This window comes from Procambarus clarkii, chromosome 42, assembly GCF_040958095.1.
Source record: "Procambarus clarkii isolate CNS0578487 chromosome 42, FALCON_Pclarkii_2.0, whole genome shotgun sequence".
NCBI lineage: Eukaryota > Metazoa > Arthropoda > Malacostraca > Decapoda > Cambaridae > Procambarus > Procambarus clarkii.
The window spans coordinates 5817185-5889273 of NC_091191.1; the positions used below are offsets into that span (position 1 = coordinate 5817185).

The 72089-nt window shown below is 36.6% G+C and overlaps 3 protein-coding genes across 15 annotated transcripts in view; 1 reads left to right on the plus strand and 2 right to left on the minus strand.

Annotated features, from left to right (window-relative positions):
* Window positions 1-16170: 16170 nt before the first annotated feature.
* D2hgdh (D-2-hydroxyglutaric acid dehydrogenase) lies at window positions 16171-34136 on the minus strand. 11 transcript variants are annotated; one of them, XR_011231220.1, is made up of 10 exons: window positions 34056-34136; window positions 32857-33035; window positions 30044-30282; window positions 27867-28103; window positions 27271-27446; window positions 25591-25819; window positions 24860-25043; window positions 23581-23647; window positions 20768-20918; window positions 16171-20089 (listed from the first exon to the last, which is right to left on the minus strand). XR_011231220.1 is itself a non-coding variant. In XM_045762065.2 (10 exons), exons 3-10 carry the CDS (start codon window positions 33033-33035, stop codon window positions 19880-19882), a joined length of 1605 nt encoding a protein of 534 aa, XP_045618021.2. In that variant the 5' UTR covers window positions 33202-33235; window positions 33869-34049; the 3' UTR covers window positions 16171-19879. The 11 variants fall into 11 exon arrangements, 6 of the variants coding, with proteins under 6 accessions (XP_045618021.2, XP_045618020.2, XP_045618022.2 ...); XR_011231223.1 differs by having other exon boundaries at window positions 33869-34070; XR_011231222.1 differs by lacking the exon at window positions 34056-34136 and adding an exon at window positions 33869-34049 and having other exon boundaries at window positions 24872-25043.
* A 484-nt stretch (window positions 34137-34620) lies between these two features.
* LOC123770318 (alpha-1,6-mannosyl-glycoprotein 2-beta-N-acetylglucosaminyltransferase) lies at window positions 34621-59299 on the plus strand. Its single transcript, XM_045762072.2, has 10 exons — window positions 34621-34918; window positions 35715-35923; window positions 36616-36777; window positions 37327-37470; window positions 39392-39489; window positions 39662-39763; window positions 41166-41364; window positions 42316-42530; window positions 42692-42821; window positions 45364-59299. The coding sequence occupies exons 2-10, from the start codon at window positions 35729-35731 to the stop codon at window positions 45538-45540; spliced, it is 1422 nt and encodes a 473-aa protein (XP_045618028.2). The 5' UTR covers window positions 34621-34918; window positions 35715-35728; the 3' UTR covers window positions 45541-59299.
* A 1621-nt stretch (window positions 59300-60920) lies between these two features.
* The window catches only part of LOC123770316 (WD repeat domain phosphoinositide-interacting protein 4), a 12270-nt gene continuing 1101 nt past the window's right edge, over window positions 60921-72089 (minus strand). For 2 of the 3 annotated variants that reach the window (XM_045762062.2, XM_045762060.2), the window contains exons 2-8: window positions 70757-70831; window positions 70253-70445; window positions 69248-69428; window positions 67522-67730; window positions 66055-66156; window positions 65288-65406; window positions 62819-65119 (exon numbers count right to left, since the gene is read on the minus strand). In XM_045762062.2, coding sequence (XP_045618018.1) covers window positions 65010-65119; window positions 65288-65406; window positions 66055-66156; window positions 67522-67730; window positions 69248-69428; window positions 70253-70445; window positions 70757-70831 — 989 coding nt within the window. In that variant the 3' untranslated portion in view covers window positions 62819-65009. Of the gene's footprint in view, window positions 61130-62818; window positions 65120-65287; window positions 65407-66054; window positions 66157-67521; window positions 67731-69247; window positions 69429-70252; window positions 70446-70756; window positions 70832-72089 lie in introns of those variants that run through there. The other variant, XR_006774328.2, reaches the window with a different exon arrangement.

The following is a 72089-nucleotide window of genomic DNA, read 5'->3' on the forward strand; positions in this document are numbered from 1 at the left end:
CTAAGACCAAACTGTCATTCTAGAAAATTATAGAGGCTTGCAAAATTGACATAATGTCCAGGTTTTCTATTCATGGGTCCTCTAGGTAGATTAGGATAAGGCTCTTTAGTATGATTGTTTCTTGACATTGGGAACTCTTGAGAACAGGCTGGGATGCAAGTCAGTGGCCTTGTTAAAAAAAAAAGTGCAGCTTGGGACTTCCTATGGCTTCTGGGATAATTTTCTTCAATTTAACTACACATGTGGCTGACGAACAGGCCCACAGGTCAGGCTCTGAGAGGAGGAGCTCTGCTGGGTCCACAGCTTCTGCCATGTTGAACTCTGACCTGGCACAGCTCCCATACCACTTAGGTGGCAGCGATATCTACCACATCACATGGCAACTAGTGCATTGTCATCCTGCATCCGACATCCTTGTCTGTCACAGTGGCACCCCAAGCCCCCTCCCCTCAGTCTTGAAAGGGTGATATGTTATAATCATACTTATTTTAATTCTGTTTTGTTGCATAATTCTATGTTCTATGATATCTTTGGTCTACATATATGGCCCAAATATTTGTTTATACTGGTACTGAGCTAGCAGTAGTTGATATGCTCCTGCTTTAGTAAATTGGGTCAAATTTTACCCATTGTCCATTGTGGTCTGGCACAGGTATAGCCGAGTTCTAGCCTAAGGAACAGACAGCCTAGCTGCCTTCCTTATGTAAGTAGATTCATCCATATGACTCCTCATGGCAAAAGGGCTAGCCCAATTGTATACATGTAGCAAAATTGACTTTAGATAGACATATCCTCCCATCTTTGGTTGCCCTCAAAGGTGACTTCTGCCTGCATGTTTGAGCCTTCTAATGTTCTTTCTTGGCCTTTCTTTGTTACATAATTTGCCTGTGCCTTTTAACCCAGTTTCACTAATCCCAATCTCAGCTATCCATAGTTTTTCCGGGCATTCTATTGCTGAAGGCCTCTTCCTCATTTCTTTTGTTTTTTCTGGGCACTTCCATGGTTATATACATCATTATCATCCCCTCAACCTTTTAATTGTTCCCCTTCTGCTATTATGAGTTGAATTGATGTTCCAGTTATTTTTCTTGCCTTTTCATTGAACAGCCATTTGACTGTTACCTGTATATTCATGAATAAGTGGTATACTGTCTGTTCTATTTATTTCTTACTATTTGTTGATTTTAAGCCACTTTGAGATATTTTACTTGATCCTTTGCTTCTTTTAAATGATGATAACTAGACATACTCTCTGGGGTGATTATTTTACTAACACATGCTGTTCTTCATCTTTAGTAGATACAAGTTAAATTTTGCTGGGTTCCTAGTCAAATGTATTGGTGTTACCTCTAATGATATGGACACAGCTACTAGAAAAGCTGTTTGTGTCTGTCCCATCTCCAATAAACTAATTCCATACTCCTATTTCTACCTGTACTTTCATGCATAACGTGATTTCAGCTGTTTGAGGGATAGATTCTCAGATAATATAAATAACAAGCTTTATAGTCTTAAAAATGACCTATTCTCATGGCCTTCCTCCTACCATTGCAACATGAGGTTAGAAATGGCTCTGGTTAGCTTACATTTTAACGACAAGCAAAAAACTTGTGGGTACTTACTGGAATACATCTGTGCCTTATTGTCTAAGCTTTGTTGACTGTAATAAAAACTCCTCGTAGGATATCCTGATTTTCAGGATGATTGAGAATCTTGATTTCCTGATGTATCTTTTTTTTTTTGTCCCTTGATAACTTCCTTGCTGAATCTGATATCGTTGACATCACTCGTCTTGTGTTGTTTTGCATTCATGTTGGCATCATGGCTGATACAGGTATTTAGACTTTAGACTATTGTCACTGACGGTGCTAAACAGTCTTCCAAACTTGGTGCTTTCTTTTCATAATTGGTATTACCAGTAATTTAACAATTACTGTACAGTTACTCATAAGAAAATGTAATATTTGATTTTTAATTTTTTCTTATATGAGCATCAGGCAATACCATCCAGTCATGCAATAATCTTCGCACTCCATTTGTCATTCATCAGTTAGAAGTTCGAATATACAGTACAAGAAATGTACCCGGATCAGATTTTATCAAGATATTCAGAAAATTTGAATATGTAAAGTACTGTAAATGAGATTTGGATAAATGAGGTTTTGTTTTAATTCTATGCCTTGTCTTAAAATTGTGGAGCCAAGCAGAATGCTCTTAAAATCAGTATCGCCAAAGCATGAACAAATTTCTACACTACCAACCGACCTACACTACATTTGTGTAAATAGAGTACCTAGTAAATAGCCTCATATAACTTATTATGTTTTAATCTCTTAGTGTTTTCCCCCTGAATCTTTTGTTTATACGGTATATCAGAAAAGGTACTACTGTAATGATAGCACCAACTTCTATGCTAACATCCTCACTCCCAGCCTTGCTCACTTTCGTCAGTCAATTTAGTGCTATATGTTACAATACATTATACCAGTACCATGGTTTAACCTGATGTTTACTGCCGGTAGGCATCTCTACTTACAAAGGAAGTAATGAAACATTCAAATAAACTGATAAAATTCCATTATAAGTAAGACCTATGGCATCCACAAAGTTAGTCAGTAAACAAATTATATTGTACCATTTGTAGTAAGAGTACAAGTACTTTACAGTAAAACATTTTATTTTTGTGTTTTTATACTGTACTGTATTTACTAAAGGCTCTGACATCACTAAAAAAAATTGTACCATGCTTATACAGTGCTTTCTGTTGATAATTATGTAACATACCTGAATACTGTAACTAAAGGTATTAATGTAAAAAGCAATAAAAAGGAAAACGTGCATATGTGATGATGGTCTAAGTCGATGTCAGGGTTCCTTTTTTTCATAGCTTCTGCACTTGTTTTTCAATATGATGATAGTTCAATTGGAAACTAAGTAAAACGGTGCAGCTGTTGGTTCAACGAGATTGAAATAGGTGAATATTAAGTTTATGAAAGAATAAAAAACTAGTACTGTATATATTATATACAGTTGTATATTATTATTAAAGATTTGAAAAATACTATAATGTGCAAAAATCAAGTACAGGTACAGTAGTTTGGAATTGCAATTTACTGTACATATTTATTGTACTGGATGCTAAAATGTTTCGCGTTATACTTTATATTTCTCAAAAGTAAATACTGTATAATAATTTAAAATAGTTATTGATTAATTTATAAAACCTGAAGCAATGAAGTCAAATGTTGACACAATACTGTACTTCTCATTACACAAAATGGATTATTGAAAATTATACTTCCAGATTCAGGTTATACCATTCAAACATCCATAGACATTGTTTTCCTATTGATGTGTATCTGTAGGGATCTAGACATTCCTGATTAAAATTACTCTATTGTCATTACAAGTACAATGCAATATTGAGCTAGGATCTTAGTAAAAGTTGCCCCTTTAACTGGATTCCCATAAATTGGTGAATCCTGGCTCCATTCCTTTTTTATACAGTACTTACCAAATCTTACTATTAAAGGATCCCAAATTGTCACCAGAAGATTGGCATAATTACTAAAAATGGTAATTAGTTTTTAAAGTTACGATACTGAACCTATATTTAGCAGATTCTAAGAGTAGTTTTGCTGGGTTCTCATCTGTATTTGTTTTCTCTAATGACCTCATGGATGCCACTACATTGGCCATACACAATTAACTTGTGGGACTTGGTGGAACCAATCCATCCACCTTTCTCTCGGAACTGCTTTGTTCCACTAAAAGAACCACCTCATTAGAATGCCAATTTTCAGGATAATCAGGAATTTTGCTTTTCCAATATTCCTTTGAGTCTCTTTACATGTTTCCATGTACCTTATCTGATTCTTTGACATCACTTGCCTTTCTGCTCTTGTGTTGGCATCTAGAATATCATCTAGAATTTGTTTTTGTGACATGGTGCTATATAGCCTTCTGGGCTTGTCAATTTATTTTGATAGCATATTTAGTACAGTACAGTACGTACATTTCATACAGAGTACGATAGACATTCAGCAAATGGCCACTATATATAGTGGTCTTGTTAGAAAAGAGGAGGCTTTGACTTTGAAGCATTCTCTATATCTTCTCTTCTTTTGACAATATCTTGAATTGGTCAGATGTGAGCCAGTATGATGACCCTGACCCAGAGAGGCAGTAGTGTCTTATGGTGTCATCTTTAGTGGACGTGTCCACTCTAGTGTTTTGTTTAGGATACTACCTCTAGTTGTCAAGGGTGGCTGTGTTGGTCATTGTTAGTTACAACATGGAGATGGCTGCTGCTGCTCTGAATGAACACTTTCCTCGGGGATTTGAGAAAGACAAGCTAAGGGAAGAAGCACTATTTTTTTGTAATTGTGCAAATGAATTACTGTACCCAGAGATGAGAAAAGAAAGACCCAGCCAGATATAGTAGCTGGAAGGTGATGAGTAGAAAAGAAACAAAGCTGAAGAAAGTTGCTGATACAGTACAGTACCGTGGACTTATACAGTTAACACTATTGCAGTCCTGCATGGGCAAGCAGTGAGGAGGTAACCAGGAACATCAAAGTTAGGTAAGAAAATCTTGATTGTTTAAGACTTGTGTTAAGTAATGTAGCATATGGATAGGACATTCTCTGTGAAGGATAGAGGAAAATGCTGATTCAGGTGTGCTTTCTGAAATCAGGAATTATATTGCTATCAACATTGACAATATTATAAGTAATTGGTATCAACTGATGGTTGGATAAATATTGTAAATTGAATGCAGTATCATTTATCAATCACTGGCAGACAAATTCTACAGCAAATTTTATGTATGCAAAGGATTGGGCTCCTTTATTTAGATACGGTATACTGTATTAGAATTTAAACTACTAGAAGATAATAGTTTGGGTGTAATTACCTAAGTGTAGTTGTGGGATGAGAGTTATGCTCGTGGTGTCCTGTCCTTTACTGCTAAAATCTACTCATTAAAACATTGGGACATTAAAATTTTAGAAAATTTGTACAGTATTACTCTTGAGCACGTGTTGGAGAGATACATAATACTGTAATTTACACTTTGAAAATATTGAGGGGATTGGTTCCAAATCTGCACATAGAAACAACATAAGAGATCATGAGACATGGCAGGATGTGCAGTATAGCTCGGTTAAAAAACAGGTGCAATAGGTATGATGTGAGAGAACTATCAACATCAAGGTCCCAAGACTATTCAACTTGTTCCTGCTGCACATAAGGGGCATAACTGACTGGCATCTCACGGTGTTCAGAAGAGAGCTCTATGAGCCCCTCCAAAAGGATACCCGATCAACCAGGCTGTGATTCATATATTAGGCTGCAAGCAGCTTGCATCCAACAGCCTAGGTGACCAGACCACCATTCAGTTTGCCTGGCCAGTGACTGGGCTGTGGGGCTGCTGATCCTTGGAATCATTGCAAGGTAATCACCCTCTCCTCATAGTTCTTGGGTTTTTAATTTCAGAAGTTGTCTAGTAGCATGTCTTTGGTCCCTTTCTAGTTTATTGATGTGCTTCATGAGATGTGTACACCACAAAACTACTACATGTTCCAATTTAATTTCACAGATGTGAACAGTTTGTTTTTCTCCATGTATTTAAATTAAGTTCTTGCCTAACTGTGCTTGCTGGAGTTGAGCATTGGCTCTTTGGTCTTGCCTCTTAACTGTCACTCAACGGGTGTGCAGGTTTCTGAGCTTATTGGGTGCTGTCATAATTACACTTGAAATTTTGTATGAATCACATCTCTTCCTATTGCATTCTATTTGTTAACTACGGGCACTGAAAAAGTCTTTCTAATGTGTCTAGCTCATTTGGGTACGTGGTTTCCAACTGTGTACCCATGTGCGAATTCCACCTCTGCTAAATAGTCTGTCTTTTTCTACTTTGTCAATTCCCCTGAAAATTTTGTAAGTCATGTCTCCCCCCCTAACTTTTTTGTCTTCCAGTAATGTGAGGTTCAATTCATGTAGCCTCTCCTCATACCTCATATTTCTGGGACTAGTCTGGTGGCATAGCTATGAACCTTCTCCAACTTCATTCTGTGCTTAAGTAGATATGGATTCCACGCTGGAGCCACATAATCCAGGATTATCCTTACGTGTGGTATACAAGGTTTTGAATGATTTCTTACACAAATTGGTAAAGGCAGTTCTGATGTTAGCTAGCCTCACGTGCTGCTGATGATATCCTTTTGAAGTGAACTTCAGGAGAAAGATTTGGAGTGATATTAACCTCTTGATCCTTCTCTTTGCCCGTTTTATGAAGTACAGTATTTCATCCCTAATTTGGTACCTTATGTGTGACCTCCCACTCTTTTCACTAAGTCTCACTAATCTACATTTATAGTACTTCAGTTAAACTCTGGTAGCCAGTTGTTGGACCACTCTTTCAGTTTGTCCAGGTCATCTTGTTGCCTCTTGACGTCTTCCTGGCTTAATCATCCTCATAATTTTTGCATCATCAGACATTTAGAGGGACGTGTCTCTTCCCTACGGAATATCATTTACCTCTGAAAGGTCAGAGAAACAGGATAGGTCTAAGAATTGAATCATGTAGGACTGCTAGTGACATCTTGCCACTCTCAATAATTTGCTGCTTTCCGTTGTTTACTCCCTTATCCACTGGAGGACTTTCCTTGTCACTTCTGTTTGCTGCTTCAACTTGTGCACTAGTCTCTTTTGGGGTACTGTACCCACCCCTTTTTTATATCTAATTTTTGTGACCTGGTCATAGCATTCCATTAAACCCGTGAGTCAAGATTATCTCTGAACCGTCCCTGAACTTGTGCTGGTGGTGTTACAAAAGTTCATTCTATCTATATGTTTTACTAGTTTTTCTCAATCTTCTCCACCTTTCATGGTATGCAAGTTGGGGACACTGACCTCCAGTTCAGTGTCTGCTGTCCCCCCTTTCTTGTATATTGGGGACTACAATAGCCATCTTCTAGCTTTTTGGTAGTTGTCATGTTACCAGTGACCTATTATCCACCTTCTAGCTTTTTGGTAGTTGTCATGTTACCAGTGACCTATTATCCACCATAGACTAGAGAGTGAAAGCTTATCTGCTTCATCTCACACTTTTTTTAAAATTCTTGGTGAAATTACATCAGGACCAACTGCCTTTTATCATTTTCAATTCCAGCAAATACTCCCATAAGTCACCACCACCGGTGATCACAAATTCCTCCCGTGATGATCAATTTAATGTCACCCTCTCTTAGTTCAGGAATTTGTCATTTGCTGTGTGCATGTGAAGGGGTAAAGTTGTAAATCTGTTAACCAGACTTTGATAAGAAACATTGATATATTATTTCTAGAAAGGTTTAAAGTTATAGGGGTCATGACTGAATTGTTAATAAAAAATAAAATTTAACGACGTATAACTACGGTATTATGCTAACAAAATTTCCAAGGTAGGACACTAATCTTTATTTTTAAATTGAATAGGTTCAGACTTTGAAAGCAATGGTTTGGAGTAGGCCTGCTAATATGAGGAACAGGTTACGACGTCCATTCTGCGTGAATGGATTTCTCCGTTTTGGACAGTTGTGTCCAGACCACTGTTGTGTGCGGTCGCTTGGTTGGCGCTCTTGGCGTCCGCTGATTCGTGGGAGGTGGAGTATTGCCCCCACACTTCGTTTTTGCACGTGGTGATACAGGATATTGTGCATTTTTGGACCCCTTCGGTTTGGTGCCTTCTTTTTTGATAATTACTTACTTTGGACCCCTTCTGCCAAAGAACTTCTGTTGCATTAAAAGTTTAATATAACTAATACTGTAAATAATTGAACATACTTTTTGCATATTTTGTTTACCGCATTCCGATCCAGTGGATACATGGTCATGCTGCATCAAATTGCAAAGATCTTGCGTCTGGGTGGAATCCATAATTGAACTCATCAAAATGCATTAATGACTGGATAAATTTCCTTCCATCGCATTCGGGCATTTGTGGACAGAGCTCCATTGTAAGAAAATCAACAATAGTATAACATAAACCAAAAAAACTCCTTAAAGTTTAAGATTCTGGTTAGACGAATACAAAAGCAGCATTGTCTGGGTGCGGGTATCACGGGAGACATCTCTCGTCACGCAGGGTGCAGTTGCACCTCCACAGATCACCAGTATCATCTATTGATACTGGTAATGGCTCAAAAAGGTCTCTACTTACGGGCTATTCATGCCCGTAATCGGGTGCAGGTAGTAGTAGTAGGGCGGGGCAGCAATCTGTCAGAATACAATTTTGTATACATAGTGCTAAACAAGGAAATTAAATGTTTTGATAACATAATTTAGATTGAATTAACAGTAGGCCTTATAACCACAGTTACATTTAAGACATAAAATGTAGACTATATAATGCATATTTTGGAAAGTATAAGGTATCCAGTGGTGGTGATGCAGTTAGTTAAACTTTTCATGAACTGGATAAATAAAACGAAATTTTTTTTTTTATTTTTTTTTTGAAGTCTGCAGACGGTGTAGGCTACTCTTTATTTCCTCCATGTGTCGCCTGCCTCCGGAGACTAGCATCTTCACGGCAGAACTTTATGCTATTCTCTATGGTCTTCGTCTACTGCTTTCTCCCTGTCAATCCTCCTTTGTGGTTGTAGTTGACTCTCGCAGTGCCCTCGTGGTTCCGGAGTCCTTTAATCTAATCCATCCGGTGGTAGTCGAGATTCAACATTGGCCGTTTCTTATATCCAGTAGATTTAAGACAGTCGAGTTTTGCTGGGGTTCCAGCCTATTTGTTGTTGTTGTTTTAGATTTGGCTACTCAGAACGTAATGTCCATGTAGCACGGACTATGGGGAGCCCGTAAAAAAGCTCACGGGCTCACCTCACGATCCCGTAAAAGGGTCCCAGCAACATTGGTGTCTTTAAATGAGCTTCCGGACGCTGCCACTAAAGAAGCCATCCGCACTTGTCCCATCTCCCGTAAAGGTATTAATTTTTCCGACTTTTACCCAGTTATTCATTCTTCCATCCTTGCCCGTTGGCAGGGTTATTGGTCTTCTGTTACTGGTAACAAACTGTGTACTCCTAAGAGTAGTGTGTCCCCGTGGCCTACCACCGTAACCGGTGGTGGGAAACGGCCATGCACGCTTAACTCGCGGACACTTAATGGAGCGCCGCCCTGCTCCTTATTATCCCTCTTACAGTCATGCATATTCTTAATGAATGTCCTGACTTCTAAGACGAGCGTGTGTCTTGCTTTCCGACCGTTCCCTCGCTAGAATTCTCGGCGAATGGGATACTCTTGATATCGTTCGCCTTATGCGTTTCTGTTCTCATATTGGCATCCTTAGTGATATTTAGCGCCCTCTAATTATTTCGCACATTTATAGCCTTCCCGGCTTAGTGCTTTTTGATAATTACTTACATTATTTTGAAGCTTTTTAAGATTTTTTTTTAATTAGTGAAAGCAGCCTTCTTAAACAATATAATATATTGCATTACAATATTCATTATACTTTCATTCTTCGCTTTGCCTTTTATTCCTTCAACTGCCCTCAGTCAGCAATGTCCACCCACATTCCCGTCCCTCCCGACATTGTCTCCGAATGAGATTAATGCTGACATCGCAAACTAAATTATAACCTTGCCCCTCTCCATCCTATTTCCGCATTCAGCCAGAAATATAACCCAGATTCCTCCTGTTCCTTCCCCGAAGGAAAGGAGTTATTGGTTCCCTTCCATCACATCTGTTCTCATTCCTGGGTCTGACGATATCCTTTTCAGTCTGCCTCGACCTTCTCAATCAAGTATCTTTGCCTTTTTTTTTTATTTATTTATATATACAAGAGTTCTTACATTCTTGTACAGCCACTAGCACGCATAGCGTTTCGGGCAGGTCCTTAATTCTAATTTTCCCCGGAATACGACCCGCCAAATCCTTTAATAACTAGGTACCCATTCACTGCTGGGTGAACAAAGGCTACAGTTAAGGATTGACGCCCAGTCAATCCTCTCCGGCCAGGATGCGAACTCAGGCCAAAGCGCTCGCGAAATACCGGGCGAGTGGTTTCACTGCGCCACGGAGACTACGTTTAATTTACATACTCTGCCTTCTCGGGTCCCGAGGATTGGTGAGGCTCACAAACTTTTCTGGCTGAAGGTGAAGGGGTTATACCTAGCTGTTCATCGTGGGTTCATATCGCCGTTGTGTTTCCCGTATTTGAAGACTTGTATTCATTATTTCCTTTCATCTGGAAGTTTAGTCTGCTTAACGCGTGCGCGCGTGTATTTGCACACTGACAAAATGAATTATGAATTAGTCATTAGTAGTGCAGCAGGTTGTTGTTGACTTATGATCTTACTCTTTAATGTGTTTTAAGCAGTCTGCAGTAAGTATTGTACTGGGTCTGTGTGTATGACAGGACATATTCATGCACGTGCCAAGCACTTGGCACGTGCATGTACACGTACAGGGACGTACAGGCAGAGGCTTGGCGATGCGGTTAGATATACATATTGAGACAAGGGATTTTCGACTATAAAGAGGTTTGCATTCTAGGTCAAGTATGTCCCGACAAAATGTAATGTGTAGATACATGGGTAGGCAACTCGCATTTAGGCTGTGGTTTCGCATATAACCAGGTACGTTAGTAAACACCTCAAATAATGCAGATTTCGGGAAAAAATAAGCGAACATTTTTGGAATAGGTTCTATGGTATGATTTGGACATTATAGGCTGACAAAGGAGGGCTCAGCCCAGCGCGCGCAGACAAAAAACTTGTAATTTAGCTACGGGCTTCCGTTTTATGGTCCTGTGTTCGAGGCTCCGATGGTCGAAGCGAATGAAAACACCTATACCAATAATTTTTTTATTAGGTTATGTTAAAAGTAAAAAAATACGGCTAAATGTCTAAACAAAATTATAGTGACTGTAATACAAAAATAATCTAATGGTGTAACTCCTAAGCAATCAATGAGTTGCTGCATAATTACCTAAGAGATGTAATATATGTAAGAACTTTTTTTTTTAAGTTTGTGACATTTGCACCTGAGTGATGCGCAGCCGTGAGAACTCGCGGGCTGGTTAAACCGTAACTATACAGTGGGATCTCAAAACCAGTGTATTTAAATCTGTTTACGTAGTCAAATTTTGATCCATCATATATAGTGACATTTTATGGACAGCCTTGCCCCCTTTGCAGGTTGGACGCCAATTTATTATTTCTGCCGAGATAACTAAACCTATATATAGGTCCTAACACAAGTCAAGTTAATATTCTTGATGTACAAATTAATATACCCAGTGGTATACACCACTGGGTATATATACCACCTCAGTCAATCTGTTCTCTCGGAATGAAAAATAAAAAAAAATAAAAATGCACTAAATTGGCGGAACCTAACGTTACCGAGGACCAACGAATAGAAAACGGAAGAACCCGTTCATTTTGAGAGCCCCCTAAATTTATAGTACATTATCACTAAGAACTCTTTTATAGTACATCATGTTTTGTCCATTGGGATTTATATGTCGAATTGCGATTCGGGAGGACAGGGTGACCGTGTCTGTTGGGTTTACTAGGTATAGTACACGGTTTACCAGCGCATGTATTAAAATAATAAGGTACTTAGGGCTGAGGACACCACCTTGTGGGGTGTCTAGTTCAGTCTCCAGTGACATATGCTCCTGGAAGAATACAGATGACTATTAGTTGGATAAAGTAACCTCTAATCTGGCAAATAAACCAGCCACCAATATCCATAATGGCGACCTCACTCGTTAGTTAGTCTAGTTCATTTATTATGCACCCCATACCCATCTTGTAGGCGGTAGTGGAAAGGGTTACAGAGGCACATAATGGGGTCAGGGACTGAACCCCACAATTCATTTAGCTAAGCAAGTTACAATTTTGATGAGCTAGTTACAAAATTCAGTATAAGTCGTCACATCAACGATGGGTTGAAGATCGACCACAAGTACAGTTTCTAAATTAAGCAACTGACATATGTGGAGAGCTAATGTCACAATTGATATGTTTATCCTGCACACCGCCCCCCATCCAGTGGGCAGCGGTGGATAGGTTACAATCACTCTTAGTTACTACCTACAGTTAGCAAACTGGGGATATTTGGCTAAAACCAAGTGACCTCACTCGGTGTGCTACGTAGCATTGTCAAGAGGAAGACTTTATTTTAGGAAGGTGGTGTAAGACTTGCCTGTGTGCAGGGTAAATTTCATGTGGATTTATTTTGTTCTTGGTTGGTGTGTGTCACCCATTTGACAACTGTGTGTGAATTTGATGTTATCAGCACTGTATAATTTTGTGATGGTCATGCCATGTTGATTATAGTAGCTGTATTGACATGCAAATAATATTTTTTTTACAGAAATCAAATTGCAGATTTGTAATTAATATTTAATTCCATGTCATTATATTATTATTGTCATATAGTACAGTATTGTGCTTTTATTAGTAAGGGCAAGAAAAACTAATAATGTAGTGTTACCATTTTCATTAATATTGTGAACCGAACAATGTAGTGGTGATCTCTTTAGCATAAAACTAATTTACAGATATAAATATTAATCCAAGGATTGGTTTATTTGTAGAATTGAACTCCGTCCCCCTTCAGGTTGCTTAAGATAAAAGCAGCCTGGATGGGGGCAGAGTGGACGAGATAGTGAGCTACCAGCAGCCTAGGTGGGTGTAACTTGCTGCCAGATCATGTTAATTACTGCTTCTCATTTTAATAGGCATACTTGTACAATTCCTAAACCATACTTTCATACACACTCCCACATACTTTCTATATCTAAATTTATGTATCTCTCTTTCTAGATCTGTATATCTAACTACATCTGTATCTATAACTATCTATAACTATATATCTATATATATACTGTACTGTGTAATACAGTTTTCCTCTAATTGTTATCTACTCACAACTGAGGGTCCCAGGTTTAATTCCCTGTCAGGACAGATGGCTGGACACATTTCCTTTCACCTTATGCACCTGTTCACATAGTGGCTTTGTTTACCTAGTGGTAAATAGGTACCCAGGAGGTAGCTAAACTGTTGTGGATTGCATCTTAGTAAGGTTAGTAGTTTGCCAAGGAGGACCTTGATAAGCCTAAGTACAGACTTCATGACCTTAACAACAGAACACCATATGCTCTAGGACAGCTACTTTTCATTCAACAATATTCATTTATCATTGTGGTGACTTGTGCAATGCTCATGGCCCTGGATTCTTTTATACTGTTCACAGCCATGGTGATTGAAGTCTTACACTGAACACTTGCTGTTCCTCATCTTTAGCAGATATGACAGTCAAATTTTGCTGGGTTCTCCGCCTTATACTGCTGTTGCCTCTAATGACCTTGCAGATGCTGCTGCTAAGGAAGTCGTTTGTGCCGCTCTCATCTCCCTGTAGAAACAAATTCCATATTCGAATTTCTAAACTGTCTTTCAAAACTCAATCTGTTATCATTGGAGAGATAGATGGTTAGTTGTTACAAATAACATATTGCATACTTTTAAATATGACCTATTCCTGTGGCTTTCCTCCTCCTGCCATAAATGGAAATGTGAAACGTCTTAAGACTAGGTTACATATTAGCCACAATTCATGAGCACTTAAATAAAAAACTTGTACCTTACTTTCTGAACTGTATTGCCTTAGGAGTCACACACCTCACAGAACATCTTGATTTCAATTTTGGAGGAGACCGAATGATTGGAGTTTTTGCTTTCTTTCTGAATTAAATGTCCCTCAATTAAATCCTCAGTGAATCTAATACTGTACCTATGATGTGGCAGTTGCCAGATACCAATTGTGTTGTATTCCCAAGACTAAAATATATTATTAATCTTTTCAATAATATATATTATTTTTATAATTTATTATGGGGCTACTTTTTTATGGTCTAATTCAGCTGCAACATTATACCAAGGTCCAGTGTAAATCTGGCACAGAAAAAAAAAAATATGCTGGGACCTCTCTTTACTCAAGGCCCCTAAGCATGTGCTTATTTTGCTTAATGGTTAATACTGGATACTTTTGACATTGCTCATCTTGTGTTTTTATTTTCATTTTGGCATCCAGAATATCCAAGATTTTTTTTATAATATTCTGTGGCACAGATGGTACTAAATAGTGTTCTGGGCTTGGTGCTTTCTTTTGATAATTACAGTACTTGTCTGATCATCATTTTTGCTAAAAAATAGATCCAGCTATTGAAATTATATATGTAGCTCTGCTTCAAAGACATCGGTAGATAATTGGTAACTTACGTGTTTGCTTAAGTCAAAAGTCTGACCATGCATGAGCTTGAAGGTAGTACACACACACATTCTCTTCTCCCTTCAGTCACAATAGTGCAGTCAGTTCAACTAATTGGACTATAGTTCAATTCCCTGGCATGTCAAAAACATTTAGACACGTTTCCATACACCTGATTCATCTGTTAAATTAACAATAAATAGGTACCCAGAGGTTGAACAACTGTTGTAGGTTGCACCCTGGTGGTCGGTTGTTGGCCTTGCGGCACCTCAAACCCTAACATGCTGCCTGTCCTGACATCCCTCAGTAACCTAACAGTTTCATTGAGTCTCTTATCCAAGAGTTGAACTTTAAACTGACTAATCCACTTTTCTTGTCCATAGTGAAAATTAACAAGATAGATGAGGTGCAATTTTTTATCGTGTCTAGCAATCATTATCTTTTTTTTTTTTAGAAGTTCAAATTAATGAACCGATTCGGTAAATTGTGAACCAGTATCATATTAGCTGCATCAAAAGCTGCATTGCAAGAGCCATTGGAGGAGACTAGTTGTAAGATGGAGGTGAGAAACCACCACCATGAGAGTTTTGAAAGGTACAGGTTCAATGTGACTGAAGAAACAAGATGAGGAAGAGAGAAGCTCAAGATAGAAGAGACAATTCCAACAAGAACTAGAGCTAGTGTTATAAGTGAAGAATGAGCAAGAGAAGACTAGGCTTTGAGAATTTGATGAGCAGGCAAAAGCTGGCTTTAGAGCAGGAAAAAGACAAGAAATGAGGAGGCTGACATAAATAGTACTTTAAAAGAGCAACTGTTAACACAAGGTCTGTTGAGTTTTGCTTCCCAGTCTAAGAAGAGGAATATCAGGAAAAAGGATATTCATATCTTTCTATCAGTTTGCTGAATTTTCGTTTCAGCACTTTGAAAAAGTGGCTATCAAGTAGTTGCCTATGGAGTACTGTGCATTGAGGAGAACCAGATAAGGCAAGGTAGGAAGGTATGTGAGATGTGGAGAAGGTGGCTGAGGCACTATCGTGAGACAAACAATTCTGGAGCAGATCATTAGATAGGGAAAGGCACCTGGTGAGAAGTTAATGCCTCAGAGAAAGGAACATTATTCTTGTGTTTAAAGTGCAGGATGGACAGTTCCAGTGCATAGTGAGCAAAGAAAGAGAGAAAACAGGGTGTTCACCACAACTACTAATGAACCAAGCTGGTAGATATAAATGTTAACTTTATATTGTTGGGGTCTCCACAGATAGGGAAAAAGACTTATGCCTCTGCAAGCCAAAGCACCATGGCCAAATTTCCAGCATAGGGAAGAAACATTCCTTGGCAAAATATTTCAATCCCTTTCCCTTCCATCTTAAGGCCAACAGTTTCAGAGGATTCTACTGTCTAATATATTCTTGGCAATATGGAGGGGGGTTAGAACATGTACAGCACTTAGAGGGCAGACAATGAATGTGTCGGCTTGGACAATGGAATGCTCCTGGCCTTCTAAACAACAGTGGTCTTGATGAATTTATCACCATGATTGTCCTGAAGATGCATGTCCACAACTAAATGTGGTGCAGGATAATGACAGTCCACGTTAATAAAGATACTAGGATGGAGTTGCAAAGTGGACAAAAGTACCATCATTATGAATATCCAGGGAGACAGTAATGAAGAGGTGGTCACACTGGATAACTACAATATGTCACTGCTACTGAAATGGCATGGAAGGTATGTGGTTGTCAGGGAGCATCCCTCTGGGTAAGGGAGGAGCAGATCTTCCAGAGGAGTACGACTCATGGGCCTGGTTACCCACCGTGTGAGCGACAATGCATTATGGTAATGATGGCAATAAAAAGTAATATTATTTTTATAGTGAAAAATAAAAAATTATTGTAATGAATTATATACCATTTTTATTTACAGGAGAATAGTGTACAGTACTGGTCAAAAGTATGCACCATCCTGCTCTCGCCCCTCTTGCACAACAAAAAATATGCAAGAAAATTTATAGTAAATAATGTATTAGTCTTTTAATACTTGCTTGGGTGGCCTTTTCTCTTCTTAACAGCCTAGAGACATTAAGGTAGTGAAAATACCAAATTTCTTGTGTGTTCAGGCGAGATGTTTGCCCAGGATTGCCGGATGGCCATCTTGAGCTTGGGTTTAGAGCTCACGTCGTTTCTCCTGCGGTGCACAACCACTTGGGTTGGAAGGTAAAGCGACAGTCACGCATAATGCACGTCAGTTTTTGATTCCCAACCGTCCAAGTCATTGGGCTCCATTCCTTTCCCCATCCCATCCCAAATCCTGATCCCTTCTAAGTACTATATAATTGTAATGGTGTAGTGCTTTCCCTTGATAATTCCCTTCCCCTGCAGATCCTCCTTTACTATGTGCCAGAGGGTTTCATTGGAGTCGAGATCTGGGCTGTTACCTAGCTCATACTTGATGAAGGGAACATTACAATCAAGCCACTTGGTTTTCTTATGGCGAGTTTTTTCTTAGGTAGGGGTTTCAGCAAGCTTGTTATTCTTGAAAGTGCTTCCCAAAAACCTTGAAGTGAATCAAGCATACCTGCAGAGTTTTGAGAGTTATACATCCCAAGCCCAGCACAAGCTGTTTACCTGGAGCAGCTTTGTGAATATCTGTCAGATTCCTTCAAGCTCACAAACGTCGGTGTGTTTCAGTAGGATGGTGCTCCTGCTCATATCACCAAATCTGACACCAAGTGGTTTGATGACTGCATGGTACCCTTCATAATGATCTCAACCCAATCGAAAACCTCTGGCACACAGTAAAGGAGGATCTTCAGGGAAAAGATGCGAGCTCTAAACTCAAGCTCAAAATGGCCATCCGTCAGTCCTGGGCAAACATCTCGCCTGAACACAAATTTAGCACTTTCACTACCTCAACATCTCAATTATATATACATTATTTAGTATAAATTTTCTTTGATATTTTTATACAATAAGAATTCACCTTAAAATTATCACCTGAATTTTTTTTTAACTCATTTTGCAGTTCATAAAATGTTTGCAAAAAACTTGACCTACAATTTGTACGTCCTGGGTTGGTGCCTTTTGATAACTACCAGTACTTACAGTTTGCAATCTGAATAATACTCTACAGCTTAATTGGCTGTTTCCTTTTATAATAAACTTCCTAATATTGTATTGTCTCTGTTTCTTTAACCCACAAATGTCAACCTGTTAAGAAGCAGGTGGTGTGATGCTGCATACTGTAACATCCAATTTCAAAATTCACAAAATAAATATATTATGCATGCTTTGTTTTCCTCGTACCATATGATAAAAGCAATCAGATAATGTCACAATAACGTAGCTGAAGACAAGATGTCCAAACCACACATCAGAAAATGAAGAAATGATGACATTTTGGACCATTATCGGGGCGTGTAATATACAACTTGGTAATGGTCCAGGACAGACCGAAATGTTGTTTCTTCGTTTTCTGATGTGTGGTTTGGACATCAAACATTTTAGGTTCATAATTATAAACAAAGAAATCATTAGTCACATAAAGGTTAAAAAAAAAAAAAAATACATTAAGCAGTCTGCTGTCATATTATATAATAAAAAAAAAAGTTACAGTATATGCAAATATCCCTGTGCAAAAGTATTGATATACTGTACTGCACTGCATGGTAGAAAAAAATACAAAACACCATTATGTACATTTCCTTATCTGGTTCCTTACAATAATTGTAGTAAACACTAACTCTACATTAAATATGTGAAAATAACGCTTTGGCGAGTCCTAGACGATTATCAAGTCCGAGAGTGTAAGGAACATTTTAACAGGTGACACTTCATATAGGTGAGAAAGCAGACATGTTAAATCTATCCCAGACTTAAAAAATTTAAACTGAGTAATCAAGGTAGAACATGTGTGTTGACTAGAGTTTCCCAAACACAAAATGGACAGCTCTCTACTGGAGTTTAATGATTTACTGCATGTGGAATACAGTACAATATAGAACTAAAATGTTATATTAAATGATTACGAAACATCCAAAAAATAGCCTTCTAAAACACATTAATTAGTGTTAACAAAAAATAGATTTTGGGAGGAGAGAATTCTGCGAGTATTTTCCCAATTTTTTTTAAACTAGAACTTAAACAAGGTGTTGATATATGACTGCTGTTTTATAGCCAGAACAACAAATCAAAACAGCTGACCAGGTGTCAACAATATGACAGGCTGGCATGCACTTCTATTTAACATTTTTATTGTACAGTACTGTATTAAGAGTTTATAGTTATTTGTTATTAATATACTGAATTTGTTAGAAGTTAGTTTATTGTAACTATTTGCTATTACTGTATTTTGAATTTGGAAGTAATCTCTATGTACTGTATTACATTTACAAAATGCAGAACACAACCATTCATCCACACTTGTGCCCACCCACTTGCTATTTATTGTAAGATATATATCCCTTTTCAAGTTTAAGTTCGACATGTTTAATTGTATTCTAACATTTTGACTGTAAAATACAATGTCGGCTGGCTAATTGCTACTGAACCTTGCAGTACAGAGATGACAAATCCAACGCAGGTGACCTGACATTATTATACTTAAGATATTATATCTTTGAATTTGATTTAATAGCTATCTTTCTTAAATTTAAATGGCTACCAATAATTTGACTGTGTAAACACTGTACAGTATACCATAAGATAAACTATGCTTGCTTATCTGTACTACCTGTACTGTATATGGGAAGGAGCCCTCACCGGATAAGCCAGACATTCAGAGAAGTTCAAAAATTAAAATACTGTACATATTTGCAATATTCGCAAGTTATACAACGAATATAATTAAAATTTTAACACTATAAATAAAAAATTATTATTTAAACTTGAACGTACCTTGTTGTAGTTCATCATCTTGTTTGATACTGTAGATCTTGAAATGTGTAGTTCTTGAAAATTTATGCAACCCAATCTCTGTCCAGATTTCTGTCAGAATATGGTGAAGTTTTGCCAGTAAATTATCCAGAGGCAATTTTGGCCGGATATCCAAATATCTAGTTAAGCGGACTTTGCATTACAGTATTACAATTGAGAAACCCCTTAATATTTGGCAAAACAAAAAGGCAAATGTTAGTTAAACTCATAAATGAGTTTGGCACAAATTACTGAATTTTTGAGGTTACACTATACAGTATAATATTTTCTTGTAAACAGTTAATTTTTAATACAGTACTGTACTAGTATTTCTACAAAAGTCTGTTCAGTGGGACAATTTGACAACATCAAGGTGACAGGGACATTTGGTCTTCACTGCAAGGGGTAAGCCAAAAAGTTTAAATTATATTTGCATACATTTACTGGTGTCTACATGTTAAATTTAATTACAGTATCGTCAAGAAAAACAGCAGAACCAATCCAGGGTCAGTAATAATGGAAACTTCAATACACTAACCAAACTCTACTCAAAAATTGTTAAATTTATTAAATACTCAACAACATTTGTAGTTATAAAAATCCCCTAATTGGTGAGGTATGTTTAGTATACTATATTCATCTAATTTAAATTAAGGGTTAATTTAATCTATAGAAGAATAATTATGTTTTAAATCTTAATTATCAGGAAGAACTTTGTAAGGGTTTAAGATTCCATTGGGATCCATCAATGTTTTCATCTGCTTCATTAATGTTATAGCACCAGATGACTTGGAATAGTGAATATAGTTCCGCTTTTTGAAGCCAACACCGTGTTCTGCACTTATGCTGCCTTTCACTTTTGCTGTCCACTCGTATATTACAGGCTCAATGCGATTCAAGATATCCTGCAAGGAAACGTGTGAATCAATTTTCATTTAATCTTTAAATCTATGAATGCCTTACATAGTTATGGTCACTACCTCTTGCATAACAGGGTCATGTGGTAACGTTGGTTTTGTTCTCGTCTCACAATTGGGGATTCCTGGACAGAACATAAATGGTTGGACATACATTTCATTTTAACTAATGCCTCTGTTCATCTAGCACTAAATGTCCAACCCATCCTCTCGAATAATACATAGCATTTTGACTTGTATTTTGGCCATTGGGGATTTATGATATACTGTACTTTAAACCATAGTGGCTTGCAAGACTGATGGGGCTGTCCTGTTTTCTGTTCATGGGGCCTTGAACAGGCAATTTAGTGTATCTTTTTGTGATGTGACAAGTCAAGAGGACTGGGGTGAAATATATAAATAGATGTTGGCCAACTGTTGTGGGGTTGCATCCTGGAGAAGCTCGGTAGTTTGACCTTGGAAGGGGGGGGGGGAGGGGTTAAGACAAGCCTAAAGTATATACTGTACATACACAGGCTTCCTGTCCCAGACACCAGGTATTATTAAATTATAATAACTTGATTGTGCCAAGACATGGGTGACTAAAATACTCAAACATCATGGATTTTTCAATTAAGAGGTAAAGCATATGCATTGATAAAATCTTCAAAACGAGAGAAAACAAACCTTCTGAAACTCGTTGCTAGTGATATTTAAATGAAGGTTTCCATCTCCAATGTGGCCATAGCCACAGCAGCGAATGACACTAGAGCCCAAGTGTTCTTTCATGTCCTCTACCATCTTGTAGAAATGAGGTAATGGCAGTGAAATATCATATCTGTAGAGGTGTTAAGAGCATTAATTTCACATACCTGCATTAACAACTTATATATTAACTAATGCAAGCTCACCTGGTTTTGGCATAAACTTCATAGTGCAATTGCCAAGGACATACAGTATTTTTTATGTTTTATAAATGTTCAGGTAAAGTCAATGTCAAAATGTTTCCAAACTCAACCATTTACATTTAAAAATCAAAGTGATGAAAAACAAAAAAAAACAAAAAATTAAAATATAGCCGAATTAAAAAAATAGCACAACTCTCAGAGTGCCTTAAGGTGCTTTGCACAGTACAGTGGTTAAGCACCAGCCTTGCATACAAAACAAGGATTACCACACTTTAAAATAATCACATACACAATATAGCATTCACATTATCTCTTAAATATATGAACAGTGTGAAGTTTTTTCCCTGCTACCTACTCTCAGCATGCAATTATCAGCAGCCAGGCCAGGCAACATGCACCCCTTTCTATTTCCTAAACCCATGCAAAGATCTAAAATTTCAAGTCATATCTCGCAGCCAAAGTGTAGATAAATATTTATTGTTGTTTGAAAGATATTTTGTATCAAAGAATTGACACTAACAATAAATAGTTAAATCATCAAAATACATTCAAGGAAAAAAAATAGAGAATGGAAAAAAAAGAGAGGAAATAATACTATTAATAGTAGTAATAAACAAATTAGCATTCAGAGTGGTAGCATTCCATATTATTCAGGGCAAAAAGACACAACCCAATCTTACCTAAAATATCAAAGGGAAAGGAAATCTTTAATCAAATACAACCTCTGAAGCTGAAAGAATGTAATTATAAAGAGCTCCATGGTAAAAAAAAAATGGTTGCTTGAATATAGGGGATAACCGGAAGGCAAGGGTGAGAGAGACAACACATTACAGAAAGTGATGAAATGCTTTACACACCAAAAGAATGATTTAGGTGCCTGCAACTCTTATATACAGCCAAACTAGCCCTTGTGGCATAGCCACACAATTGAATATGACCCTGCACACTAGAACTTTGGTCTTAAACTAAATTTACCAGAATTTACCCGAGGGCCACTAACACTAGTGGCCGCGACGAGGACAGGAAGGTCCCATCAAAAGGTCCCTCCATTTCCAATGAACGTGTATAAATTCACAAGTTATAAATTTGCTCTGATGGAAGGCTGATGGTACGTCTCCAAACCTAATACCCCTCAACTTACTCAGCACTCACTCACAGCTCATGCTCACATTCTACTGGAACAGTATGCAAGCACTGCAAGTGTATCAAATCTGCCTCAAAATATACATCATCTTGCTAGTACTTATCTTAATAGGGGTTTTAATATTGAAATTGTCTGTAGTGAAATGGGTCCAGGTGGTGTGTGTATGACATCACTCAATTTTAACTTTAAAGTGCACTCAAGAAAGGCAGAGCAACTTTTGGAGACAAGGACCTAACATACAATGCCAGGTCTCATAATCCCTATACCTGAGCCAAACTTGAATACGTTTAGGCCAATATCTTTAACTTCCTTCATGTGCAAGGTCCTTGCGAGGCTTGTTCTCAGTAGGCTAATAATGCAAATCAAAGGTCAACTCACTTCTACCTTGCATGGCTTTCTCCCTGGGAGATGTACACAATCTTTCTTTGCCGAGTACTTCAGACAGGCAGGAAGCAAACACTCGTGTAGCCTGTCTATCTTCAAGCTGCTTTTGACACAGCTAATGGGACACAGTATCCTGGAATAACTGACCTCTTTTAAATCTTGGGGAAGATTTGTTGAAATGGATTAGGGGGTATTTAAATAACAGAACAGCAGCAGTCAAGGTTCTAAGAGTACCTATAATGCCCCCTTTGGATTGGGCACTCCTCAGTCCTACGCTTTTCAATGTGCTGATGCAATGCCTGATAGCCGAAGTACAGTACCTACATAAGTCGATGAGACTGTCATCTGCATAGCAGATGACATCTGTGTTATTGCAAACAGTGGTAACCGGCTGCAGACTCTCCTTCATATACTTTCAAATAAATGCACTGGATGTGGGCCTATCTCCACAGGGAAAATTAGAACCCTATGCTCCCCCTCCCCAATTTTGTTTTTAAAGCCAATGATCAGTGCATCAAAAACTGCGGGCAATTAAAATACCTTGGTATAAATATTAAGAGTGATATTTTAAGCGAACTTAGGTCCCTAGTCGACTACCATGCCCTGCATCTTATTAATCTCCCCAGCACTAAGCTGAAAGCTTTAGAGAAAATTCAAACTGAAATTATGAGGATAATTCTTGAAGCCACCAGATGCACAAGAATAATCAACATGAGGGAGGAGCTGAAACTCTCAACCATATGTGAAAGAATTGAGCAGTTCAATACCACCTTCTGTGTAAGGGTCATGAGAGATCCACCATCACCCACACTCCTTAAGAAACTGATTGGTGATGTTTGTACACGTGAAAGTGTTGCGAACACACCAATGGGCAACCTATATGCAAATTGGTTGATTAGAAGTGTTGCCAAGCTCATTAACTTATTATATGCAATGTGCTAATTAACCATATTCTATTATATCTGTACCCTGAAATACAAGTGTCTTACACATCCATCAGCAAAACCCAGCACTCCTCAAAGCAACAACAGTTGAAACTATTGATTTCTTTGTAAACAACTTACGGCCTCACGAGCACTATGCTTACGCTGATGGATCTGTTCAAATGTCAACAGGTCACACTGCAGCAGCCTGTAGAATATACAAAGACAACACATGTACACAGACCATTAAGTGTGAGACAGAATAACTGATTTGGCTCCACACATACAGAATTAACTGCACTACAGCTTGCCCCTAATGCACTGAAAAAAGAGTGAAAGTAATTTTATGAGCTTGAAAATCAGCTCATCAAGCACTGAAAACCCAACATGCAAAATAGATACTACGAATGGTGTAATATCCATTATAAACATCATTAATACACAAAGCAAGATTTTGTCTCATTTGTTTGAATACTATCTCACATAGGTGCTGTCCAGCATGATGACAGACAAGGCAGCTAAAACTGCATGTGATAAGCCTGAAATTTAGATAGATATGTGCACCCCAATCTGTTATAAAAGCTGCAGTATTTCAGGAAATATGGGATGACAGAAGAGAGTGTCAGACACTGACACTCCAATGGCCAATGATTTCAAACCAAATGGTACGAGGAACTTTGAACTCTGTAATTACTTCATACACTTATGAATATTGGAAGATATTCTTGTGCTCTACCCAGATTTTGCTAGTGTAGGCTAATATGTTCTCCCCCGATTCCATGTATGACTAATCCTGAGAGATGGGGATATTAGATGAACTTACAGAAAGTTTTGATTTACACTTTGTAATTCTTCATATAGTATAGGGTAGCAGACCATTGCTGTGTCTACCCAAGCATGTTGAAAAAAAAAAAAGCATTGAACGTAATAAAACGCCAATTTTTGGGCGAGCCCTGGAGGCTCCCTCCAGGACTGACATTCTAATATGTTAAACATTATAAAGGAAAATACAAAGACATGAGTGACATGATTGTAAGAAAACAGCTTAAGGTTCATCTCATGCCAGTATTGACAAGCTGAACTTGTTACCCATTTTTTTTATATGCATATATTTCTCAGAGTTCAACTGGTAAATATTCTTCATAAGGTAATAAGGCTCATTGAGATGCCAGAAGAATGAAGCTCAATAGTGATTTTTTTTTATATGTTTATGTGGATTTACCCGTCATGTTGCACACACAATACCTATACAGTACCTGCATTTGGAATGAATCAGTTCTGCCTCATACAATATGTTGTAGAAAAAAATCCACTGCATTAGCACACCATCACTACTACCAAGACAAAACACATGCATTCAAACATGTATGAAGCACTAAAAATCTATCCCAAGTCCCAAGCTAAAGCATGCACTACATACATTGCAACTGACTTGTATGTATAGCCATCAACTATGAGTGCTTCTGCAATTCTCTCTCTAATGCTCCAGATATGCTGCATTCGAGAGGGTTCTGTAGCTGTTGTGCCATCGCTAACAATTCCAGATTCTAATGCCTCCTCCAGGAAGATATTTAATTTCTCCTCATCATGAGTACTATTAGATCCTGAAAGTAAGGAATTACCAAATGTTGAAACTGTCTGTATATTTAACTTGTGAGCTTGGAAATAGGTATCTATCTACCTACCTACCTGTTAGTTCTAGGAACCTGCGGCCTGGTTTATAACCAGGCCGCAGGAATACACTGAAGCACATTCTGAAAATGTGCTAACCATAGTCGTGTATGGAATCAGATGGGGAAGCCATAACAACATGGCTGAAAACACTAAACAACGAACTCTACAGGGATGAGGGGGACACCAGCCACCTGAACTGCCTCACTTAACACAAGTTGAGAATGAGGGAATGGACTTTCTTCCAAATTATTTACTTCAAAACAGATACAGATAGATTATATTTATTTCACATAATTACTTCACATAATTATTAACAGGGTATGGCAATATAGATTAACCAAAAACACCAACAATAGTTATAATAAATTATGTTGCATAATCAATTATGAGAATAGTGCATTTACTATAATAAAAAGCAAATATAACAGTGTTATAAACATTACACATTATCTCATTACTTTAGGCAAACAAACTAACCTGATGTCTCTATTAGCATATAAAAGGGATGTACACCAATTGGTGCTTTCAGCTTCAAGTTTTTCTCCACACATTCGATAGAACTCCAGTCAATGAATTCACAAGAGCTTAGGATCTCCCCTAGTTTGTTCTTTGCATCTTTGTAGGTTTTAAGAACATCATCAAAAGTCTGAAGGCCCAAAAATGCTAGGTTCACTGACTGTGGTCTTGGAGGGCAATTGATAGCAACCTGAAAATACAGATTTACAAATATACAAGCTCAATGCTGAAAAATATATTGTGCCTAGAAAGCATATACATGTAACAAACACGTCCCAACAGGAGTTTTCCATTACGTTTCTTGTATCTACACTGCTGACATTCTCCTAAACGCTATGTACACATAGGCAACTAGAGGAAAACGTGTTACTTCCTCTACCTTCTCCATCTTCCTCCCATAAAAAATGGTTCGTGTAGCCTTTAGTGCAATATGAAAGCAAACCAAGATGGGAATCTATTCAAAAGATACCCAAAAGTTCGTGTAAAGAAATAAGCCAAGGAAATTTTTAACTTCATTAAAAAAAAAAAAAAAAAAAAAAAAAATCAAACTTAGTATTTTGCAGATACAGTACCAGGTACCTGCAGTACCGAAACAAAATATTACCAGCAACTAATAATCATATTTTTATCTTTGTATTTAGAGAGTATGTTCTAACAACTTGTAACATTAACTCAATAAAATTTTCTGAGAGTCTACTTAATTAAAATATCCAAATTTTATTTTTAAATCTAAGAATAACTTGCTAGTCATAATAAAGCAAACATGGAACAAAGAACACCAGTAATGACAATACTGCATTAAGCAAATTGACAGCAGTCACTATGAATACTGGACTAGTTCAATCAGTAAGAAACTAGTAAAGACAAGTGTATAGAGTTAAGTAAAGCACAGGCAGCCACCTGGTGGCAGCCAGGGTAATGGCCAAGCAGGCCAACTAGTGGTTAACTAGCGTGCTCCTTGATAGCCTCTGTGATGCCAAGGAGAGCTTGGAAGGAACTCTAGTTCATTTGATTCTAGTGGACATTCCCCATCTGGATAGTATCCTCCAGTGCTCCTAATTACCATTAAGACCCAGCTAACACCCCTTAAAACTTTCATGTTGTGTTGGTACCAAACTGTTGCTCTGCATAACTGCATGTTACAGTACCTACCGAGACAGTATTCCTTTAGTATGTAACCAAGCCAGATACAGTAGCCCAGTAATACTTCCAATGTGGACATTAACAAAAACACAGATAGCCTATATAAGATTGGAGAGGAGGCAGGAATAAATGAGAGGCCTAGAGCAACAAATCTAAAGCAATCCCTGCTCACTAAGGTGAATTTAAAAATTATCATAGGCAAGATAGATTCCAGCATAAACAAGGAAGTCACAATAATGTGACATATCTGAGAAAATCTTTGGAGCAATATGGGGATCAAACCAGCACTGTGGGTAACCCCAGGTTAAGGCATGCATCTGGGTTACCTAGGATGGGGATTGCACCAGCGGTCCCTGTCCTGCTGCAAAGATTTTCTCAATATGCCAGCATACCGTGAATGAATTATATATATGGCTAATTACTTAATATACCAGGAAAATGTTTACTATTTTCCTAATGATGCACTTTAGTTATACAGTAGAGCACTAATACTAATACCTTTGTTATTAATCCTAGTGTTCCTTCAGAGCCTATGAAGAGATGCTTGAGATCATAGCCTGTATTGTCCTTTTTCATTGTTGACAAACAATTCACAATTTCACCTGATGCCAAAACTGCCTCAACACCCAAGACAGATCCATGAAGGTTCCCATAACGGAGTAGACGCAACCCACCTAGAAATGGCAAGCTGCATTTTATTAGGATAACGAGTAATAATTCTCGGCATAAAAGCAGTTTAAACTTGCTAAGGATTTCAAGACCAAATAATTAGTAATTAACAGAAGTGTGTTATGAGAAAGTATTGAATGTAGTAAATTATCACATGATATACATGATAGTACTCAGAGTTTTGTTACAAAGTTATTCTGAAATCTTTTGAGGCTGCTGTATTAATATGAGAAAAGACAACTATATACATTATGTATTGACTGCAGCTGAACGAAGAAGGTATCCCCAGTCTCCATTCCAGACATGCCTCATAATACCAATTAAATACTCTTTAAAAATACTGTAATAATAATGACCTTCCTATATAAATATTATAAAATATGAACACATCAAGAGGAAGAGAGAACAAGTGTAGGATATTTTACCTGCATTAGTGGAAACATTTCCACCAATATGACAGCTGCCTTTCGCTCCAAGATCCAACGGTACCATCAGGCCAAACTCGGACACATGTCGATCAAGAGCTTCTAACACACAGCCACTCTGACATGTAACCACTCCAGACCATGTATCTACATTTTCAACTTGATTCATAAGGGTAGTTGAAATAATGATTTCATCAAATACTGGAACACTTCCTCCAACCAGACCTGTATTTCCACCTAAAGGATAAATTACATGCAATTTATTACTTTTGCTTTTAAACAACTGAAGTACTTATGGATTAGCTACCTACAGTTGAGAACAGAAAGCCTGTTAAGTTTATTGAGAGCTTCCTTTATTTGAGGTGTTTCTCTCAACCTTTGTACCCTTGAAATAATTCCAAATCTCACTTTATCTAAACACATGGATATCATTGTCAACTGAATGGAGAAGATTTGTCTTTGCTCTTGATACTGGTTAAATAAGAAAAATTAAATAAAAAATTTGCATATGATTTGAATTAGTCTATCACACTCTTGCAGAACCCTTCGTTACCTTGGGGTTCTGCAAAGTACAGGTTGAGAAATGCTGCCCTACACCAACTATTGACCTTGTCGAAGATGCAATTCAACAGTTCTTTAACTCTTGGAACCTATGAACTGCTAGGTGAACAGAACAATGTGAACTTTTCACATTGGGTGAAAAGAACCAGTGCCCAAATGCTTCTGTTCTGTAGCAGGAATTGAACTCAGGACTTTAACTCAATTAAATTCAACTATGACCTGACTGTGCTGATCACTGCAAAATATGACCCTTTACCAATTACAGTAGTCATATCCATCTTGCTACAAACACTGATATATTTTAAATACAATTTTGTTTACATCATTACTGAAAAATTAACAGAAATCATAGCCATGCTAATTTCCTAGTACTCCGAGTTATGAAAAGATTTCCCACTTTGGATGTGAACCAATTTTACACACTTTGGTACTAAGGACATTGGTTTGATCTAGATATTACACACGTTTGAAAGTTTGAGGACCCTCCCAAACTTTCAAATACTGTATTCTTTCCATAGCAAATTTTTTCTGAATTTTTCAGGTTCCCCCTACATTGAGGTTTAATTTTTGTGTAAATCCTTCCAGTATGTAGATAATGCAGTTCTTTTGGCAAGAAATAATAGATAGTATATTCTAAATATATTAGCTGAAAGTTTAATTGATATGTGAGTGAGGACTTCTAAAAAGTAATAAAGACAAAGGCAAATTTAGCAGAGAGAAGAAAATTGTGAGGAAATCCATTGGGGTTGTGAGGAGACGTGACCAAGGCATTGCCACCCGCTGCACCACTACTGACTTTATAAGTTTTACAACTGGATTTCTACCAAAATCACAAAGTCTGGAGGCCCCTCCTGAAGCCAGTCAAAGTTTTACACAAGACCCCCAAGCACTCGGGTGAAGGGTAAAGTAGTTTTCAACCCTGTATGCCCCACCTTCAGATACACTGAAAAAATCACAAACGTAATATTCTTCAACGAGAAAATCCACTGGGGCATTTTCACCCCAATGGATTTTCTCACTATGTACAGTACCGGTATATCACAGTGCGATTTTCTGCGCGTAGAAGAAAATTGTTCCGTGTGTGAAATAAAGGTAAATAAAGTAGTCCTAGAAATGATCAATCAGTTTAAATACTGTACCTGGTGATCTGCAACTGACTAGGGAGGAATGTGCACAAGAGAAGCTGAACCTCGAGCAAGTCAGGGGAGAAAGTGACTTGTGTAAAAAAAATCCTGATTAGGAATAATATGACTGGAAAAGATGCATGAAGGAGTGTTAATGTTTACCCATATATATCTTACATAATATTTGTGTATATATTTTAAAGCCACTATTTATGCTCAACATTTTGGACATTTTGGGCATCTTGTACTGTATATAAACGGTTAAGAAACAAGACTTAACTAGGACTGGTTAGACTGGGCCGCAGGGGACAGTAATCCTCAACAGCACCTCAAGGTAAAGAAAATTCAAGATAACAATGAATGAGACCAAGTCATTGAGATTTGTATTAATTTTGTACAATCAAAGAGTGTTATACTGTACTGTACTGTACTGTAAAATTTACAACAGAGGAATACTAAAACTTTTGGGAAATAGCTCTTCAAACAACATACCCTGAGGGCAGACTGCTAGTTTACGCTTGTTGCAGTAAGCCAAAATAGCCGAGACTTCCTCAGTTGTTTTGGGCTTGAGAAGGGCTGATGATGTACCACGAACCATCCCCAACCAGTCAGTATTGTGGCCTTCAAGCTCTGTCTCATCGGTTATGACACGATGGGGATCAAGGAGATCAGTGAAAAAGTTCATGTCATCTCCATTTATGTGGCTGAACTGACCTCTCTTTACCTGATACCTTCAGAAACATAAATTTAGGCTTTTCACATTTTCTTACACAATTTGTGGTTTTTAGATACAAAAGATTCCTTATGTAGAAATTTGATAAAGGTGTACCTAAGGTTTGTATAAAAGCATGGCTATTGTCACCCTCAAAACCTGCGATGTAACTGTTGTGCCATCCTGTATATCCTATAAATATTATCGATATTATTTGAAGCGGTTGAACAGAGCACCAAGTGCTGATAATGATAAACAAATTAAGTCGAGAACTAAAATGATGCATATAGTAGATAATATTTAGTAGCAGCTTAATCAGATATAATAGATACACAATGTTAGTGCTTTTACAAGAAAAAAAAGTAAGTTGTCCTGGATTTGTTGGAAGTAAATCACCTTACCTGAACCAACATTATATCTTTATATTGTGAATGTATTTTAATATATACCTGTACTTGTTCTTCTGTTACATTCTTATAACTAAAGAAGAACATCTTGACCCGCTGAAGGCAATTGGAATTCCCAAGAATAATTAATGGACAATATCAAGGTGGTGAAGATATGGTGAGGGGACATGATCGAGTAAGTGATAATTTATATCTAGAAGTATCAATTTAGTCATCTGGGAAGCAATGCTAATTTTCCCTCGATTCTGTTATATGCTGTTTCAGCATTTGATGGCTTCAGATTCTATGCACTACTTTCTAATGTTTTTAGCCTTAGATGATGAACTTGGCGTTCATAAAGTGCATGACATTTTGGTTCTGGTTCATGTGTGTAACTCTAGTGTTGTTGGTGTTAACTGCATGCTAGTCATACTAATACCATGTACAGTATCAGTGACACTTCACTAATAGTCACATCCATGATCCTGGATATATCACTAACATGTTTTTGTCACAGCTACTACACATTATATCATAATTTCATTCTTCTTGTTCTGCTTATGGCAAGGATGTTGATTATAGTGGATGTTTTGTGCTGTCCTTATAATGGTCTTACCGCAGGTGTTAGCAATGTCTGCTGCCTATTCTAGTGGAAGAATAAGACACTAACTTTGATTCAATTTTGTTGGTGATGATAATAAATACAAGTATCAAATATAATATTTATTGCTCTCTTTCTGCATTCACTAATGAAGTATGTAGGTTATTTAAGGATTTACTAAAAAATACTCAATTTATTAGCATTTATCTTCAAGTTCCTGCTGGCTACAAATTCTAAATGCCTTATAAATAATCATAACACCATGCCTTACTTCATCGTATTATCATGGCAAGAGTAAACGTGAAAGTTGTTTTTGTAAGCAGACTTCCAATCGACTTTGAACCTGAGCATGTCATTACCCTTCATTATTACTATGCTTAGGAAAGTGCTAGCTCATTCTATCCCTCATCTTTTGTTCTTTCTTCACCTAGCAGTAAATAAGAACCTGGGAGTTAGGCAATTGTTGTGGATAGCTGCTAGTGGAAGGCTAGTTGTTGGCCTAGTTAAACCTTGATAAGCTCTATGCTTCCTGTCTATGATAATGGGAACCAATTACTGCAGTGCATTGCCTTCTAATAATGCATAAATTAGGAGCAGGGGCCATTCTCCTACACCATCTCATGCATTGTGAAATAACTACTAGTTTGCTTATGATGTCTTGATCATTACATCAGGTTGTTATGAAAGAGAGATTACTCTATCTTTCCAAGACACACTTATAATGAAAGATGACAAGGTGTACAAGATGTTCAAACATTATAAAATGCCTACATATAAAAATTACATCATTCACCATTATTCTCACCATGATAAGAAGACAAAGCAAAGGCATAATAATTTAATTATTTCTCAGGTACTGTATTTACTGTACTTGTTCCAGGTAGTTCCTTGAAAATGAATGCAATACAGGACCAATTCCTTCATAAACCATAAATACCATACATATTTCATCAAGGAATGCAGAAATCGAGTTATTAATATCATCAACAGCGCTAACATCTGCCAGCAATAAAACTAATACTGTACTGTATGTGGGTTGTGTACAAAACATTCAATAAAATTAATACCATTGGCAGAAGCAGATTTACACTATGTAGTAGAGTCTGTATACCATTTAGTAGTTGTGACAAGTACTTTTACTGTAGTTAAAACCAAAAACATGTATATAGGGATTTACTAATAAATATATAATGAGCATTACTTGTCTTACAGAGAAACTGCAAAAATACCTTAAGAACTTTTATAAACACTAAATTCATCACTGAAGAAATCATTAGAAAACAGTTTATAGAATTTGTAACTATCAAATGTGAAAATCCCACATTTTTACCACACTGGCTAAAAACTTTCAAAATGTACATTTTAACTTTATTAAACTCCTTGTCTTACAAACTTATCCAATCAGACATCACCCCTCCTATTTCCCCATTTTGAGCCATTATGCTCTAGCCCATTGTATCTCATATGTGAGAGCCATTATAGATGAAAGATTATATACTGTACAAATCAAATTTATTATCAACTTATTGAGAGTTTTGGTAAAATATCTGCATTTTCTGAATTGAATAACTGCAGATCATATCCTTAATTAACAGAAGCATTTTACCTTTTGGATGTTAGTTCACATCTTGGGTAGAAAGCAACAGGAAAAGTGTGTATATGATGTTTACTACGACCAGGATGTTGACTTCGACCAGAAAATTTTAAGATAAATGTGGAGGAAACTCTTGCCGAATGTTGCATGCATAGTGTCCTTAGCCACATGGTTCTGGCTACCATCATCATCTGTAAAGGAGTAAGGACATTTATTTCCTCATGTCTTCAATGTCCTTATAGGAAGACAGTGAATTACCATACTAATCTTACTTCTATAACTTCAACTTTTAATCACTACTATTACGGGTATCTTATATCATGGTTGTTATATTAAACACATTTTACTACATTATACCTACAAATAATCCTCAAATTATGCCACAATGTACCTGTTGATAATCCTCAAATTTTACTATAAGGCTTAGGGTAAGATTATCTGCATTTAATTGGTCACTGGTATATGGTCATTGGTGCGTATAAAACATTGTTACAGTGAAAGTGGATAAAATGAAAAAAAATACATCTAGAAATTCTGCAACATAATCCAATACCATACTGAAACGTGAAAGATAACGTTGTCCGAGGTGTATACACAATGTTTTTTTTAACTTTAAAATCACTTTTAAATACACGAATGGTGAAATACATTAATAATTCACAACCTTTGCGAGGCTAAAATTTGTATATCTAATATATTCAAAGATTTAATTAAGGGGGGATGAGTGCTGTCTGGGGCCAGAGTTTGTTATTGTCCTAACAAATTTGTATTCAGTAATTTGAGGACATAGATGATTTTTTTGAGTAGTAGAACTCCAAGCACAGATACCATAACCGAGAAGGATAAGATCTGATCACATAAGATCTGATTTTAGAAAGATTGCCAACTCATTTAGAAACTTTTTTTTTTTGCAATATTTGGAAAGTGGCCCTGGAAATTCAGCTTGTTATCTGCATGACAATATCTGCACGTGTGTTCTGGTCAGAATGTTCTCACGACACTGATATATTACATCAGAGAATACCTTTTATTTCGACCTGATCTCGGCCCAGAAGATCCACACCCCAGACAACTACTACGGACCTTTCCCTCGCCTCAAACAACTCTAAGCAAGTAATCGTGCACTCAAGGTATAAGCCTGTCACGGCCAGTGTCCATGACACTGAATAACCGAGTGAGGATTAATGGTAATGATGAGCTGACAAGGTCACCTGCGCCGCCACGATAAACACGCCTCCACCAAGGTCACTGTGTCCGGATGGCTTCCCGAGACTTCGGCCGCGCCTTTATAACGTTGTATTCAATATTTCCCATAACTTTCATTAGACGTGGTTGTATTATAATTAATTTTATTTGCCCATTATCTATGTGACTGTATGGATGATTAAATATTTAGTTTAAATTCAAGGTAAAACCATTGGTTGGTATCTTGGTATCAGAGTTCAGAAGATGGGATGCAATAGTATTATCACATTGCTATCAGTGTAGCTTCTCTGAGCTCCTGAAGACATTCCTCCACTCGAAGTTTAAACATTTTAGAGCATCTCTACAAAAAGCTTATATAATTTATGCCAAGATTAGACCTTAAAAAAAGGTAAATTAAGTCCCTTTCCCTCCTCTCCCAACACTAATCTTAAGCAGTACAATTTTCTAATGTTATATATCATCACATAGTAAATAATTATTATCAACAGAATTTTTAATATAGTGGTAAATGAATGAATGAAAGAGTAGGAAAGCAACATGTCAATATTTAAGAAAGGTGTTCATATTTGTTTACGGTGAGGTGGATGGAGAGGAGGATGGGAGGCGGCCGCCGCGACCACCACTCCCGCTCACTACTCCACCAACAACAACTACTACTACTACAGTAATCGAGAGGACATAATAGTCACCTCAGTCTCGTATATAAGAGGAATGGCTGAGCCGGGAGCTGGGACGCTCACGTGTCTCAGGATCGTGGAAGCATTCTAGTCAGTTGTGGCCAGTCGGGATAGTCTAGTCATGTAGGAGCTGCTTCCCTCCTTCCATGTACCCACGCAAGCTCTCCATTGTCCTTCATATGCATAATAAGGCGAGTGGTGGCTGTGTGTACGTTTTACGGGCTATTCCTGCCCGTGCCACCTCTTGGGTGGCTTAATCTTCATCAATGTGTATGTTAGGTAGACTAAATTTCCCCTGTTCCATCACCCTTCTCTTACAGCAAGTGGCTTGGACGGAATTTATGTTGCCTGATCTGGCACTGTGGCAAGCATGAGGATCCCGGGGATGTACGACATGTATCATGCCAAAATTATATTATTTTCGTATGGTTAAGAAAGGTTACTGTTGGGTAATTTGATTAAGTAGGAAAAGTTTGATTTAGACTGGTTAGGTAGGGTTATGAATGATGCAGCAACACTAGACCTCTGTACCCTGGCAGGTGACTATAGAATGCACTTGTGTTACATTTCCTAGTCTTTGGTGCTTAAATTTGTTACTGGATCAATGACTTGGGGCAATATTAACTGATCAGATCACTTATCTAGACAGCAGTAGCTGGACATTGATGCTAAAGGAAACATATAGTGCATAGGGCAGTCACAAAATTACTATGACCACTGGGGCAGAGTAGGTGTTAAATGTACAAGAATATATATTGTTACATAGTATGATATAGATAAAGGCTGTAGCATTTAGATTGTGTATTGATTGCTTAGATATATCTTATTAATTTAACCAAGATGCTTATACCTATTGCCATACTGGTAAACGTGTATGACTATGTTTAATGATATAGAAATTAATACCAGAATTAATTTTTAATGATAAGCAATTTATAAATGATTAAAACTGCTGAAATGTTTGTAATACTGAATTACTTTTTACAGGAGTGTTGGTTGTGATGCGTGGTGGAGGGTGGGCCCGGGCAATACGGGTGGTGGGCGTAGTAGTACTGCTGTGTGTGGCATGGCTCCAGCTTGCACTCCCTCCACTACCACATGACCCACAGTCTGCCTTTGGGGGTAGTGCTCGAGAGACTCCAGAGCTGGACCCTGCTCTGAGTTTTCAACGAAGCCCTACTTCAAAGTTCCTAAAGGCATGTTCAAATGTTTGAATTTTATCTTTTAAAAGTACCAGAGTGACTTTTGTCTATACACATTATGAGATAGCTTTGCTTCTGCCTTGACCTACAGTTGTTCATAAAAAGCAAATCATAATTTTTAGTTTTTGTGCGGCTTGAGTAAATTTACATACAGTATATATATTTAGGCAGTATTGAAACAGTATTACGTAAACAGTAAATGGCAGTATTGAAACTCATTGGCCAAAACACTTCACATGTTCTAGTGGTCTCCAGGCAGAGCAAGTGTCTAGACATCTCATCATCTGGGTTGAACTAGGAACTGACTAATTGGGGTTGCATTACCAATTAGGTTGCACTGATAACTCCACCCACCACTGATACTCATTCTTTCTTCATCTCTATACTGTACCCCTATTTTAAAATATAATACAATGTATGGACAGAAAAGTGGGGGGTAAAGAGTTTATGCTTGTCAAAATATTTATAGGCTAATATTTGCAATATTAGATATGCTCACCATATACCATAGGCACCAGCAATATCTATTTTCCTTCATCGGGTGTGATTGAAACATTCTATTTCTAGCTTGTTCTCTTTCTTATTTGTGTTAAGTTGAATTTTCTGTATAATGTAGCATTATTGGAATGTTAAGTATAATATTATAGAAAACATAACCTTGATTTTGATGTATCTGAATTTTTTAGTTAAAGACGCAACCTTCAAGTTCCTCCTCTGTCCCTAAACTGACTTCTGAGCAAATATTGGAGATACGTGAGCAGATCCAACTTCGCAGTGGTAATGAAACGGTTTTGAATGAAGAATTATTTGGTCCAGTGCAGCCTGATACTATTGTTATAGCTGTTCAGGTGTGTATTTTATACATGTAAAAATTGGCTTCGGCATAACTAGAAAGATAATTGCAAACAGCAGGTGGGCTGTATAAGGCACATCTTTAGCTTTGATGCTTTGGTTTTGCTGTTTTAACCTCTTGTAGAATCTTTCCTAGACATCTGAATTGCCTTTAAATGCTATTTAAAGTTTCAAGCTATTTCTTGGAACACTTGAAACCTGTCTATTTGAAAAGACACCTGATTGTTTGTATATATTTAATATATATAGTGCAATGAATGTACAGTAATGTGTATACAGTAATATATGTACATTTGTATTTTGGAATGTAAAAAGGAATGACTCCTTAAGAAAGGAAAGCTTCCAGTAAGAGCATCATAAATATTCATAAAAATTACTGTATATCAGTAGGTATATATATGTATATACTGTATATATGTATGTACATCTAATGTATTAAATGTTAATAAGTGGACATTTGGCAGTGCTGTACTCTGTATTGTGTGCTTGTGTCTGATTTGATTAAGTTTTGTAATAATTTACTTTGAATTATGTAATTGTTTCAGGTGCACAATCGACTCGAGTATTTACGTCATCTGATTGTGTCCCTTGCACAAGCCCGGGACATAGATTCTGTTCTTCTGATATTTTCACACGATTATTTTGATGAAGATATTAATCAGTTAATTACAACCATTGACTTTTGTAAGGTAAGATGTCTATCATGTTACTTGTACATTTTATTTTGTGATTTTCATTATTTTACATTGTTGCCATTTGTTTTTTAAATAGATAGTTGTTATTGTAGGAAATATACCTTCTTAGTTAAAAAAAAAGTTCATAAACTATACATAGAGTGATCAAATGCTGTATAATATAATGTTTACATGTGTATCATCCATTCCTTAACATAACACATAGCTTAAGAAATAAAAAATAAAACATGTAAAAAAGTTGAAAAATTCACCAAATTCTATTTAAATAAATTAACTTAATATTTCACCAATTTTTATTTTATTCACTGTGGGCTCAGAATGGCTTATAATGTTCTGTTTCATTGCTTTAAAATATTGTTTGAGAGTATAGTTTACTGTAAAAAAAAAAAAAGTCAATGTGGCCTTCAAAATATGCACAAAATTCAGACGCAAACAATTTATAACTCCCAAAGTTACGGATTTATGAATAAACAACAGCAATGAAACTTTTGAATTAGGAATGTTACACATAATATGTAAAAATGGTGAGAGTCGCTCTGAAACTGAAGTTTCTATGTTATCAAAGATGAAAATCCTGTTCACGCAGAAAAATTAAGTTAAAGTTCTCAACAATGAATATTGGAGTTCAAATTTATAACATACTGTATTTTGTAAGTTTTATTAAATGCTGCTTGGCATGCATTCGTACTCAAGTATGTGAAAGTTGTGGGTCCATATGTGTTGAAATGAAGTAAAGAAAAAATAAGCACCCAAAAAACAAAATATCTGTATAGGTATAAGGATAATGGATTAGGGTATATATAAGTAAACTTGATATAAGTGATAAAGCCCTCATATGGTCCCTATTCAGCAAAAACAACCTAAAAAGAGACAAAGAAATTAGTTTTAAATCTGTGAATAACTTTCCTCCCAAAATATTTAAGGTCACAGTTCTGTCACTTGTGGCTGAATTACATGTTGACCAATTTTGTTCCAACTTGACATACTTAGTGACAGGTATGCATTCTCCAAGTTGTAGAAACCACAACAAAATCAGATGGAAAAAACAAAGGATAAAAAAAAAAATCCCCCCGCCCCCCCCAAAAAAAAATGGACATCAGAAATATTGGCATTGTGCAATGTATTTATATCATATATAATAAAATACAGCAACATAACATACTCATTATCATTTGTGTGAAATTTTGCCCTCCAGTGGCAATCACTCTCACAAGTCAACCCTGGCCTCAGGCTGGGCTTGGGGAGTAGAACAACTACCAGAACCCCCATCAAGCAGGTATCCTAGAAGGCACCAGCTGCATATCCACTTTGTGGACCCTCCTTACTACTACTATTCTTTGTGCGTCGACAGGTGCTTGCATCTCTGGATCACTGCACTGTCCATGAGTTCCACTAAGAGGTGTTATTGTTATCATCAGTACTGGTTGCACACTTTTTTTTTTTTTTAAATTCGTATAAAATCCATTTCTTAACATGTTGGGATGATATTTTCATGACGCTGATGCCAAATAACGCGAGAGTTGTTTAACAGTTTTCAATATATTTCATATTTGGACGAATATTTTTGAGCTCCCGGCCCCTTAAAATTAATTCCTTAGTCCTAGATGCTATTTAATTGGAGTTCATTCAGTTATACTGAGATTAAAGAAAAAATAATATCTGAATGAATGACATTGCTTTGCACTGCTCAGTTTAAAAACTTTCAATTGTTCCAAATCTTCATTTGACCTTATTTGAATACTTACCAGGATTATGCTGTATATACGATAAATAAATTAAACTGTAAAAATAGATGCAGCCTTTTTTTTGTTTTAAGCTTTTTAAATTTATAAAAATTAGTTACAAATATATTTTGTAAAATGCCCCGAATAAAGTGTAATAGAGTACCTGTAATTGTTTTAATTATTTTTTTCAGGTCATGCAGATTTTCTATCCACATTCTCTACAGACACACCCACACAGCTTTCCTGGGGAGTCACAAGGGGACTGCCCAAGAGACACGACACCAGAGGAGTAAGTAGTAGTGCTTAAGTGTATAACAAGACATCACTTGTGAAAACTAGAGCCCAATGGCTAATGTGAAGGTGGAGATGATACATGCCACCAAATTAGGCTGTGGATAACAAATAGTAAAGTTATGATCAATACAGTATATAATTGTTTAATTTCCATTTCTGTTTTACAGAGCTGCTCAAACTAAATGTGTAGGCACACCAGACCTCTATAAGCATTACCGAGAAGCCCGGTTCACACAAACTAAGCATCACTGGTGGTGGAAAGCCAACAAGTTAGTTATGTATTGTAGTAGTGCTTGGTTAAATTTACCGTTGATATAGGACTTAAAAATACTTATGCGGATGTGAGTAAAATTCTCATTGATACGGCTTTTCTGGCTATTTGTCATCTGCCTCATCCAGTTGCTTCTTAAGTAAGCACCTGTTGTGTTAGTTTATGTTCACAGTCAAACAGGGTAACATTCTATGCACAAATGCCACAGGGATCTTTTCAGATATCCCTACAGGATAATATTGTATAAAGTGCTAGGAAGACACTGGAGAATGGATTGAATCCAGCCTTAGATGACCATCCTAGGTACTTTCTTAAAGACTGAAAGTCCTACCAAATCCTCATTTGGTATCACTAGTGACTGCCAAGTAATTGCAGTGGATCATCTTCAGTTCCTTGGTTCCATTTCTCAAACTTGACTAATGTACAGGTTCCCAAACCTATATTACTGTCATGTTTACATTTGAAGATATATATGAAGTATTCCTACACAACTTTTCTTCTTAAGAATTCTGTATTCCTTTTGTTTGCTATTTTTAAAATGAGAAAATTCTTTTTAATTAATGTAGCTGTTGCTCATTTGTGTGACAACCATGATAAATAGCATCTTTGCTTGTCTTGTCTTTTCCTATGAGAACTCGGTTGCTCTTGATACCACCTATTCTACCCATCTTATCCTATGCTCATAGTTGGGTTCTTCACATCAGGAGATACGAGAGTTGGTTTAGGGCTTGGGGTCATGTGTGTTGTACTGGTGGTAGTTGAGAAAGGTATCCAAGCAGGCCAGCTGGTATTACTGTATAGCAGGGGCAATTTCTTAGCAGGTATTTGCTATATCAAGGGAGGAAGGGAGGGTTCTGTGGGGCATTTAAGTTTTATGTGTGAATAAATCATTCTAGGCTAGATTGCCATATCTCCAGTAGTATCCTATCACCTTAATTACCATTGCATGGAAAGTTAAAACAGTCTTGGAGGAGCTAGTGCAGTATGTCATCGTACTTGACTGTCCCATGGACACAGCAGATCTTATCTTGAGAATCATTCAAATGATCTGCTTAGAAAAGTGCTTTACATTTCACTCAAACTTATGTTTTTCATGTGATTAAGGTGCCAAAATATGTACACAAGCATATTCTATCATTTGCCCCTCTTTAAACAAAAAATGTTATTGTGGTCAAAGCATTGTGAGAAATGGTGAAAAATTTAATATGACACAGGTTCTGATGAAACGGAAGAGACCTATAGTAAATCGTTTTGCTTGAGTGGGGTTCCAGTGTAGATACAGTATAAAGTAGCAAACATTACTAATCTTTTTTTTTCTAGACATTAATATTACCTGAAAGGAATTGAATTTATTCCTGTCAACTTTAGTTGATTACACATAATTTGTTTATACTTTTCAGAATCTTTGATGATGTGTGGATTTTGAAAAACCATACTGGGTTGGTCTTGTTTTTGGAGGAGGACCATTATGTAGCCGAGGACTTTTTGCACATGCTTCGACTTCTGACAGCTGCCATTCCTCGAGCCTGTTCCAAATGCTCGCTTATTACATTGGGAAACTATCTAAAGAATTACAACTTCCACACAGATGCAAGAAAGGTAGTTTATATTTGTAGGAAATCTAAATTTGATGTGTTAAAATGTAACAGCCCGTCACTTTAGCGAGTTGCTATGATTCATAGTATTGTACTGTACAGTACATCATATTTTGACATTGAAGATTTTTACATTAAAATATGATGTATTATTTGGGATAGGTTGCAGAAATTGCCACTCCCATAGAAATTTGATAACTAAATTAATCTACTGTATTGATCTGTACTACAGTGCTGTGTTGTGTTGTATTGATCCGTGATGTATGTGTGAGAGTTCATGTTCAGTGGAAATGTAATTTAAGTTTGAGTTGCCTTTACCGCAAGGTAGCTTACACAGAATCGTGTCTGGATTATGTTTGATGTAATGTTCCCATTCAGTTTTCCTTACCCAGGAAAGTACAGATTCAGTGCATGTTCATAAAAGGCCACCAATCTTACTTTGTATGGGAGATCTTGCATGGTCTGCCCCCACCCACTCCAAAACCTGTATGGGTCTCTTATAGTTTCGAAAAATTGTGTTGTTCCTTATTCCATCTTGTATACCTTTTGCCCAACCACTTGGACTGGATGGTAGAGTAAAGGTCTCACCTCTAGCAGGTCGGAATTCAATCCCCAACTGTCCAAGTGGTTGGGCACCATTCCTTTCCTACATCCTATCCCAAATCCTTATCCTCATAGCCTTTCCAAGTGCTATATAGTTGCAATGGTTTAGTACTTTCTCCTGATAGTACTTTACCTTATCTCAGTCTAGGCTACAACTAGCCTATATATTAGGCTACAATATGTGTCAGATTTTGAGCAGCATTCAAAAGAAATGTCCCTTAATGTCAATGTAGGTTTTATTTTTATTAAACATTTCATAGTAAATTTGTGGTAGACATACTATGTGCTATTTGTCTATTTTCAATGATTCCGAATTATTCTTTTGCCAGTTTAACATTTGTTTTTATTGCAGGTTGAAGTGACGCAATGGGTGTCTTCAAAACACAATATGGGGTTTGCATTCAACCACACAGTGTGGCAGCAGATCAAAGCTTGCAGTGCCAAGTTTTGTGATCATGATGACTACAACTGGGACTGGTCATTGCTACATGTGAGCAACGCCTGTCTCACACAGAAACTGCACACCCTTGTCCTTCGTGCACCTCGAGTCTTCCACATCGGGGAATGGTACGTAAAGGATTCGTGTGTCATGATACGGAGTGTCGTGACTCGCCTCAATCTTGTGAGAATGACCTTTCTTGGTTGCCCCCACAAGAATGAACCATATCTAATATTATATTTTCATTCCTCTAAATAGTTTCACAAGTATCATTTTCAAATTTCCACAGTGGTGTTCATCACAAGAAAAAGGATTGCAGTTCCCGTACGGTTCTTGTCAAGGTGCACCGTGCATTACAAGCTGGACAACGTACGCTATTTCCACGTCAGCTTGTAGTTGTACATACACCACCAAAGAAGGTAGTTATATAATTTTCGTTACTATATTTTTTTTAATTGATAAATTCTACTAGTTATTATTATTATTAGGTGCAAGAGATACAAAGATGATGATAGTGTGTATGTTGAGGCTGTCATTAAATATACTGAACAGTAATTTCCATTTATATTATGTAATTTTCTGTAGATTTTGAGTAAAATATTTAATGTGAGGTTTGTTGTTTCACATTTTCTGGAGGAGTACCATGGTGGTTCCCTGAAGCTATCTCACCGAGATTGCTCCTATCTACTAGGTCACATCAGTTGCAGGAGTCTGGGGACCAGAGCCAGTACCTGTTTCAGGTACAAGGCTCTGAAACTACACAAGCAAACCTTTTGATTGTGTAGTTTTTCCTATCTGTCTGGCTTGTGTGGACATTTGTTTGTCCACACAAATTGTTTCCTTATTTTGTGCTTTGAGCGGTATGCATTCAGGGTTTACTTCTGTGTATGCTCATTTAGCACCACCTCTACACTGACAGTTACAGCTCTGGTTTGTTTGGGAATTCACCCTTTCGACGCCAGGCCACCAGGGTAAAGTACCTTGCCTTATGTGGTTCAAGTCTTTAATGTGTGAGTTTGTCTGGTGCTCATCAGTCCTTCTACTGGCTGGCAGTCATTCTCTGCTTTCGCCAAGCTCTTTGTTGTGTCTATGACGCCTTAGACCCTGAGTCCTATGCTGTATGCACACTTTCAGTCCCCGTTCTCTCTCGCCCTCCCTCTTCTTGAGCCTTACCAGGCATAGTTTTCCCATATTCCTTTAACACTATTGCTGCTTGATAACAGTAATGACATCCTAAAATAATTACATGCAGTTATGAAAAATCCATTTATTGTCTGATTATTATGGGGTTGGTTTTAAAATGCGCGCCAACGTCTTTCCATTCTCTGTAAAGCCCACATGACTTCACGAGACCGCTGTGTGGGTGGCCACCCACGCAGGAGTCTGTGTTTTCATGACCATGCTCGTGACTGCCGCGGCCTCCCCTCGAGTCAAAACGTGAGCCCGGTCTGGGTTTTTTCCTTTATAAACGGTGTACATTTACTCCCAGATGGATAGTTAACAAGGACAGGGCCAACGAATGACAAACGTACTGTAGTGAAAGAAACATGGATGAGGGAAAAGCTAACGAGTGTTTGCCAAAAGTATAGCAAAGTGAAACTCACACCTCCACAATTTCAGGCTGTAGTTGATGAGTTTTCAGGCAGTGATCTTGAAAGTGCAGAAAGTGATAGTGAGGTGTTTGAAACTGAAACAGCAGGCGAGGATGAGATTGAAAGTGAGTAGAGTGATGATGATGATATTGTAGGCCCTTCAATTAGAACTACTGTATTACCCAACGGATCCCACGTACCCAACGCACCCCAGGCACCAGTTCTGGTGAAGTCTAGTCTACTGACAACATTGCACCATTTGAACAAACATTTATGAAGGAAACAACACAAAAACGAATGATATGGTGTCATAAACAATGTCGGGATGACTAAACAGTGATGAATAGCTGGATTTTTTTGCATGACGATCCCATGTAAGTCCTTCTTTTCCTTATCTTTGATTATGTCGCTCCAGGGAGCTGTAGGGAGGGGCTCCCCACAGAAAATCAGCGTTGAATGTAATGAAACAGCATTTTCTGGGAGAGCCCCGGGGGCTCCCTGGCTACCCTCCCTCCCGGTCGGCAGTTTTCAGTTTTTGCATTGTTTTGATATTTAGCCTTCGAACTGGTATGGCTAAGCTGCCAGTGCGGGGGAGCTGTGCGGACGAACGACGCGGCGATGGAGTGTGGTGTTTGATTGTTTGCTTGTTTCCTTGGGATTGGAGGGAGTTCTGCCTCTCTGTTCGGTTTTTGGTTGCAATTTTCTTGCTATGTGGGGTCTGTTTTCTTATGCCTACCTTGCTGGGTGCCTAACCCTGGTTGATGGCAGATAGGGAAAAACCCCAACCACAAGGGAAATTTTCCAGGCCCCTTTCTCTGTTTCTCTCTGAGAGGGCCAGGTTCTGGCTCGTGATCCCCAGTAGGCTGAACTCCTTTGACTAATGCCCTGGTCTAATGAATTGCATATTAGCCTGATAGCTCCAGGGAGCCTCCGGAGCTCACCCAGAAAAATGGCATTTTATTACATTCAACGCTGATTTTTTGTCAAATTAATTTTTATTTCCTAATTTTAGTATATATAATTTGATCATACGTATATTTATTTGGGTCTATTTTATTGTTTTTATTTGATGTACGTAAATGATTTTCGCATTATTTATAAATCGATAAATCAACCATTTTATTATGGTAAAGAAATTAAAGGCTGCAAAATGTTCAGTATGTTTCCAATGGGAATATGGGAATTTCCAGTGTCAAATGTAATTAGAATTACTTCGGGTAAATTTTTTGTAAGTGATAAATATCCTTTCTTTCTAGGTACATGTAATTTAGTACCAAACATGTACAACTTTTGTTTTGATACAGTACTGTACAGGTATATGAAACAGTGCAAAACCAGAAAATATTATAGTTGCCATATTTGTTTTCAGGCTAAGAAACATAAAGGCAATGGTGGGTGGGGTGACGAGCGGGACCATGCACTCTGCCGATCGTTCAGTGTGTCGACCTCTCCAGATAGCAGCATAATAAATACCCTTGTGATTACGGGTTCACTGGTCAGTAATAGCTCAATAAACAGCAGCACACTAGTCAGAAGTGGCTCTTGATTATGGCATTGTACATTTTTTCTACCGACTTAGATGAGGCAGAATATTAGTGAAGGTAACCTTGGGCTGAGCTCCATCAGGCTTGTACAATTTCGTAATTCATTATATATAATGTATCTATTTCTACCCATATATTTATAAAAGTTTATTTTATTTTTCTCTCGTGAGCCAGAGGCTCGAGGGAGTTTTGGCATGTGAAAGGTAGCTTTCATTAAGGAAACCACATGAAGAAGTGGTACCAAATATTCTTGACAATCGATTTAGATACAGCTGCATTAGTTAACAAGCAGTTAATCTCCACTACTTGATAACTCGTACATTGTTTTCGAGACAGGTCTTGTGCGAGGTCACAAAGCACATAACGCTAGTTTATTATGAATAGGATGGGTATAAAATACCAGCGGGTGCCAAAATACCTCACTATTTTGCATATTCTCTGGAGATTTTCATCTCGGAATTGGTTGATTTTGCACCAGCAGAAAGGTCAGTTTGTGATATACCAGTATCATTAAGGTATCATTTTGTGATATGCTGGTATCCTTAAGATATCGTTTGGTGATATCCTGGCATCATTAGAGTATCATTTTGTGATACCCTGGTTTCTTTAAGATGTCATGCATTAACTTATTGTAAGGTCCAAGCTTTATGATACTTTTCTGATGCTGTTGAACTGAATTATTCTTGGCTTGAGAGTACCTATTATAAGTTAATTATATTTTTGTATAGATATTTATTAGTTTGTGTGCATATTTTGAGTTATTTTGCGTATAAAGCTTTTATCTGGTAGTATTTTCACTTCAGAATGTGTCAATATTATGTGTGTTTTTAACACTGGATCATCGTATATGTTGTTTCATGGAGTGAAATGCATGTTATGGCTTGCAGATGCAGTCATTAACAGAACGACCTGGCATAAGCTTTTCCAAAGAACAGTTGCGTGAATGGTTAAAGGAATATGTACCGTTTATTGTTATCTTTGATGGTTACAAATGTCTACTGCACAAATTTGATTGTACCAATAGTAATTTTGTTCTACAATATTCATGATGCATTGATGGGTGCTCACATTGTAGTTATTAAAGCTAGAACTTTAATAACATTATTTGCTTATTTATGTTCTTTCAAGTTGTGAATTTTAAGTGTCAAATAGAACTGTTTGTATTAATACAATACACTATGAAACTTGTTTACCTATAAGGCAACCACTGAAGGTCAATATCCATAGACTTGCTGGTAAACCATTACCCGTCGTCATGATTATTCTCTTGGAATATTCAACATAAAGAGAGTTTTCTTCAGCTTCTTGCTGTCTAAACTGTTTATGAAAGAGTTGCTATATTTTGAAGTTTGCTACCCAGGATTATAATATTTATTTAAAACTTTTTCTTAGTTTGTATCATTGATTGGTTGGGAATTACTAAAGGAAGAAATGGCTACCATGTGCATATTATTTTATTTAACTGTTGTAACTGTGAAGGATGCTTTCTCTTGGCTGTTAAGTCGGCCCATTCTCTTCATTTGCCGCTCCTTAAAAATGCAACTGTTTTTGCCAAAAACCAAAATGTACGAGCCCAAGCAACTAACCTAACGTATTGAGGTCTATGAAGAGAAAATGTCAATATTATGGAGCTTCCAGTTTTTAGTAACAAGTCACATTTTTAACCGATTGGTCAATTTTGTAATAAAGTGTGATGCATTAGGCATGAGGACGGGTTGGTCAAGTATGTATTTAATGTATTTACTTTATACACAGTATTCCATTAATCCTAAGTCAGATTATAATCCATACAGTATACTGATTTAAAGTATATTAATACCAGTATCTATAACATTATTGATCTCTGTAATGGTCTTCAGAAATTGACAGTACAACACCTGCTTGATAAGATACTAGCAAGCAGTAGTATGTTCAGGTTCCCATGTTTCATCTTTCCTAAAGCAAGTACAGTATTGTTCTATATTTAACTCAAATGCTACTTAGCTCTGTTGATGACTAGGGCGTGACGAACAGGATGCTGCAAATATCAATAGGACTTTGAACTTGAATGGTGCCATTAGGCACCTAAGTACAGTATCATCATTATCCAATCAGTTTATACATCATGTAGTATTTACATTTGTATATATGAGTATTGGCTCGACTATGAAGATGTCTTATTATTTACAGTCTTAAATATTAGGATAAGTATGCAGTGAAAGAATTAATGTTGCTTTTTATATTTTCATAGCCCCTCTGTTTGAATTAATTTATTATTTTTTACTCTTAAAGGTCAATTGCAATTATTATAGAAGTTAGTAGAATTAAAATACGTGGTGTTATTTATTAATTTTTTGGTTGAACAAAATTTATTGTAAAACAATAATGTACTGGATACAACAACATGCGAAGGCAGTAGACCTTCCAATAATATGGAAAAACATAATATCAGTTTTTAAGGAGACAGTCTAATGGCCTTAAATTATTGTGCATGCCAGTGTCTCTGACATTAATCACACTAGAATTTGCTGTAGAAAATATATCAAACATCAGGCATAGAGTAGTGGAAAATCTTTGAATGAGTTTGAATTGAATTTGAATTTCCAATTAAGGAAATTGTAATTCAAAACTGGAAAACATGTGTTAAGGGAAAAAAAACTCCTACTAAACTTAGTTGTTGAATTGTAGAGTAGTGACCAAAGGTAAGGTAATAATCAGGCCTCCATCATCCTCTGCTGTCAAGACACTTGATTACTAAGACCCGGTTTGGTGCCTTCTTTTGATAATTACTTACTTACTTACTAAGATGGAGAAACAAGCTGGCATATACACTAGATTATGTATGATGCCTGTCTAATGGGAAATTTTAGTATAATTTGGTATTATAAAGCAATTTATAATGACAACATTAAGGAAAAATCATGACGGTACCAATAACTCATGACAAAGTGCTAAACCTAGAGTTTATTTTTTTATTTACTTTATTTATATGTACAAGAGTTCTTACATTCTTGTAAAGCCACTAGCACGCATAGCATTGTGAACAGGTCCTTAATCCTAATTTTTTCCCGGAATAGAAAAGATAAGTTCATTGTTAGAAAAGATAAGTTAATAATATATATATCATAGCTGAAATTTTATCCTTGATTGCATATCACCTTTAAGAGAGTATTTTGATGTGTTTTTTCAGTTAGATTAATACCTTAAAGATTATTTTCCATGGCTTGATGTTATTTTAAATGCTCCATTTTTTATACAGGCACATTTGTTCCATTGCCATTTTTCATGTTCCATTCATGTACATTCTTTGATCTTTTCTTTAACTCATAAGTTACATTTTTGAAAAAGATTGCCTCAGTACATATACCAGAGGGTGATTAGAAATGGGAAAGTAAAGTAGAGAATAACTGTTTATGTAGGTGTCTGTACCTGCCTAGATACTTTTAAGCCTTTTAAATTAACTTAATTGGCCTCCAGGACACACAAACAGCAATTTTCTGGCTGATCAAGCATTCACCTGGGAAACCCGGTCTCAAGCAGTACTGTGGCACTAAAATATACCAAAAAACTGGCCAGAGGTAATGAATGAATGTGCACTGTTTTAGAAGTGAGCAGCCAACCATCAAATAGGTTCTAGTGAGAATATGCCCAAAGAAAATAACTTCTTTTCTTTTTAGAATATATATAGCTCTTAACTTTAGCTCTTAACTTTGTATATATATATTTTTGCTGTTTTTTTTTTTTTTTTTGTAGTTTATGTAGAGTTTGTTCTGGGCACTGGGAACCCTGTAGCCCATCTGGACCAAGCTTCCTAGTATGGAAAGAGCATAATGCAATGGGTCTGTCTCATGCAATATATGCATTGTGATATTGCAATGTTTTAACCTGATACATGTTAAATATTTTGCACGTTTTATAGCCAGATTTCTTTTTTATTGTGAAGTACATAGCATTCTTTGTATGCGTGTTTTATAGCTAGATTTTGTTTAGTTTGTAAGGTATATTGTATTCTTTCAGGATGCTGCTTGCATTATAAATTTTGTTTGCCACACTAGATTGTGATCTGATGTGCCATATTCGACTAAAATGTAATAGAATCTGTTATGTGGAGTATAGAGTTATGGTCTGTATCAGATTTATATGTTTGGTAATGTAGTATAGTTTGGTAATTTATGTAGGTAATGCACCTTGGTAGGGTTCAGCTGTACCAGAGCACGATGTGCACAAGTGTCCATGTTTAGTCTAGTCTGCATGATATACATATAAACAGTGTTCTGGTAATACACTTCAGCTCATCAATTACAGTATATGTGAATACAATATGTAATATATATATTTGTTAATTTATTTATTTATTTATGACACAAAGACTGCACAAATACACGCGACATTAATCACTTGAGAACTCTCTTGACCTTACAGTACCAGGATTCGAACCTCCCACCGGCTGGGACCACCCCCCACCCCCTGGTGTACAGGGTTCTGTAACCACTACAACAATAATTGTTAGAATCCTGGTCAGGTCAAAAAGAGTTCTTGGTGATTGATGTCACCATTAATAAAAAAAATATATTTTTTTATTAATTTAATTATAGATGCACACATATACATACAGTGGGGCCCTTTACTTGTGGAAGGTTTTCATTTTGGTTGAGACTTCCAGCTTCGTGACAAAAGTCCAAGTCAAGTGAGGTTGTCGGAATGCAGTACCGAGGAATGTAAAAACTATTCAACCAAATCTTTAATGGTTAACTTTCTCCAGTTGATTTTGATATATCTGCTTTATTTCAAACTGTGCTCAACATTGTTTTCTATCTTTTTCACCAAATAAAACATGGTAATTTTTGCTTCAAAATTGTAAATAAAAAAGTACAGAAGTGTAGATAATAATTTGACAAAAAAAAAATCCTGATGCAACATAATCCCCCAGATTAACAAGAGGGAAGTTGGATTACAATGATAAGTTTGAGTGGGTCCCTCTATGTAAAACATGGCAACATTTGTCGAAAGCAACGGTAATATTGTTTGTGTTGAAAATTTACCTTAATTTGCGTGTTTGAATGTCATCTTCATCCTGATGAATGAAATACCTTTCACTCATCAGAATGCATCTTTGCAATCAGCTCAGTCATACATCATCTCAATTGGTGTGTTCATCGAACTTGAATTTATTCATCTCCATCCATTCATATTATGCATCCAGTCAACCTATTTCATGCAAGTAAAACCACCCAAGCACACTGTTTATCTGGAAAGCACTATTTTTACACCATTTTATCAGTCATACATCTTGTAAATTTTGCAGTTTATAGGCTAAAAATTTGGTACCTTAGACTAAGACTAGTTTGTTTAAAACCGATGTCACATGGCTTGAAGTGTCTGTAGAAAATTGGTTAGATTGCATTTGTATTTAAACATGTCTGGGGAAGTTATGAACTTCATTATGAGAATGTGATATGAGAAAATCCACTAGGGCAATGAGGCAACCCGTTCTCTTAAAAAGAACGTCACTTTTGGCTGGTATGCGCACTATGGCCAAATTTGGACGTAATTTGAAATGAAATCCACTCACAAAAGTGACGTTCTGTTCCGTTTTCTATTTGAGTCGTCCGGCGTACGCGCAGAGGTTATAAGAGGACACTTTAAATTCACGTTTTTCATAACGTTTTGAAACTTTATGAGAATTTCCTGCCCACCTAACCTATCAGAGGACCCTTAACTTACTGTTGTTGAAAAAAAAAATCCCAAATTTATTTTCATATTTTTTTCAATTTCAAATTACGTCCAAATTCGGCCATACGGGCAAACGGCCAAAAGCGACGTTCTTTTTAAGAGGACAGGTTGAATGAGGTTGACGCAATCCTACAACTTTGCCATTGCCACCCTACATACTGCTACAAGTCAGCAGTGATCTAGTGGTAGGGTATGTAGCTTGGCAATGCTGGGGTTGACCAGACCACACACTAGTGTTCTAGTGTGTGGTCTGGTCAACATACTTTAGCCATGTTATTGTGACTCATCGCCTGCAATGTTGGGGTCGTATGTTCGCGCCCACCTCTTTTCCCTAGTGGATTTTCTCGATATATATCATGTTAATGTGACTTCTGTGTGTTTGAGAATGTGATATGTTATACAGTATAAGGGGTAGACGTAGATATCTTGAATGATAGTAACTGGCCACATTCAAGGATTAACATATTTAGAATTTTATGGGACTAATATTTTCATAAAAAATTTAGTACATAAATTATTTGGGGTTTGTGAGCTTTGTAAAAAAATAATTAATTTTCATATTGAATACAGTGTACAGTAGTTGAAAGATAAGGAACGCACATGCAGTACTGGATTGGAAATGTAACGTTGTTGTAGTGATGATGAAAATAATTAATCTTATGATATTTACTGATCATCCAAAAGACTTGGATGATCAGAAAGACTTCCAGAAAGATAGTGCTGCTATTTGCTCTTACATGTCACATGTGATCAGTAAACATAATTTTTATTCCAATGATTTTCATCAGAATTCTGTAAAAGATTTGCAAGTGTTATGAATGTATTCATTATTTTCTAAATGTTGTTAGGTTAATGCTATTATTTATGTAGAAAGCAATTAATAAATAATTATAATGATATATTAGTTATAATATGATATAACATATATATGTAAGCAATGCAAGACACGAAAGCAATGTTTTGTTTGCCAGTATCATCTTGGTCATTCCAAATAAAAATTCTCTGAGTGACATGCCAAATGTTTTTTTTTTTTTTTTTTAAGTGTGTATAAATGAAACAAGCCAAAGACTTGTAATTAAATATTATATTTCCATTACTGCAGATTTATCTCCACTAGACCAGTTTGTGGATTGGCAAAATTTTATTATTAATTCAGTACTGTATATCAGTGCATGTAGTGGAGTTTGGTTCCACCCTGTTAGCTTGTGCAAGAAGACACACTAGATCCCAAGGCATAATTGCAGAAAAAGACTGATTCGGAAAGGCTTGTTTTATTTGAAAAAGCCAATTACAAGTTGAAAATATTCCTCTAATTATGTAGTTTGTAATATATGTGAAGCATACAAGGTTTGACATAATTTGATGGTCTTGTTTTAGTGTAAGGTGACTGATATATTTTTCCACTTGTCGAAGTCTTCTGCTATTCATTGTAGCCTGTGCCCTTGCCCAAGGTTCTGTTTCTTGCTCAGATTGTTGTGTTGTAGTGGTGAGCTTCGTAAATAAAGGTATTTTTGCATGTGATGTATGGAGGTTTTGCATCTTCAGCAAACATAAGTGCTTTTTATTAAAAATCTATGGTGTCACTGTATATATGTGTGTGTGTGTGTGTGTGTGTGCTATATAACATGACTGCTGCATATAACTTTAAACAATTCATATTTAATTTCAAGAGCATTGTTCTTCTGGTTTACCATTATGTTCGAAGTGGCTAATTATTTATCGTCGCCAAAAAATCCTCCAAGTATGGAACTCATGACTGTAAAGCATTTAATGACCTTGATAAATGCAGCACATTGTTTCTTTTTTGATGACAAGTGCACAGTAGAACTGCTTGTATCATACTAGATAGTGAGATTCTTGGCTTTGTCTGAAAAAATTATAGTCCGGTCTAAAAGTAACTGAAGCACATTTAAGTGGAAAGTGTTTTAGGGCAAAACATTGATACTGTATATAAATGGAAAAAAATGTAACTTAAAATTTGCTCGAGTGCATATTTCTTTAGCACATCATCAGAGGTTTTCTAGGTATGATAAATGCATGTATAGAGTACATAAATGAAGCCTGAGATGAAGGTTAGGTCACTATAGGCTGATATGGACAATAAATAATCAGATTACAGGTGCATGTGACCTGCATGTCACCAGATTAACATATAGTAATTAGCACTATTATAGGATTAAAACTATGCATTACCAAACCAAGAATTCAGTTGCATTACTTCTGTGCAATGTGTCTTGCTTCCCAACCATGCCCCGCGGTCACTTGTCCCTCCATAGAATCCTAGGTGACTCGACTACCTTTGATATCATTCACCTTATGCGCTTTTGTTCTCGTACTGGCATCCTTAGTGATATTTAGCGCCTTTTGAATATACCGCACTTTTGATCGTACTACATAGCCTTCTCAGCTTGGTGCCTTCTTTTGATTGCTTACTTCTGTGCAATAAAGCAATGGTAACACCATGATGGCAGCACAAACTCCATGATACTCTGTTGTATCTGAATTTTTTATATTAATGAAAAGGACAAAATTGAGGCACAAAAACCAGTGTCAATTACTGGGTAATTCGTAATTTCTATAATTTTCTGTGATTTTTTTTCTAACCATAATTAGTCCATTACAAAAATTGCCTCAGGAACATTGAATTACAGTACAATAAACATATTTTTGCTTCAAATAGAATCCTTTTTTGGTGTGTAAGCATATGGTGTGACTCCAGTGTTTTAGTATGGCTTACATCTGGCTTACATATCATATCTTACATCTTATGGCTTACATAAATTGCATTTCTTTTTTTTTTTTTTTTTTTTTTTTTTACTATATTTCTGAAGAGATTGATCAAGTGGAAATGTATACTAAATATTCAGGTGCAATTTATATTGTTGATGACAAGAAGGAAGTCGGTCACCAACTCTCCCTCATTTCTTAAAACATGTAACAGCTTTTCCATATTTACAGCTTCTAGTATTAATGAATTCTATACTATTTATATATTTGACCTTGTTTTTGTTTAAACAGCTTTCATGGTTTGACAGTGAAAATACTATACAAACAAAAAAATTGTGGTGGCAAGATACTGGTGTGCGAGGAAGGGTTCACATCATAGCACCCAATCTTACCCTAGTATTTTTTTTCTTTTTTGCTTCTTGATGGGATTAGTTACAGTTGTCTTGGTTTAGTTTGGTTAGGATGTGTCTGGATATTGATAATTCTGATTTGGATTACTAATCTTGGAAAAGGAAGTACTTCACACAAAACCTTAACCGTCATTGGTTGGGACGAAAAACTACATTGGACAAGTTTGGTCCAGTTCATTATGCAGTAATTTGTTAGGGTAAAGTTCTACTAGACAGACCTGGATAAGAGTCAGCACTGAATAACTGGTTTTTTTTTAGTCTGTGATGTCGCATGACTTTTCCGATCTTCACTTTCATCCTTCACTTCTGATGATGAAGATAATCATCACTACCATTCCATCATTCATATAATAATTGCTTCTATGTTTGCTGTACTGTTCTACCTTCATCCACTAATAAAATGTCCTCCTGTATCATATCTTGAGAATACCTTTGTGTATCTGCTTGTAACTTTCAAAACCTGTTTTTGATAGTATAGTTCAGTTTGAGATTACTTTTGTACAGTGTTTTGTTTTAACCATTTTATCCATTTGTTGTTGGAGGGGGTGATGCCTCGTACTATACAGTATCTTGAAATTAATTGTAGTAATCCCCAGAGTTTCTACGCCTGCTTTAATCATTCCCATTGACAAGACAGGAAGCTTGTACTTAGGCTTATTCAGGTCCACTAGGTCAACTATTGACCATTCCAAGGACTCGACCCACAACAGTTGGCCAACTATTTACTACTAGGTGAACAGAGACAGTGAAAGAAACCTTGCCCAATTATTTCAGTCCCACATAGGGAGATTGAACCCTGGATCCTGGGTTGAGTGTCAAGCACAGTGTTTTTTTTTTTTACATTTAAATTTAGTATATTGATCTTTGGCAATTATTATTCAATTTACTATACTGTATTGTATTTATTTTCAAGAATCTGTCCAGTTGGTGAAAATTTGTATAAATACCTATTTATATTGTATACATATGGTATGTATATACTAAGGATGTAATTTTTGAGTATATTTTTTATTATAGTCTTTCATTGTTAACAGTAATATATTCTGTGTAAATATTTATAATAATACCAGTGGGTAGGCTGGCAATAATTGCTTTAGATTAATTATTAATCTGTAATGAAACTTGTCACTGGTAATAAATGATAACTCCCCTACTTGCAAAACTATTGGTAATCTGATACCTCATGCCTCCTATTCTCCAACTCTATTACCCAAACCAATCAACCCCAATCTCTCCACCAAACACTCGCACTCCGTAACCCACCACTACCACCCCTTTCCTTACCTTCTAATACCAGCACCCACTACATCCTTCCCTTCTTTGCACCACACCCTCAACCATGCTCTTCCTCTCACCATCATTATGTTCTACATGCTCATTATACCCTCATATACTCATTGCATCCCATGTACTCTCATTACAAGATTGCAGGCTAAACAGGCCCACGGATTCCGTTATTGATCAGCCTCGTGGGACAAACCACATATAATGTTTCACCAGTGTAGTTATTTTATGTAAATACTTTTTTTGTTTTTGTTGTAAATTACAAAACAAGTAAGTTCACCTCTGCTGTTTTATGGTAGTCAATAAATTGCACATTTAATAGGTTATTTGCCAAATGTAAAGGTACTAAGATGGATAGGTATTGCATTTTACAAGTTATATTTGCAGAACACATTTATATTACAGTAATACAGTATGTTTCTGAAAAATATTTAAAGTACATTACTGTACTCTATATTGTTATATAAAACTAAAAAGTACAGGTAATAATTAGTATGGCATTAGTAATTTAATGGTTGGTACAGAAGTACTGTACTGTACTTGTACAATTGATCATGGGAGTTTGTAATATTTGTTGGCTCAAAGCCATGTGTGTGTGTGGGGGAAGGGGGGGGGATGGGGTGGCAGGGTCACAGCTGTGTATTTTTAAAAGACTTAACAAAAAGCTGTACGCAGACTGGTTGTGAAACCTGGAGATAAGCATGGTCTGTAAAATTGGCATAACATACATACACCGAGTCACTTTGTTACATTGAGATGCTCTACTGAGAAAATGCTCAGCCTGCTTAGTATACTACCCACTTTATGATGTTTGGTAGTGAAAGATGATACTGTATACAATACTTGTAATGATGTTTACAAAAATATTGTTAAGCATAGTGTTTGGTTGAGCATATTAGTTATTCCAGCCTTAAGTTGAACATGATCTGTGTGGAATATGTTATGCATTTCTTTTTCTTTCCTTTTCCTTCCAACCTTCTTCCTCCTCTTCCAAAAATTAACACCTGATGAATAGTTGTGATAAAAGAATTAAGAAGACAAAATTTAATGCTTTACCTCTTTTGGTGTATTGTATATTTATATACAGTATTGATTATATTCTCACTTTCTTTAGTTATATAGTATATTCATATGTATGAAAATGCTCAAGCAACTAATTCTGTTTCATTTGTGGACATTTGTTTTGATATGCAGACACTCGCTCACTGTAAGTCTGCTCGTTTGTCAACTTCTCATTATGACGACTGTGTGTGGATTTTGTAAGCCATTAAAGATGAATTTAAGTTTATGAAAGGAGATCCTCACAAATGCAATTATTCTTGATGACCTTTGTATATGTATGCACCCAGTACCACCAAATCCAATCATTCCTGTTTATTTATAGTACTGTACTAGTTGCAGAACCAGATTGCCATATTTCTCTATGATCTTAAACGTGCTATTTAAATAATTGTAGAATATTTATTAATTTTTTGCTGTTGTGTCATCTCGATGGTTGGCATGCTATGTAATGTTTTTCCCCATTTGTATGATGATAAATTTATTTACATCCACATCTTCAGATATGATACTGTATATGGTATTTCTGGGTTGGCTCCTCAATAACTTCCCCAGTACTTAATGTTCTGGTACTAAAGAGGCATACAAATTCTATCAGGCCCCAGAACTTGCACGGGTCTATAGGAAACCAGTATCAGAATCTGGTTCATTCATCAAGATGAAGGTTGAGAGATCAACCCAAAGCCATTTAAACCAGCCAAAAAATACAAGTGAAGCAAGACAAACGACTATGCTTCATAGGGCATAGTCGTTTGAACCCTTGCCCCAGTTCCTAAGATAATCGCTAGAAGAAGCCCCAAGTCGCCCAGTGGTCTGATCCGTCTACACCCTCACCAGTCTCTTTTTGACAAGTTGACCTGTATGGGGACTTTTCTCCTGTTTTTAGTAAAGTGGTTTTGGTGTTACTTTGGACATTCTGTCCAGTGCCCATGCTTTGTGTATTCTTAATTATACTGTTTTGCATGTTTAGGCCACCCACTTTGTCTCTTGTTGATATCTAACTTATTTTAAAGTGTTCTCTAACTTGGTGTTGGTTTGAATTTTCTTTTCCACACCAGAGATACCTTCTCTGTGGAGTTTGTTTCTCCTCTCCTGGGCTTCTTTTGAGTTGTCACTACATTCAGATAGTGCTTGTTCACAAGGACAGGCCTATTCATAGGGAGCATTTAAAAGTTTGTTTCGTGCCTGGCCCTGACTTGTGTGTGTGTGTTGGTACTTTGCACCTTCAGTCGGATGTGCTCTTTGGTCATGTTAAGTGAATCTTTATCCATTATATTGTACACCTTTCTTTGTTCCTTAACTGATATGGTTTTGATTTGATCGGCTAGTCGAGTTGTTTTATCTCCTCTCCAGTTGAGATTCTACCTCCCGTGTTGGCAGTTTTCCTTTGAGTTTCTTGCCTCATATGGCTTCGTGGCCTTCATTACCCCTGTTGGTGTCGGGGGTCTCCTCCCTGGTTTTTTGGAGTGTATAATAGTTCCCTGTGGTTTTCTGGCCTGTAAGCTCTACCATATCTAGCATGGAACCTAGCTGGTTTCCTGCAACCATCTACGGTTTGCCCTGTTTTCTTAGCTTTTATTTCCTATCACAGTGCAGTAGTTGTTTGTTTTGTTCTACCATAAAGTACTTTATAGGTATCTTTTCTTGATGAACAAACGCAATTCTAACGCTGGTTTTGATAGGCCTGTGCAAGTAATGTTCTGGAGTGTTGGTACACTATATCTCTGGTACCATAGTAACTAGGAAGTTACCAAGTTAGTTACTCTTTGAAAGGTTTTTCATTATTCGTGATGGGTTTATATTTGAAAAATGTCAAAACTGCAAATTAGTGAAATTAAAATAGTAATGCTAGAAAGATGTCAGCGATTAGTATGTTTGAACATACTGTTCAAAACATACCAAAGCAGTATGCTTTCTTATGGAAATCGATTATGAAATTTGTATTTTCTCTGATTTTAAATACTTTTACATGTTATCTTGTGTGTGAATTATTTACTAACAACAAAATTTAATAGTTTTAATCCAATTTTATATCCAAACATTATGTAATCACACTTATCAACTGTTCAAATGAATCTGTAATGTTCTAAGTATTTATTGAAGAAATTGTATATCTTGTAAATGTTTACTTGTAACAGCATCTTGTCATAATCGTTTTATGAACCGACAGTTGCACCACTGCTGTTTCTATTCTTGCTTTTCACCGTCAATATTTGGTTTCATATTTAAATCTTTTGTTTTTCTGTAATGTATAATTGGTCAACTTGTCATTATTGCATGATACATTTTCTATCTACATTATAATTGTGGACTAATGAGCACATGAGTGAGTAATGATCGAGTGTGGACTAAATGATCACTTACATACAGTATTGAGCAAGGATTGTGCTTGGGTAATGTGAGGCTGTATAACAACAACATTCCATGTTTTAATCTGTCTTGTCTTATTTCATTAAGGCATTCATTGTTATTGCTTTTTGGGTTGTGTATGTTTTCTAGTCATGCAGTGTATTTTATATTCCCATAAAATCTTTATTCATTGTGTAAACAAAATAAAAAATGCATTTTATGGATTGTGTTAATCCCTACATGTTTATGGAGAATGAGCTTAAGCTCTTGGGCTTAGGCTCACCTCTCAGCTGTCCATTACATCATCTCTAAGCTAGTTTTACTATTATATCTACATTTGAAACTGTGAATGGGATTAGCATTCAATGATTTATACTCGTTCATACACTGAATGCTTCATTATGTCCCTCTGGTTATACAGTATTATACTAAATTGTGCAGAGATGAGGCATTATTATTATTATAGATGACTGTTTCAGGATCTTTAATGTTCAAAAATATTGTGTACCATACTGGTTGTTGACAAGTCCAAGCACCTAACCTTGGGCAAACATTTCATCTATCTTCCAGTGTAAAAGAAAATCTAGGTAGGCATTATTGTCCAAAAAATGTGATCCTAACTTTGTAATGAAATGAGAACAAATTAACAAAAATCATGAGGTGCATCTTATAAGAGTAGTTTCTAAAACGTCGCCGACACACCTAACCGGTGCTCAATCACACACAACTCCGCCTGTCGCACATTTTTAGGAATTCCAAGTAGTAGAATTCCAAATATGAGTAGATCCAAAATGGATCTACTCATATTTGGTCCACCAAGATGTTTGCTTCAACAATCAATTCAGACATAGTGTGACTGTGTGGTACCTAATTTCCAGCTATTTGAATACTCTTAACACTTTCCTAGATTTTCGACTTGGAATTACGGGCGTTTTCCCTAACTGCTTGTCGGATCACGACGTAAATTTACGGTGCAGTTTAAAATATTTGTAAAAAATCCAGTTTAAATCCGATTTACTTGGGGTTTGTTTCAAACTCCGCTCCATGAAATTCCCGTTCTCTCGGGTAGGCCGCAAGTCACGTCGGCCTACTGGGTCACGTGACAGACCGTGACCCAGTGATCCGTCACGTGATCGGATATCTCTCCCCTCGGCCGCCATACTTGCACGTTTTCAAGGATTATTACCCGTTTGTGTGTGTTTATAACCCACTAAATTCATCAATAATGGATCCAGCACCAGGCCCCAAGCGGTGTTTCGGCTACAGGAGCCTCAGAATCAAGTGGAAAAGACAGGATTACCGCCATCTATAGGAGGTTTGCTGGTATGAGGCTCACTCCCACCAAGATTCCCAATGTCTTGGATGCCTTTGATCAAGCTGAAAATGAACGAAGTGATGCAGAAGGTGAGGATGTAGAAGAAGAATTTGAAATTGGGGGCCGTAGACCCCTTGGGGATGACTCAACAGAGGATGAGACTGAAAGCCAAACTGAGGAGGAGGAGGAGGGGGCGAGTTGCGGGTGACAAGCGAGTTGTCTCTATGATTACCAACCTACACAATGCAGACACAAAGAAAGTTCAGAAAAGAAAACGAGTTCGCAGGGCAGATGGAACAGTAAGACTACAGCAGGTTGTGGTGAACAAACCACAGGCAATTGTTGACTACAATAAGTTCATGAAGGGTGTTGACCACTTTGATCAAATGGTAAAGTATTACCATTTCGCCAGGAAATGTCACAAGTGGACCAAGAAAATAACATTTTATTTCTTGCAAATGGCATTGCAAAACGCTTATGTATTGTACAAGGCCAACACAGATGATCGAAGGAAACTAACTCTGCTCCAGTTCCATGAAGTTGCTATTTGGTCTTTATTGAAATTTGACAAGGCAGAGTGGCCTGCAACAACTACACCATCTCCACATCTAGTTCATGCTCCAGACATAAATGTTGACACTGGTCCTGTGTATCCTGCTGCTGACCCGTCAACACCTGGCCCGTCGGGTGTGAGGCGCCCTCTCTTCACGTCTACACCTAGTGCTGAAGCTGAATCTGATGAAGATAATCCATATTCCACATTAGTGTTTGAAAACAATATTGAGAGCGACGATTCAGACAGTAGTTTATTGCCAACCCAGAGACAACAGCGACGTGTTGTTATAGCAGACTCGCCTGAACTATAAATTGAAACATGAGCTGGTAAAAATCCCCAAACGTCGCAGGTGTGAAGTGTGTGCAAAGTCGGGTATCAGGAAGGAAACTGGTATAGCGTGCAAGACATGCGATGTTCCACTTTGCGTCATACCTTGTTACACCACTTATCACAGGAAAAGGGTGTATTGGGTGGACAAGAAATAACCACCCGCACCAGCTTCACTCCACCTAGGAACATCTGTTGAGCAACTTTAGGAATCAGTACCTGAAGGAGGTGGAGTGGAGATAAAATGCTCAACTTATTTTACTACAATCGTCTTTGCTTTGGTAAGTACACATAATTGTCTTAGATTGTTTCAGTATTGTAGTCTATTTTCTTAGGAATATTTTGATACCTAAATGAGAACTGTAGCACGAAAACTAAAGTAAGTATACACGAAACAAGAGAAACTTTTTTTGTGGGTGTTGCGGGTGTGAGTTGGAGTGTCAAGAGCGGGTTCTGGTTGTGTGTTTTCCGTCATCTCTACAGCTGTGAATTCCAAGGAATTGTATTTGATATGCATATGTCTGTGTAGGGAATTTTATTCCGAACACTATACAAAAAAAAAAAAACGGTGTGAAACAAGTATAAACTTGAAAAACATGAGCAAAGTAAAAACGTTTGACGCTCACGGGTGCAAACACGCGTAAGATTTTATTCACCGCAAATTTATTTGACGCTGTGTTGGCCAACTCTACCCATGTTCTTATAGAACTTTCTATTGCGAACACATTGCTATAAAAATGAAATACGTAGCTCCACAAATAATGTCAGGACAGTGAAATAAGTATAAACATTCAAAGCGCTGCATCACACCAGTGTCGTCGCTGCTGAAATCACGGCTAACGCTTCGCCCAGTTCCCACACTCGTGCGGGTCACCCGATACCATAATTAGACATTGATAGGCATATGTCTGGATGGGGAATTTTATTGCGAGTTCAGTGATATCAAAATGAGCGCTGTAGGATGACTGTGAGGCTGGCAACAAACGAAAGAGTATGAACATTTACTTCCTGTTTGGGTGTCACGGCGAGTCATCTTCGTGTTTATTTACTTCGTGGTGGGATACCAAATGCCTGGGTGACATTTTATGCATATGATCTTGTAGAGAATTTCATTGCCAACGCATTGATACCAAAATAAAAAACGTAGCTCGAGAATTGATGTTAGGAGCGTGAAAAGATTATAAACTTTTTTGTGTTTACGCTTGAGCGCCCAGAACGCCGCGCGCACAACCCGCTTTTTTTTCGAGCTAGTGCCGCGCGCACTAAAGTGTTAAGATTTTATACATAAGGTACACTATTATAGTTTGTACACCACAGGATGATTAAAAATGCTGATACTGTCTTAAATATATATATAAAATATTAAATTGGAGAAGCAAATTTACTTGCAAATATTGAGAATATTGCTTAAGAAAAATTGTTTAGGATGCTTAGTGTGTATACATACTAAGCATCCTAATATATGTATACATATATATATATTGTATACATTTGTATACAATATACTGTATACATTTTGTATACAGTATGTATACATACTGTATACAAAATGTCCATTATCAGTAAATAGATTTTATACAAAATTACAATATTAATAGAACAATTATTTTTTTTTAAAGCCATGAGCATAGCACATCCTGTTAAAATTCTGACATGCTATGTTATAAAATAAGTAGAAAATGTATAATTTTGTTAATTTGAATTTTTTCAAATTGTTGCAGCAGGTTATTTATACAAGCATAAAACTTACAATCAACCTAACTACCTCCTGAAACAAAATTTAAAAATTTCCTGCTCTTCCAATATTTAAAAATGTATTCTATAACCAGTCAAAATATTTATTGTGCTATGAAAATACTGTGGTAATTTATAAGTACATTATAATACCGAGAGACACAGCTACTATAAAAATATGATAATTTACTGTACTGTACAGAGACTTATAAATATAAATATCTTAAATAATGAGATGTGAAAGACATTGATTCTATGACACACAAGAACTTCTATTTTCATTTTTCTAATTTTGGATATCTTGAATATCCGATCTGACAATACAAAGTAAATTCCCCCCAAAGCACTAAATTAATAGTAAAGTGAAGGACAGACATGATTTGTTTAAGTGCTCAAGTTAATTTACATAGCTCAAAGTTGTTTCATTTAAAGCTGAAGCACATTATTGATGAGATTATCCAAAAGGGGTAAAAATCTGTTGATAGAAATCATATTTTTGTGTTCAGATTACAGTATAAATGATTTTATAGTGTACTTGTACAGTATAACACTGCAGTTATTCAAGAAAAACAGCTTTTTGTCTTAAATGTGCTGCATAAATTGAACAACAAATTTGAAAAATGGGGTTACATTCTCAGATATGTATGAAGTTATACATTATAGGAAGACCTTCACTTGAATTAGTGTGCATGGGTGGGTAAGAGTCGGTGGGTGTGTAAGTACCTAAGTGAAGTTACAGGATGAGAACTATGCTCATGGTGTCCTAACGACCCATGTACTCGCCTAATTGTGCTTGCAGGGGTTGAGCTTTGGCTCTTTGGTCCCGCCTCTTGACTGTCAATCAACTGGTGGGTGTGTGTTTACAGGGAAGGAAGCCAAGTCCTCAGCTCTTTGCCAGAGCTAAAAGGTGAGCATATAGAGTGCGTGCTTTATAAAAATGAGTACAATATAAATTATTAGAAACTAAATGAAAACTTGTCATGTACAACAAAACATGCTATGTAAATGCATACAGTATTATATAAGGATCCACTGTATTTAATACACTACCTTAGAATAAAAAAGGAATGGGGGATATTTTGAAGATGTAAATACACAAAACTGCATATTTAGCGCATACTTAACACGAATGTATACATGCTGTATACATATTTTTTCCATTATAAAAGATATATACAGTATCTAGTTTAATTTCAAATAATACAACAAAACTTTTGTATCTGCACATTTATAAAACATGCAAACCCATGATGATTATGTTCACTTGATTATATAAACTAATTGAAGCCAAGCCACCAATTAGTGGTTTGCACTCATATTAATGCAGAAATTTTCCTGCCTATCTTACCAGTATTCAAATAATCCAGAGACTATACAGAAATGGATTACTGATGCTGTTAACCTGACTAGACTATGTTACACCAAGATCTTCCATTTATCCATTCTATATCAATGATTCAACCACAGGACAGATAACCGAGAGCACTTAATTGAAATGGATACCAATCATCTAAACCAAGAAATGAAATGTTGCAAATCTAACAGAACACTACTATATGAATAGCTTTTATAGCAATTTTAAATTATTCACAACAACAAATACAAACAAAAAAACACACATTTGTGTTATGTGCCATTCATGCAGATTACTGCAAATTACATGAATTTCAAATTTGATGAATGCTTTGGCTTAGTCAACCCTCAAAACATCGTCTCCTCTCATCTATTCCAGGGAGGGTTAGAGGCTGGGAAGCTTCAGTGTTTTTAGAAATTTGGGATGAATAAACAGCCTTATTGTATTGAAAATACATACAAGTGAATGAATGTCTGGCAATAATTGCCTGGCAGAATTCATACTACAATCATAAGGCAAATATGTATGAAAAACATTCACGTGATGAGCTCAAACTAAATACTATACTTACTTTTGCACAACCATTATTAACATCTCCGTAACAGCAATTTCAGTATTTCTCAGATTCTTTATATCTTCTAAATTTAGAACTCCTCATCTGTGACTAGATCTAGGTAAACATCAAAAGATTCTCGATTGCAACATCCCGCTGCCTTGAAGACATACTTGTGGAATGTGCCATCCACGCAGATTGCTGAAAAAAAGTTAACATTATGCATGTAACAAGGGTTACAATTCACTATGGTGTTCTTAAGTTGTCATCAGGACGTGGATGGCAAAAGAAAAGAGAAGACACCACGTTATTTCTTAAGTGAACATGGAAATATCCACATTTTAATGCTTAAAGTATGAAGAATCTTACCATATACCGTAGAGTTGGCTCCAAAGGCACAAACACAGGCACACTCGGGAGGCACTGTGAAGTTCGCAAGGGCCCACTGGGACTCCATGTACCCTCCCAAGAATCCAATTCGTGAAAACCTGTAAAAGAATACACTATGAAAGTCAAAGTGAAAATTAATAGCAAAGCCAGCAAAATCATCATCTGCAGCCTAGAAAAATTAAAGAAATGTTATGATTGGTTATGGTGAGAGGAATACCCTCTGTAGGCCCATGTTCCCAGGCAAAACAAACGAATGTTTTCTGTGGAGAACACAGTTTAACCTTTCAGATTATCAGAACCCATGACCAGAAGTCCCATTGCTTCTAGATCTTTAGGTCAGGAGAGTAGTTAGAGATGGCATATTTAGGATAGCAAGTCTTGAGACTGCATAGAAAGGATATGCTTTTCTTGACTGTACATATCATGGCTGTTAAATAAAGGCACTGTTGGTATTTTGGTAGATCTTAGGAATTTTCACTGGGTTATTTCATTCCTGTTTTACTGTTGGTTTTAGGTTAGTCTAATTATTTGATTCCCTGACTGTTACTTGTCTGTGTCCTTGTGTTATTTTTCCATTATAGCCAGACTGTCACATTATTAATTTATAGTTTTTTGTAAATAAATTATTTAGCTTTATTGATTGTTATTTTACTTCTTCTAGACGTATTCTATTCTAATCCATTCTAATTCAGTCAAGTTAAATGACTGCACGAGCCTGAATATAGACAAAGACAGTAACCACCTACGTTGAGCGACGATTCAGTTGTGTGTCCTTGAGGGCAAAGATGTGGATGGTGCCTTTGTCACTTGAGCAGCAAATGAACTCGCTGTCCCCACTGAAGTTAATGCTGTCCGATATTAGAAAAGAATAAATAATTTATACATACATAGCTCTTCTATATAACATCTACAATTTAGTTTTCATAATTAGATTGTCTGCTACTATAACAATAAATTGTATAATATTATACTAATGTCCAGCACTGTGCAAGAGGAAAGTGTATAAAACTCTTAATTAAAATGGAATTTACTGTGAATTACTAACTGCCTGGTAAAAGATCAGTGTGGTGACTCAGTTTTTTTTACAAAGAACCAATTTATTGGTTAATTAGGGAGGGGCTACTGTTTACTATTCTATGCAGTATTGTACTCATTTAGTGTCTGCAGCCAGATGCAATATATAGGAGTGTATGTACAGTACATGTGTGTATACACATACAAAGGATCTATCTGGAAAAAAAAGACACTAAAATAAATCCCATAGAATGGGGGTGTCATGGCAGTTAGAGTATACACATTAAAGGTGGCAAGAAATATTCTAGCATGGGTGAAAAATTTCCTAACAGTAAAATGACAGTAGTGATAAGAAGCAATGAATCAGACTGGAAGATTATTATTAGTGGTGTCATAAGGCCACTATGATTTATAGTACTGTACATCATATTTTGACGTTGGGATTTATAAGACAATGCGATGTGCTATTTGAGAGGACAGATTACAGCACTAGTACAATAAGTGTTCATTGTTCATATAAATTATCACTGTCTATATAAACTACCAACCTTATGATCCACACAAAGAAACAAATGACAATACAGAAGTTTGCAACTAGACCAGTACTGTACTATAATTGAGAAGGCTAAGCTATGAAGACACGCTATGGGAACACAAGCTCTCAATGCTAGAAGAGAGGATTAGAATGGGTATGATTAAATACAAGGTTCTAAGGGGAATAAACAAGGACAGAGAGGAAGTTGCAAACACAATCGATACCAAGGAAAATAAGCACGGACAGAAGAAGCTGTGAGCACAATCAAGTACAATAGTAGAAATATAAGGAAATTCTCATACACAGTACAGATGTCAGCAAGCAGAAAGCATTCAAGGAAGAGTTGCTGGAGCCACTTCAATCCACAACTTTATGTTCAAATATGGCAACTTGAATGTCACAGAATACAAAACAATGATAAGACGAGGAAAAAAAAATAGATGCCGCATAACATTAGGAAGACAGGGATTGAGTCATAACCTCAAGAAAGAAATTGTGAAGTAGCTTTAGGAAGAAAGCAATTGAGGAAAAAGATAAAAAAATGGCTGAGGAATAAGAGATGCAGGGACCAGGAAGAAAAGTATTGAGGGACAAGACCAAGATGAAAAAGATTGAGAAGATAATACAGAAAAGGTGGGATAAAAACACGAGTTTCCCCACTTACCAGTATAAAGTGGCAGGATCAGAGCCTCTTCTCAATTCAGCCAAGAGCACTCTACGAGCAGTGTCAAACACCCTTATTAGAGTGCCTTTGTGGGATGCTGTAGCCAACAATGTGCCTTCACGGTTCACACTGAGGCAGGCAAGCTCACTTTTATGAGCTTGGACAGTGAGTGGGGCTTGAGAAACGGTCGACTCTGTTGTTAAAAGATCCTGAATAACAAGAGAAAGACATGTAAATGCCAGCAGTAGTAGTCAGTAATTCACTTTGCAAAATTTGTTTGTCTGGGTAATAAGTGTTATTTTCTAATTGCTTATGCCTTCACAGTATAGTAAATGGCTATTATTCACCTTAAACTTTGCTTTCACCTTTGCTTTAGACAGCTTAATTAAGAAAGACATCTTTAAAGTATCTGAAGGCTGCTGACTCGTGAAACAGTGCATCACAGCTATAGATAAGGAGTTGGTAACCTTCAAGACATCTTTCCTAAGCTGTCTAAGGTAAAGGTCAAAGCAAAGTTTAAGGTGAATAATAGCCATTTACTATACTGTAAAGGCATAAGCAATTAGGAAATAATTTATGTCTCTGGGTAATAAGTGTTGTGTTATATAGTGTACTGAAATATATAAATATTCTAAAATGTTCATGATATCAAGAAATTTATACACTATAGTACAGTACATGTATATGCATTCATTACACACAGAAATCACAATAGCGTGATGAATCAAATGAACAAATTAATAAGGCATCCTCTCGGACGTAGGTTTGAACCCTTGTCACGGCCCTTGTGGATTTGTTTATACGCATTCATAAAACTGAACTACTGTAAATGTCTTGGCAATACCAGTACAGGTGGCCCTTGTCCTGTATGACTGGATTAAACAAATTCAGAACTAAATACTTAGTCAATCTCAAAATTATCTTTGATTTTTGTGCACTTTTAGGATTACAGTACATTCTTGCATCATGGCACCTTCCAAGCATTTTCCACTTTATTATGCACTGTATTTGAGGCTGGAAAATTAATGGTTTATTTAATAATAGTATTTAGGTTTGTGTTTAACCAAGTGAAAATGCTCTCTTTTGGAGGTCTGAAATAAAGCTGTATTTTATACCACTAAAAGTTAACTTTAATCTTCAAGATTTTCAGGAATGCTGTTTCTCTACACTACAGCTCAATTTCATACTTTAAATTAAAATACTGTATGGAAAAACTCTAAGCAAGTACAGTATTACTATATACTATATTTAGTATATAGTGACAATACAATTTGATTCTAATTCCCATTGTCAGGGAGAGGAAGCCTGTATAGGCCTACTGAGGTGCCCCAAGGCCAACTACCAACCTTCCACAGGATGCAACCCAGTACTATATAAAAGCATGACAAACAGTATTTTCTTTATTTGCACATACCAAATATTTTATGCATTAACATACTATATAATCTCTCTCTCTCTCTCTCTCTCTATTTTATATTATATTATTATTTATATATATTATATATATATATATATATATATATTATATATTATATATTATATATTATATATTATATATATATATGAGCAAAAGATTATATGCATAATCTTCTTTAAGAATTATTTGAGGAATGGTGCAAAGTGAATATCTCGGTACATTCATAAATTCAAACAATGTAAATAAATGTCTCAAACTACTGTTCGAGAACATGTACTTATTTATACTAAAATCTTTCCAAACACTTACCACTAGTTGAACAGCACCAAGTTTGTGGGCAGGAAAACATAATATATGTCTGTCAGCAGAAGGTAGTGGGGACACCTCACACAGTCCCAAGGGATTGTCCCGTGTTTCACAGGTAAAAAGTCGCCGAGGAGAATGTGGGAAAGAGAAGACATGTATCTGCCGTCGACAAACTACCACTAACCTGATAAGATAAAGTTTAGATGATAAAAAACAACTATACATGTATTCATGTAGTTGTGCTTCCAGGGGTTGAGCTTTGGCCCCGAGATGTAACATGTACAGTACAGTACTGTAATTATATCTTCAAGCAAACTCACAAAATACTGCATTGTTTAATTATACAATGTAGAACTTCCATTAAATTGTCAATATTATGCATGTTTGGATAAGCAAAACTTGGTCAAAATATAAGCTTTGAGTGTAGGTATATTAAAACGTTCTTCCCAAGCAAAACACTAGGTTGCTCACAAAAGAAAGATCTACTGTGTCTAATGGACAGAATAATGGAGTGTCAGGCAAAGTGGCACTGTAGTAACCATTACAAATTAGCCCTTGTGAAGATCATCCTGGTGCTAGGGAGCACTGGGGAATCCTCAGCCCAGATTGGAGTGACCTCCAAACAACCAATTCATAGAAGCTGAAAACCCATCCAAGCCCTTCTTGAAATCACAATGGAGTGCTTTCATTATAAGTTAGATAACCTGGCCACCTACCCATCCTGTCACCAGCAGGCAAAACCATACTCGCATAAGATTCTAAATGCTCTTCAATTACTGTACAGTACTAGTGATGCCAAGGAGGCCTTGAAGGAGTTTTAAGTTTCTATGAATACATTTTATGGAGGTCATTCTAAGCTGGATTCTTTAGGGCTTCTAGCACAAACAAAATCTCCAGACTACCATAACTGAAATATTCCTGGGCTGTAAATATTACCTTAAGGAGAAACCTAGCAGAAGAGATCAGAAACATTATTTCAAATATTAAGTGTGACCAATGTCATCTTACCTGTCTTTTCTCAATCTAACAGCCAGTACAGGAGCGGAGAATGTAAATTCAAGGACTAGCCTCGAGGTGCAGTCATCGTAAATTAAAACCGTGTTGTCTGCATATTTTGGGACAGCACCTCCACCCACCATTGCCAGCAAGTTGGTCCTGTGTAACATCTCACCATGGCTAACACTACCAACTAAACTCTCACCTTGTGTACAAAAAAAATAAAAAATAATCAAATACTAACCCAGTACAGTATAAGATCATTCCAGTTATTTACATTACTGATTCCAGTACCTGGTCCTGAACAAAACATATAACTGAGTATTTTAAGTTGGTACCCATGCATGGATTTTTTCCTATTTTGGCCATGAAGATTTTGCATAAAAAAAAAAGATCAATATGGATTTCAGAATATATAACAATAAATATATATACCTGTATAGGAAAAATGTTATTCAAGATAAACTTTGAATTGATAGAATTTTGTTGAAACAATTTAACCAGACCTTAACTTACATAAATGTGCCTTCTCTGCCAAAGGTTCCACATTGTATATTCGAACCCCAGAGTCCATGCAACACATGAAGCAACCTGCAAAAGAATGTATTGTACAGTAGTAGGAGAAATTTACAGCTTTCATATGTGCACGATATATTGGGAAGGTGCAAAGGTCAGGAAGGGGTCAGTTGGTCGTAACAAACAGTCAAGAGTTGCCTAATGAGCCGAATACATTACATACATACACCCAACACGTGGTTTAATTATAACTAATCAACCTTTTTTAAACCTATACTATTTGCTGATAACACTATTTTTATCTAATATAACCCTACCTACCAACCTGTTCTCTTTATATCATGTCACATTTTGATGTATATTTTACCCATAGCCAAAAATTGTCGTACTAGAAAATGGCAGCAACTCGCAAAATTGACAATTGTCCTGTTTTTTGTTTACGGGTTCTCTGGTTCGTTAGGATAGGGCACTCGAGTAGGACAGTTTCTTTATGTTGGGAATGCTCGTGAGAACGGGCTGAACCCAAATAACCTAAGTGATATGGTAAAGAATGAGTTACAAAAATCCCACTCATGGATGTAATGAAAAAGTTCACGTTAGAGCAGAATAGACCCCCCATTACATCTTGTTTGAAAACAAATCATCTTACCAAACAGACTTTCAAATAAACAATGTAAACATTAAGAGTAAAAGTTAGGGAAGATACCTAGGCCTATACATAGACTTGGCTTCAGCACTCACAGTAAATGCTCTACAAGTCTCCAAAACAGATGGCATATTTTCAAAAATCAATGTCCCCAACTCTTCTTCTTCTCACACTATAGTACTAATTTATCATTATCTAACTTGCTGTATCTGTGCATGGGGGCTCAACCTTCACAAGCTACCTGAAACCCATAATCATCCAGTAAGAATCAGCCATCAGAACTAAAGAATAACAAACTGTCCTCTGACAATGTTCAGCCTCTCGTTTCAAATGTCTCACCATGCTAAACATTCACTTGCTAAACACATTCTTTTATAGTATTTACACTTACAAAGCCATATGTCTAAATACCAGATCTAGAACGTGTGTACTGTATTATAAAGAACCACCACCTTGACACAAAACTCCCGAATTAACTTCGATGAGGAGTAGATGTCTGGATATGTGTTCTACATCAGAACTGCTAGACTGGTGAGAAAGTGGTGGAGGCCAAGACCATCAGTAGTTTCAAAGTTTCAGTAGTAGTTTCATATGACAGTACTGGGAAGACGGGACACCACAAGTGTAGCTCTCATCCTGTAACTACACTTGGGTAATTACAGACACACACATCCCCAGGAAGCAGCC

Coding starts and splice junctions, on each gene's coding strand:
- D2hgdh (XM_045762064.2), bottom strand. CDS start 33,035: ATGATGATGGTAGCCAGAACCATGTGGCTAAGGACACTATGCATGCAA. Junction 27,447..27,866: donor AAATGTTTCCACTAATGCAG/GTAAAATATCCT, acceptor TGCCATTTCTAG/GTGGGTTGCGTCTACTCCGT. Junction 25,044..25,590: donor TATGCTAATAGAGACATCAG/GTTAGTTTGTTT, acceptor CCTTACTTTCAG/GATCTAATAGTACTCATGAT.
- LOC123770318 (XM_045762072.2), top strand. CDS start 35,729: ATGCGTGGTGGAGGGTGGGCCCGGGCAATACGGGTGGTGGGCGTAGTA. Junction 35,924..36,615: donor CTACTTCAAAGTTCCTAAAG/GCATGTTCAAAT, acceptor TGAATTTTTTAG/TTAAAGACGCAACCTTCAAG. Junction 41,365..42,315: donor TCCACACAGATGCAAGAAAG/GTAGTTTATATT, acceptor TTTTTATTGCAG/GTTGAAGTGACGCAATGGGT.